This window comes from Sturnira hondurensis, unplaced genomic scaffold (genome assembly GCF_014824575.4).
Source record: "Sturnira hondurensis isolate 20B ecotype Veracruz unplaced genomic scaffold, ASM1482457v3 Scaffold0001344, whole genome shotgun sequence".
NCBI classification, from domain to species: Eukaryota; Metazoa; Chordata; class Mammalia; order Chiroptera; family Phyllostomidae; genus Sturnira; species Sturnira hondurensis.
In genome coordinates, this window is record NW_028073975.1 from 249,749 (window position 1) to 321,837 (window position 72,089).

General features: G+C 38.8%; 3 protein-coding genes across 3 annotated transcripts; all 3 read right to left on the reverse strand.

Annotated features, from left to right (window-relative positions):
* Positions 1–3,050: 3,050 nt before the first annotated feature.
* Positions 3,051–4,042, reverse strand: LOC118974419 (olfactory receptor 5AK2-like). Its single transcript, XM_037027818.1, has one exon. It carries the CDS (start codon positions 3,978–3,980, stop codon positions 3,051–3,053), a length of 930 nt encoding a protein of 309 aa, XP_036883713.1. The 5' UTR covers positions 3,981–4,042.
* Positions 4,043–14,016: 9,974 nt separating this feature from the next.
* LOC118974426 (putative olfactory receptor 5AK3) lies at positions 14,017–14,943 on the reverse strand. Its single transcript, XM_037027828.1, has one exon. It carries the CDS (start codon positions 14,941–14,943, stop codon positions 14,017–14,019), a length of 927 nt encoding a protein of 308 aa, XP_036883723.1.
* An 11,108-nt stretch (positions 14,944–26,051) lies between these two features.
* Positions 26,052–58,622, reverse strand: LOC118974402 (fatty acid desaturase 2-like protein FADS2B). The gene is made up of 12 exons (XM_037027804.1): positions 58,007–58,622; positions 49,217–49,327; positions 45,914–46,111; positions 43,935–44,036; positions 38,886–39,011; positions 36,320–36,380; positions 32,913–32,989; positions 32,622–32,719; positions 31,519–31,615; positions 29,815–29,894; positions 28,081–28,206; positions 26,052–26,633 (listed from the first exon to the last, which is right to left on the reverse strand). The coding sequence occupies exons 1-12, from the start codon at positions 58,325–58,327 to the stop codon at positions 26,582–26,584; spliced, it is 1,449 nt and encodes a 482-aa protein (XP_036883699.1). The 5' UTR covers positions 58,328–58,622; the 3' UTR covers positions 26,052–26,581.
* Positions 58,623–72,089: the final 13,467 nt, after the last annotated feature.

Here is a 72,089-nt window from a genome sequence, read left to right on the forward strand (position 1 = left end):
ATAGCCAACAAGCACCAGGAGCACCTACGTAATCAAAGGAAGTTAGGCTGGTCGATGTGCTGCAGTATGGGAGAGCATACGCTGCAGGGATGAGTGTTGGACAAGAGGGACTTGGAAGGCCTCTTCTAGGACTTAGGTTTGTGCTGGGTGATTCTGAGAATGATTTAGGAGGTGAAGGCGAGTTCTCTTTTGAGTGTTATTGGGAATTCAGTGATTGGATATTTTGGTCATTTGTACCTAAGAGGGGAGAAAAATGAAGTGGGTAAAGAAGGAGTATTTACTAATTTTAGTAAATTTTTTTCAGTTGCCAAGAGTCTTTGTCCCTGTTTTGTTCCAGGCATCCTCACAGAGTGGCCTTTGCTCTGTCCTCTTCCATCTCAGTCATGGAGTGGCCTTGTCTAATTACTGCTTATATTCTGTGAAGGTTGTTTATGTTCAGTTGAGGACATTATGATTGATATGTCTGCCCTCATCTCCTGGGCCATTTTATAGCTTCTCCATACCATTGTAATTCCCTTTCTCCATTTATAGTTTTATTTTGCTGAAGATAAGATGACTGTACCAAGCCTTGGAGTTAATTATGCTGGAATATTGGTCCTAAGTCTATGGACTTTGCAGTTGTCTTCAAACACTGGAATAATGCTAAGCTGAATAGGAAAAATGCAATTTGCCTTGTAGACAGGAGTTTTGTCTTTAGATTTTCTTCCCAGGCTAGTGAAGACTGATTGCCCTCCCAATGATTTATCCACAGAAAACAGTATATAGCTGAGGTCTATGGGATTAGTAACTGTTCCCTTGAGTACCTGTGGTGCTATGTGCTGAGACAGAATCAAAGAAAACAAGATTTATTAGTTAATTTTCTTCTAAAGAAGAGATGAGCTTCCCAGAGGGGAAAGTTTCCATGTTGCAAACTTTGGAAGACTTCTTACTGACCTTGTGTGTGCGCGCATGCGCAATGTGTGATGAGGGCATTCTTTTTTTTAAAGATTTTATTTATTTATTTATAAAGAGAGGGGAGAAATATCAATGTGTGGTTGCCTCTCACATGCCCCCTACTGGGGACTTGACCTGCAACCCAGGCATGTGCCCTGACTGGGAATCAAACTGACAACACTTTGGTTCACAGCCAACACTCAGTCCACTGAGCTATACCATCCAGGAGGGCATTCTAATAATATTAATCACACCCATGTTGAAATAATTCTTGTGAGTGACCATTACTATTAGCCTTTAGTGAGAGTTTATTAGTGCCAGGTACTATGATTTCTATTCATTATCTTATCTGTCCATCTATTTATGACTGAAAAACAAGTTGAAAAATCTCGTGAGATATGTATTGTTATGAGAAACAAGTTTTGAAAGCTTAATTACTTACAAAGGAACACTGCTCGTGAGTGGAAGGGTTGTTTGGGACATAAACCAAATTCTAAAAGATTCTAAACCTTGTGCTCTTCTATGCTACTTTCCAGTGGCACATGCAATTAAAGCATCATTCTGCAAATACAGATATTTGTAGATACTAGGCTCCATCTAATGCCCCTGAACCAACATCTCCAGGACTGGGCTATAGTTATTTTCACTTTAAAAAATAACCTTTTCCTGGTCATTCAGATGCTACTGTCCACAGATTGGTATTTAGAGACCACTAGTACAGGCTACATAATCACACAACTTGCATTCGGGAAACTGTCTATATTATTGGTTTTTTTGCCATTATTTATTTATTCATTAAATACTTACAGAATACTTACTGTGTCTAAGGCTCTACACCAGATGTTAAAAGGTCATAGAAAACAATGTAACTCAAGAGCTTTATGGGTAGTAGTGAAGGTCTTTTATGTAAATAAATAATTTAGATAGAAAATGATGAATAATATTTATTGATGCAAATGAAGTGCTATGGGTCTTTAGTGAAAGAAGAAATTATTTCCAGGGGTAGAGTGTTGGTGGGAAACAAGTGTTGAACTGAAAACCGTTCAGGAAAACAGTGATGGTTGAAGTTCTAGTGCGATTTGGGCGTATGGAAGGTGTTGTTCATGTGGCATATGTATGATCAGCCATTTATAGCTTTCTGGTTTTGAAGAAGTAAGCTACCATGTTATGAAGGGCATATGGAGACAGCCGTGTGGCAAAGAACTATGGGTTTCCTCTAAAAGCTGGGAGCAGCCCGTGGCTGACAGTTGGAAAGAAGGCAGGAATCCCAGTCCTAAAACTACAAGGAGATGAACTCTCCCAATAACATGGAGGAGTTTGGAAACAAGGCCATCCCAAGTCATCCCCAGTCAGATGAGCTCCTATCCTGGTTGACACCTTGACTGTAATGTCTCAGAGGGTGCAGTTTAGCAGTGTATAGATTCCTGACCCATAAAACTGTAAGATGATAATTGTATATATGTTTTTAAATTTTTTATTTTTTTAATTGTTGTTCAAGTACAGTTGTCTCTATTTCCCCACCACCACTTTCCCCTACCCCACCCACCTCCACCTCTACCTCCCACCTTCAATCTAATTGTATTTGTTTAAGCCCTTGAATTTTTGGAAATTTGTTCTGCCACAATAAATACAGATTTTGGACTGAAAACAATATAGATTTATCTTTCTGTTGAGGAATATTCACTTTCTTTTGTCTTGTTTTCCTTAAGAATGCTATAGGAAGCATCATTTGATATATGTTTTTATGGATTGGAACTTTTATTTGTTGATTAATTTACAAGGCCTAAATCCTGGATTGAAGACTGTTTTTGTTTTAAAGAGATAGTTTTTGTTTTTGTCAGATTCACTAAAGTGAAGTAACACTTCAATTTTCCATTAATGATATATGAAAGCATCGTTTTCCTCACATCACAGCAATTAATAGGCATTATCATCCTTTTGCAGTTTTTGCCGGTATATGGGTAGAAAGTGGTGATCTCATTGTGACTTTAATTTGCAGCTTAATATTGGTAAAACTTAGCAACTTTTCCATGTTGTTTGACTTTTTTTTTTCTTGAAAATTAGCACTGTCGGTCTGGTTGTTGACAAGCAAAGGAAATGAGAAATTCGGGATCAAACTAGAAACACTTCTTTCCGATCCCTTTCAAGGCTCCTTTCACATCTTGGTTTCTCAGGCTGTAGATGAGGGGGTTTAACATGGGGATCACGATGCCATAAAACACAGAAGCCATTTTTTCTTGTTCTTGAGACTCGTTGGTTCCATGGTGCAGATACATGTAAGAGAGGGTCCCATAGAAAATGGTGACGGCTGTCAGGTGGGAGGCACACGTGGAGAAGGCTTTTCTTCTCCCTGCAGCGGAAGACATCTTCAGGATGGCAGCCAGAATACACAGGTAGGAAAAGATGACAACCAATACCGTGGACGTCAAGTTAAACCCCACGAAGACCGTTAGGAGCATGATGTTCAAATCAATGTTGGAACACGACAGGGCAAGAATTGGGGGTTCATCACAGAAAAAGTGGTTAATTTTATTGGATTTGCAAAAGTTCAGTGAGAAAGTAAGACTTGTATTTACAGAGGCATTTAGGAAACCCATGAAGTATGAGCCAGCTAAGAGGTAAATGCAGACATTCTGGGTCATGACTATTGGGTAGTGGAGTGGGTTACAGATGGCCACATAACGGTCCACCGCCATTGCAGCAAGGATATAGCAGTCGCTTGTTGCAAAAGTACCGTAGACTAGTAATTGCACCATACATCCTATGAATGAGATGGACTTTTCTGTTCTTACAAAGTTTTGCAACATCTTGGGAGTGATAGCAGATGAGTAGCAGAGATCAACAAATGCCAAGTGTTGGAGGAAAACATACATAGGGGTATGAAGGCAGGAATCAATCTTGATGAGTAGGATCATCCCAATATTACCCACTAGGGTGGTCACATAGATCACCAGAAATGCTGTGAAGAGGACAGGCCAAGACTTGTGCTGACCAGCAAATCCCAGGAGAATGAATTCTGTTGTCTGAGTGCCATTGTTTTGTTCCATGACCAACAGAGTATCAGCTGAAAAGTTACACAGAAAAGAGAAGCAGAGAAAGCTAAGATCATTGTGATCTTTTAACCAATTCTGGAATTGGAAGTAACATAATGTTTGGCTTCATAGTGGGGATCAGAGAATATTTTCTATGACATTATTGACTTGACTGAGTCTTGCCATCTGACCTAGATAATTTCATCTACAGTTGGGAGAAATTGCCATGGACCGGTAACTGTATCCTCAGGATGCAAATTGATTGGCATTTCATAAATATATCAATTAGGGGATTATAAAACATACTAGTACACTTTCATTTGATTATACTTTCTTTTATACTCTCAATATTTTAATTGGAAACCTCAATGTGCCTAAATATTAATCATTATATCTGAAACTTTGACGCACCTGTTGAGTTCTATATGCTCTCCTTCCAACTTATCTCTGTATTCTCATTTCATCTTTTTCCCCTTCTTAGTAACTCTTTTCTGCAATCAAGTATTCATGGACATGTGGAGTCTTTTGTGGAAGTGTTTATCAAAGTATTTATGGTAAAGGATCACTTTCTTTTTAACATTGCCTATCTGTTGTGGACCAATATTTTGTAAAAACCTACAAAAAAGTCTCAGCATTGTCAACATTCTACAATAGTTTTAAATGTTCAACCTCATTTTCTATAGTTATTCATCATAGAGTGGAAACCAAGTCCAAGGACTGGTGCCAGTCCCTGGACTACATATTGAGTATCATGTTCTATGACATCTGACCATCATCATCTACCAATGTGCTTTTCTAGTGCTGGATAGCAGATTGCCTACGGCTTGTCTCCACTGCAAATGACTCAGTGTCAAATTTTCTCCTACAGTGTATTTCAAGGGACAAAATTTTTGAGTCTGAATGTATGCACACATTTAATTTAACCAAGATTTTCCAGACTTCTTCCCATAATGTATGCACATATAAATTCCTTCCAATTGTACATTGTAGGGGGTTCCAATCTCCTAAATTCCCCTGAGCATTTATCTAATTATTTTAGGCTAGGAAAATAGCTGTACAGTGATATCACATTTTTATATGTTTCCTCCCTTAATTTTAAATGAACTTGATCATCATCTAATTAATATTCTTCTAAAGAATCTTGAGATTCTATTTTTCTGTTAATTGCCTGCCCACATTTTTGTCAATGTTTGTTTTAAGTTGATTTTTAGATGTTCTTTGTCTTAGATTTGACTCTTTATTCCAGATTTGAATTTCCTGTTAGCTGTTGACTTGAGAAAGACTTTCTCATATTCTATCTTCTATTAATTTTGTTTATAATATGCTTTATAGAGCTGAAATCCTTAAATTTGAAATAACAATTCATCATTTTTGCCTTATTGTTCATTTTTTTGAAAAAAGAATTGAACAGAGTTTATTTTTTTCCTTAGTTCTTTACCCTAGGAGTACAAAAAGCAATATTAAAATTCTTTTCTTTATTATACTGGAGTGATGGGACTGGTATTTGTTGCACCATAAATATGTTATATCATTCACATAATTTAAAAAATGTTACTGTGTTTTCCAATATTTATTCTTTGATAAAGAAAACAGACTAAAGCACAGAGAGTGTAGTCAGTTTGTCTCTCTGTGTACAAAATATTTAAATATTTTTAAACCATTAAGTGATTTGACCTATTATTTTAAAATTCACTCACACAAATACTTGGCCCAACTATGTTACAGGAAAGTTTCACCAAACATTTTATGGATACAACTAATTCTAATATGCAATCTTTTTCCATAACTGGCAAAAGAGACATTCCCAACTCATTTCATGAAGTCAATGTGAACTTGACAACAAAGTAAGTACAATTTGAGGAAAGAAAATCGAAACCAGTGTCACTTGTGGATGGAGATGCAAACAGCTGAAAGTGCACATTTACAATCAAACCCGTCCATGTATGAAAGATATGATTGCTGGAGCCTCAAAGGAATTTCTGGGAAAGAGCTATGCTCTTCTTTTCCCAGGATTTGACCAAGTTGAGGAATAAAGACAGTTTTTACATGGAGACCATAACGTTACATTTAGACACTTGGGGGAAGACCTCGTTAGTGAAGTTATTTGCTGCCTGTGAACATTATAACTAGACAGGCTTTTTCATGCAGTTTCGGTGGCTGTGAATGGGGAGACCTCTTGCACATTATGGGATAAATGCCTCTGGAATGCAGGGGAACACAGGCTTCACCAGGCTGGCTAATCCTGAGAGGATAAGGACAGAGCAGAGCATGACAGATTGTTCTCAGATTGGCCAGTCAGCTACTTTACTACAGCCTTCTGGGAACCGAGGGGACAGAATGAGAAGAGGGAGCCCAGATTACATAAATGGAGGTCCCTTTGCAGGAAAGAAACATCAGAAGCAGGGGAAGATATATTCTCCATCTGCAATTATGACCACGTTGTAGCAGTCTTATATATTTTTCCCAATACTAATTTATACATTCAGTGTCATTTCAATCAAATGCTTGAGAGAATTTTATGTGCACCTTCACAAACTTACAAAATTTATATGGGGGAGAAAAGAGCTAGAAACAAATAAGATAATTTTAAAGAAAAACAAGGTGAGAACTTATTGTACCAGTTATCAGAACTTACCATAAAGTGTTACTGATGACAGTGTGGTACCACTGTGAGGGCAGATACATAGATCAATGGGACTGAGAAAAATTACTTTTAAACAGCCCACAAGTGTCTGGAAGCTTAATGTATGAAAACAATAAATACACACCAATAAATTATGGCCCATTAAACAGTGGTGCTACCCATGTCTATACATAAGGATTTACAGGAACTAGTAAAAAGACACATGGACAACAACTAAGGGGGGTGGAAATGAGAGGGAGGTGGGGAGCACTGGGGGCGGGGAGCTGAGATGGGAATAAAAGACAGAAAACCATACTTGAACAATAATTAAATTGAAAAATAAAAATAAAAATAAAAAATAAAAAAATTATATACAAAAATGGAAATAATAATATTGTGTTCCTACGTTACATTTTATAAAAATCAATTCCAAGTGAATTAAAGATTTAAACTGTAAAACTCTGAAAGTAAAACAGCAGAATATCTATGGCTTAGGTATGCAAAAAATATTTAAACAAGATATGAATGCACACAAAAAACACTGAAAATTCAGCTACATCTAAATTTAAAGTAACAACATTATAAAAAAGAAGATTGGATATTGGCTGAAAATTTACTCAGGTAAATTTGTTTATAACACATATAGATATTAAAAGAATTAGTATCCAGTATATATAAATAATTTCTATAAATTACCCCAAGAGGAAAATTTATTAAAAATATGATCAGAATAATTTAGAAGAGATAACCCAAGTAGTCAATAAAATATACATAACTGACTATCAATCAGGTAATTGCATGTTTATGCTGTATAGAAATATAATTTTTTTTTTAAATATAATTTTTATTTAATTCTTGTTCAAGTACAGGTTTCTGTCTTATAATCCCAACCCTGCCCGCCCCCCACCCCATGCTCCCCGCCTCCCTCCCCTTTCCACCCCCCACCCTTAAGAAATATAATTTTATACTCAGTCTAAAATGTAAAGTTTCGGTGAGACTGTGGGGTCACATATTTCTGGTGGGAAGGTAGATTAACACAGCCATATTGGAGTCAAGTTTGGGATAATTAGTAAAATTAAATATATGCCTTCCTATGGTCTAGAATTTTCATACAAGGTACATATACTGGAAATTTTTTTACCATGAAAACAAGGGTACACACACAGACATGTAAGTATATGTATGGGTATGTGTACATAAAAATATGCATACATAGGGTATTCATAGCAGCATTGTTCATTGTAGGAAAATATNAGACACATGGACAACAACTAAGGGGGGTGGAAATGAGAGGGAGGTGGGGAGCACTGGGGGTGGGTGGGCTGAAATGGGAATAAAAGACAGAAAACTGTACTTGAACAATAATTAAATTGAAAAATAAAAATAAAAATAAAAATAAAAATAAATAAAAAAATAAAAATAAATAAAAAATAAAAAAATTATATACAAAAAAAGAAATAATAATACTGTATTCCTATGTTACATTTTACAAAAATCAATTCCAAATAAATTAAAGATTTAAACTGTAAAACTCTGAAAGTAAAATAGAATATCTATGGCTTAGGTATGCAAAAAATATTTAAACAAGATATGAATGCACACAAAAAACACTGAAAATTCAGCTACATCTAAATTTAAAGTAACAACATTATAAAAAAGAAGATTGGATATTGGCTGGAAATTTACTCAGGTAAATTTGTTTATAACACATATAGATATTAAAATAATTAGTATCCAGTATATATAAATAATTTCTATAAATTACTCCAAGAGGAAAATTTATTAAAAATATGATCAGAATAATTTAGAAGAGATAACCCAAGTAGTCAATAAAAATATACACAACTCACTATCAATCAGGTAATTGCATGTTCATGCTGTATAGAAATATAATTTTATACTCAGTCTAAAATGTAAAGTTTTGGTGAGACTGTGGGGTCACATATTTCTGGTGGGAAGGTAAATTAACACAGCCATATTGGAGTCAAGTTTGGGATAATTAGTAAAATTAAATATATGCCTTCCTATGGTCCAGAATTTTCATACAAGGTACATATACTGGAAATTTTTTTACCATAAAAACAAGGGTACACACACAGACATGTAAGTATATGTATGGGTATGTGTACATAAAAATATGCATACATAGGGTATTCATAGCAGCATTGTTCATTGTAGGAAAATATAAACAAATCACTGGAAACTCAGTAAATTGGTGTTACATGATATATGTGGATAACTATCTCAAATGAAATGCTAACTAATAAAAAGCAAGTTCCAGAAGTTGGATAGTGGCTACATGAATGGTTGTTACATTATTTTAAATGTATTTTTATAAACCTGAAATGGGCAATAACAGAAATTCCTCACAAAGGAAAAACCACATTCTCAGCACACCAGTAGGGGGCTCCTTTACTCAGATGTCAGTAATGCCAGGCAGAGCTGTGACTCCATGGATGACAAGGTCAGTTATAGATAAGAATGTACCTCAGTGGTGGGAAATATAGCAAATTAATCTTCAGTTAATGTGGACAATTTGATTCTTTCAAATATCTTGAAAAAATAAACAAAATATCATGTGACAACTCTGTAGGGATAAAACAAGAAGAGGTTTTTTTTTCAGTTTTTTTGACATTGTAGTGAAGGCTAAGAGCCAATGAGTTTGTGTAAGTTTCCTCCTTGAGTGTATTTGCAAATTAAAATAGAGTAAAGTCAGCCTTTTCAGGGAGGCTTTTGTTCTGTGGGTAAAAGTACTTGTCAGAGGAAGCTAGAATTGGTCATGGGTCACTTAAACAAGAATCTTCACAGGATGATAACATTTACTACATTAACTTAATCATTATGAGTTAAAATGAAATGTATGATATATTGGGAGACTTTTTTCTTTTCAATAAATCAATTATTTCCTTTTAGTTCAATTTATTGGGGTGACACTAGTTAACAAAATTATGTAAGTTCCAGGTGCACAATTCCACAGTGCATCATCTGTACACTGCATTGTGTGTCCACTACCCCAAGTCAAGTCTCCGTCCATCACTATCCTCCTGGGGGACCTTTTTCAAAAGCTATGGAAAACCTGTACAAGAGACATCTCTTTCTCACACACAGGGAAGCATGTGTGTCAAGTGCCTGAGTATTTTGAGCATTCTGGACCTTGACTGAACTCTGGTGCTTCTGAAGTTTTATTTATACTGAGCACAGTGCAGAGGAAAGGAAACAGGCTGACCTGGGTTTGAATTCCAGTCCCATTCCTTCATGGAGATAAAGGACGCACTTCCCTTTTGCCTCAGTTCCAACTGCTGTAAAATGGGATTGCAGAATTACTTAGGAGGTTGTGATTGTCATTGTAACACTGTTTGCAATACCAAAACTTTGTAAAGAGAGTTAAATAAATCAGAATAGATTCTTATTATTGATCAATACATACTCCAAAAAGAGTGAGGTAAATATATACTCTTCTGAAAAGGTGCTCATGTCGTATTGTCAAATGAGCCAAGCAAATTGGAGAATGATACATAAAATGTGGACCCCTTTAAAAATAAAACTTTCTTTCACTCCCATACTCTCTTTTTTCTCATTTTCTTTATTTACCCATGTAAAAGCTCAGGAAGGATTCACACTAATTTTTTTTCTTGACTCTTTTTTTTAAGATTTTATTTATTTATCTTTTGAGGAGAAGGGAAAGAGAGAGGGAGAGAAGTATCAATGTATGGTTGCCTCTCATGTGTCCCCTGCTGGGAACTGGCCTGCAAACCAGGCATGTTCCCAGAGTGGGAGGTGAACCTCGACCCTCTGGTTCTCAGGCTTGTGCTCAATTCACTGAGCTACACCAGTCAGGGCCACAGTAAACTTTTAATGGTTATCCTTGGGCAAGGGAGTGGGGGAGAGAATGCCTTAACTTATAAACTTCTTCATCTTTTCTTTTAAAATAGCTTAATTGTTTTAAAAAGGATGAAGATGAAGTAAAGTCTGCTTTGTAATGATATGACAAAGTGAGGTGATTTATGTAAACTTCTCAGCACAGGGCCAGGCATTGAATCTGCACTCAAAATTGGTTACAATAACACATGCAACTGATACACCTAAAGGCACATAATATCCATCCATCCATCCATCCATCCATCCATCCATCCATCCATCCATCCAGTTTTTCAATCAGGTATTTATTCATACCTTTTCCAGACTGCCCTTAGCCAAGTTAGTCCCCTCACTCAATTTCCTTTACGTCATCAGGGATGAAGTGATGCTTCCTGGTCTTGGGGTGCAACTTGCTAGATCTTTGGCTCTGACTCTGTTGCTCCCTGATTTCCTGTATGCCCTGGGATGATATATGGCCATTTGAGAAATGGGATTGACTGTTCTACTTACACCAGAGTTGCCTCCAGATTCTCTTTCTGCAACTGATGCAGGCTGACTGCCCACCAAGGTCTCTCTGTGTGGTTCCTTCCTAATTGGGGAGTTTATAGCTGGGGCCTGAGGGATCAATACTTGCTCCCTTGAGAACCTGAGATTTCTGGGGCTGAGATGGAATTAGAATAAACAATGTTCACTAGTTATTTTCTGCTGAAGAACATTTAAGCTTTCTATAGAGGATACATTTAATTTATGTTACTGTCATGAGGGACTCTGTGTGATGCCTTCTTAAAGAAAAACTCCTTTAAAATTTTTTCTTGTGTTGAATTAGGTTGAGCATCTAAGAATCTGTGTTAGGTCTATAAAATTGACCTAAGCACCGTAATCAGCAAACAGCATGGCTCTCTAAAAATAAGTAAATAAATAAATTCAAAGCTAATCTAAATTAAGGGCATATGGTCCCTACTGTGACAAAGTTACTGCTGTTTGAGCATATTTTATATTATCACTTTAACATTGTTTATTTATTTAAAGAAAAAAAATCACTTTTGATTCTCTTTTTTTCTAAAAAAATATATATATTTAAAATCAGCCCTGGATTAAGATAACTTTCTTCCAGTTGCACCTTACACTGTCAGAATACCAAGGTCTGTCTGTCTCTCCAGCCATTTTTAATATAAAGAAAAAGGTTTGAGCAACATTGATGAAAACTGGCAGCCAAGCGGTGTGGACTGGAATGTTCCTGCATGAACAACGATAACTTTATTATTCAGTGGAGGCAGTAGATGCCTTTGAGTGAGCATTGTACAGTGTGGTTGCTGCATTCAAAATGACTGAGTGAGTAGGGCAACAAATCTGCATCAAATTTTTTGTTAATCTTGAACACTCCTCCATGGAAACTATTAAGATGATTCAGATAGCTTTTTGGGACAATGCAATGAGTGATTGGCAGCTTCATCAGGACAATGCACCCGCTCATGTATCACATCTCATGCAGAGTTTTTTGGCAAAGCATCAAATCACCCAGGTGACTCAGCTTCCCTGTAGCCCAGGTTTGGTACCCTGCAGCTTCTGGCTTTTCCCCAAACTAAAATCACCTTTGAAAGGAAAGAGATTTCAAACCATTGATTCAGGAAAATGCAATGGGACAGCTGATGGCAATTGGGAGAACCGTGTGAGGTCCCAAGGTGCCTACTTTGAGGGAACTCAGGTGTCATTGTCCTATGTACAATGTTTCTTGTATCTTCTTCAATAAAATTCTCTATTTTTCATAGTATGTAGCTGGGCAGTTCCTGGGCAGACCTCGTATTTTAGATAACAATTTGTGGAATAAGAGACTTTGAGTTATTTGGCTATAAAGCTGCTGAGGTTAAAGCTTTAATTTCATCAGTGAAAGGAGAAAGCTAGGTCAAGTTTGTAGCTTTTTGGTTAACCAACATATTCATGAAGGAGACATTGTCAGAATGCTGGTGAATTGAAAGTCAGCATTACTTGCTGTCTGACCAATGTCTCAGGTAGGAATGGGTTTTGCTGCTAGTGGAAGAAAACCCAACTTTGGCTTATTTTTTCCATCACAATAATCTTTGGAAATTGAGACTCACGCTTTTGTGATTCACTTAGTCTTTCCCATATGCTAGTTGCCTCACAGTCTGACATGTCTACTATGCTGCTCAGTGTCACTTTGTCTATCAAGGCAGGAGAAGGGGTCTAGGAGGGTAGGGTGACAACCACACATATACTCTTTTCTCCCTCATTTTTTAGAATTTAATTGTCGTTCAAGTACAGTTTTCTGTCTTTTACTCCTATCCCAGCTCACCCCCGCCAGTACTCCCCACCTCCCTCCCATTTCCACCCCCCCTTAGTTGTTGTCCATGTATCCTTTATACTAGTTCCTGTAAATCCTTCCCCTTTTCCCCCTGAAATTCCTTCCCTTCTCCCCTCTGGTCACTGTCCGCCTGTTCTCTATTTCAGTGTCTTTGGTCATCTTACACTGACTTCAGGTTCATTTTTTCTCTTCTGTTAGAATTTAAGTAGGATAGTGTGTTTGAAAAATATACCTTCTTCTTTTGTCCAATTCCCCTGGGCTGTTACCTAACTGTACATTTTTCTGGCCAGTTCATTAGACTGGTTGGTGTTATTGGATGTGAAACTTGCTCTTTCATCTAGTTAGGATGGTATCTCCAGATTCATAGGAGGGTTTCTATCTTCAGTCTACCTACTAAAGGTCTTCTGTCAACAGTCTGTCTTCCTGATTCAATGGGCTCTTTGCCTCCCTTCAACTTCTCATTGAATTCTTATAATTTAAAGTCACTTGCCTAGACTAAAATGATTCATATTCCTTTCATAAATGAATGACCATTGTTTTGGTATTTAAATACATCTACATTCTAGATTCTCTATCTGTAGTGGAAAAAGAGCTATAAAATGTTTCCAGAAGTTTTCTTATTTTATGTAATAAAGAGATGAATTCAGATTAAAGAGGGTAACTAATGTCAAAATACATGATGACATCACATAAGAGTTGTGTTTTTAAGTGATAGAGAATGTAATGAGCAGAGGAATTTTAAGTAGAAAGTATAATAGCCTGAGTCATAAGGTGCTTTTCAAATAAGTTTATTTTATATTTGGGTTTATGCAATAATTGAAACAGAACATATGAGGAGCTGCTTTGTAAATGATTTAGGGAAGTTGTTAAAAGTAATGGGAAATAATGAACTTTAGTTTTAACATTAATTATTTACACAACTGGAGTTTTCCTGTCTTTAAGAACATAGCTAAAATATTTAAAACATTTAAGTGCTTTGTAAAGTGCATGCATACGTCTTAATATTTTAAATAATTTCAATAAAGCCCTTCTTCATGGGTAGTATGAGTTATGTTTCTCAAACTAAACTCAAGGGAAAATTAGTCCCATGAGATGTTTCTATATTTCTCACATTCTAAGCACTTATCTATTAAAAGAGATAGCCTTGCTTTAAGATGTAAATGTGTTTTCAATTTCAGAAACATTATACAGTGATCAAACGTCTTGTTCGGATATCTTGATGTGCTGAATCTGAACAGTTTGGGTCCAATCTAGAATTTTTTCCCCATCACTTTTAGAGCTTCCTTTACTTCCTTATTCCTCAAACTATAGATCAGGGGGTTCAACATGGGAATCACAACACCATAACAGACAGAAGCTGCTTTCATATTCTCCTGGAAATTGTCAGGGTGAGGTTGTAGGTACATATATGACAGGGTTCCATAGAAAATGGTGACTGCTGTCAGGTGGGAGGCACATGTAGAGAAGGCTTTTTTTCTCCCTGTGGTAGAAGACATCTTTAGGATGGTGGCTATGATATAGGTATAGGAAAAGATGACAACGAGCACAGTGAACATCAAGTTAAATCCCACAAAGACAGCGAGCACCATAATGTTGATGTCAGTGTTGGAGCATGAAAGAGCAAGAATTGGGGGAACATCACAGAAGAAGTGATTGATGGTGTTGGAACTGCAGAAGGACAGTGAAAACGTAAAACCTGTGTGCACAGAAGCATTTATGGAGCCGATGATGTATGAACCAGTTACCAGGTGGATGCAGACTCTTTGGGACATGACAATGGGATAATGAAGTGGGTTACAGATGGCTACATAACGGTCCACGGCCATAGCTGCCAGAAGGTAACAATCACTGGTTGCGAATGTTGCATAAACCAGTAATTGTGTAACACAGCCCCTGAATGATATTGATATATTTTCTACTATAAAGTCTTGTAGCATCTTAGGAGTGATGGCAGAGGTGTAGCAGATATCAACAAAAGCTAAATGTTGTAGGAAGAAGTACATAGGTGTTCGAAGTCTGGAATCTGTCTTGATGAGCAGAATCATTCCAATATTGCCCACCATGGAGGTAACATAGATGACCAGAAATACAACAAAGAGGGCATACCGAAATCTGAGTTGGGCACCAAATCCAAGCAGAAAGAATTCAGTCACTTCAGTGCTATTTCCTTGTGTCATGGCTACCAAAAATCTAGAAAGGACGAAGAGGAGGACAAAGAAAAGAAGGAAAATCTTTGTGATTTCTTTAAAAGGCTAAAAAAAGCCTTTCTAAAAAAAGGCTTTGGCATTTTATGTCCCTTTCTTTTTTAAAATTAGATTTTCAGGCAAACATTCATATCAAGGTTTACTGCTTTGCAAATAGTTCTATTTTCTTGATAAGAAACCAATACATCAAAAGTAATATGAGAGCCATGGATTCATTTTGTAAATGAAGATTTCACAGAAGACTGGCCTCTAGTACGTGTGAGTCTGAGAAACATAGATTAAAACCTGTTCTCACCATATTAAACAGGTGTTCACATTTGTAAAGTAATATTCAAATATGGCTTTGGACCCTTTCAACAACCTATAGTTTTTCTCAGTCATTTATCAGTTTAATCCTGGTTCAGACTCCTGAAACTTGTCTGCCTGGAGAGAAAGCAAAATGACAAGAAAAATAATGGGTGTTCCTTGTACTATAATTTTAATTATTATGAAAATTTTATATTTAAAAATAAGAATCTAATAAAAATATAGACTATAAAAACATTTTCATACAAAAAAATGAAGAGAGTGGACCATAAAGAGTTGAGCACTAAAAATTCTTCTAAAGACTGTTACTCAGAAAAGAGGAGTATGATCTCCAAAGAAAGTCAAAAGAGATGATGAACTTAGGGATTGGTAAACCAGTGGGAAAACTGGAATAAGTAGAGGTAGTATGAAATAATAATATTGTCCACAGGGAAGCAACAGACTGAAAATATCAACTGATGCTAGTATGTAAGATTGGGGTGTTCATTAGGTTTATGATGCTCTAAAATTCTTGTGCTTTACACTGTTACTTATGTGTATATATTTTCAATAATTACAAGAGATAAAAATGAACTTTTTTAAGTTTGGGGGAATAAATAAAATTTTAAGTTCATTCAATATCAAAAACACACATAAAGGTGATGAAAAGAATAATAGAAAAAGACAAATAGAAATCACCTGAGAAGGCATAAATAAATCTAATAAATTAGCAAGGAAAAAAATGGTTTAAGCCTATCATTAAAATTCAAAGACTGTCAAATTGGGTTTTAAAAATGTGAACCAAGCCATGAAGTTATGCAATAGACAAAAACTGAAAAGAAATTAAGCAACAAATGATAAAATAAAGAATGGTTTAGAAAGAAACAGAATCTTATGCATCAGTGAAAGTAAATCATGAGAGCTACATTTCTTAACCCAAAGCTTAGAAACATAATGCTGAGGAAAAGATCATATTGACTGATTGATTACATTATATATAATACCAGGACTTTAATGGTATTGGTGATATTTTATTTGTTGGTTGCACATACTCACTGTATATTTTTTCAGCAAGTCAAAATCAGCAAGTATATTTGACTTGCTCTCAGCAAGTCAAAATGCTGCCAGTTTGTGAAAACAAAGATACACCTCCTTCATAAGATATTAAGGAGACAAGGGGTATTACTATTTTAGGGTTAAAAGAGGTCAATTAAGTTCTAAGGAAAAAAAATTGAGCATCTCAGTTGTGAAAAACAATGTTTAGGGGGAAAATGGTGAATTATTGTAGTTATACCCATAGTCCTCAAGTTCCTTTGTCATGGTGATTCTCTGAGACGAAAGTCAGAGTTAATAGTGTCCAAAAGGCTCTGTAAAAACCAAATGCTGCTTCACTTTAGTTTAGAGAATGATTTCATGTTGTTAAAAGAACCTTGTTATAGAAACCTGCCTTGAGGATCCCTAGCGCACTGTTGGTGGGATTGCAGACTGGTACAACCACTATGGAAAACAGTATGGAATTTCCTCAGAAAACTAAAAATGGAACTGCCTTTTGACCCAGCAATTCCACTGCTGGAACTATACCCTAAGAGCCCTGAAACACCAATCCAAAAGAACCTATGCAGCCCAATGTTCATGAACAGCACAATTTATAATACAGCCAAGTGCTGCAACCTAGGTGTCCATCAGCGAATGAATGGATCAAAAAACTATGATACATTTACACAATGGAATACTGTGCAGCAGAAAGAAAGAAGAAGTCCCTACCCTTTGTGACAGCATGGATGGAACTGGAAAGCATTATGCTAAGTGAAATAAGCCAGGCGGTGAAAGACAAATACCACATGATCTTACCTTTAATGGGAATCTAATCAACAACAAAAAAAAACAAGCAAGCAAAATATAACCAAAGACACTGAAGTTGAGAACAGGCTGACAGTGACCAGAGGGAAGAGAGAAGGGAATTTCAGGGGAAATGGGAAAGGGTTTGAAGAAACAAGTATAAAGGACACATGGACAATAACAAGGGGGGATGGAAATGGGAGGGAGATGGGGAGACCTGGTGGGGGATGGGCTGGGATGTTGATAAAAGGCAGAAAGCTGTACTTGAACAACAATTAAAATAAAAAACATAAAAATAAAATAAAATTATGAATAGAAAAAAAGAAACCTTCCTTGAAACAAGTAACTTTAAAATTGGGATTGTAAGGTAGTGATCTGTATGGTTGAGGAAGGCAACTTCAAGAGGAGAAAGTGCTTTGAATAAACTAAGGGCAAGAGGCAATAGGGACTCACATATACAATGAAGGGGTGTTGCTCCAATTCACAGCATTTTCTATATTAAACTGCAACAAACTTTTCCTGTTTTTTTTGAGATATTGTTTCCACCCAGCTTTATTGATGTGCTATTGACAGTTAACATTGTGAAAGCATAAGGTGTGCATTGTGATAATCTGGTACATGGATATATTGCAAAATATTTACCATATTAAGGTTAGTTATCACATCCTTCACCCAACACAGTAACCATGTTGTTGTCAGGGGAGAACATTTAAACTCTACTCTAACTTTCAAGTGTACAATACAGTACTGTTAACTACAGTCACCATGCTGTACATTAGATCTCTAGAACTTAACCCATCTTATAACCGGAAGTTTGTACCCTCTGACAAAGATCTCATTTCCCTACCCTGGCCCCTGGCCACCTCCATTCTACTTAGAGATATCCTCAAGTAAAGTAAAGCTTGAGTCTAGGCCTGACTTCTACTTTTCCCAAAGTGTTAGCTGGTAACAGATGAATAATTCCAGCTGCAATACTTCTACAAAGCCTTGACAGTATCTGAGGCATTGTTTTAGGTACAGCATGTCCCAAGTTCTCCCTACTCACACTTCAGCAGCTTCTGCTACTGGTTTTGAGTTTCTGGAGGAGGATTTTCTGGAGTCTGCAAAGATAAAATTCCTGGTGTATTTCTCTGGCTTCCAGGCTTGGATTGGCCTTCCAGACACTGCAGCAAACATCTGCTTAGAAAAATATACCAAGGGTTACTTTTTTAAAAAGTTGCATTTATGCTAGAAATCCCTTTCTATACTTGCTGCAAGGTGATATTTTTGCTTTGACTACAAATGGGGCATTTATTTCTGATGGCTGTGGAATTAAGACCTATTCCCATGAGAATCTCAGACACTGTGGGGTTGGGTTGAGTATATGGTATTGAGTCCCAGTTGAGACCATTAAAAACATTTTTTTTCCAACTTTCTGTCCTTTAGAGAGTTTGTCTTGTTTACTTCCATGAGCTTAGGGACCATCTGTGCCAACCTGGGGTTGATCGTGATTTTACAAACCTGGTTTTGCATACTGGCTTTCTGCTTACTCCAAATTTCAGTTTCTCCATCTGTAAAATAGGGCTAATGAACCAGACGTGGCTGCCTCAGTGGTGTTGGAAGAGTATATGCACATGCATGTACTTGTCCTTTGACTCTTGGTTTAGGGAAATGGGTATCATTCCCCCCCCCAGCCCCCGCCCCAGACCTTGTGACTTATATCTTTTTCTCTTTCTTCCCATAGTCTATGTGTACCTATGTGCTAATTACTAATTTGAATCATTTGTTTGCTCTGGATGGTGAGCTCCTTGTAGGCAAGGATACTTTTTTGTATTTGTGTAGATCATACCTAGTACCATGTCTGGAACTAGTTTGTATCCAAATCTTCATGGAATAAATAAATGAATGTATGTGAATGAAAGGCAAGGTCTTAGTGGAGGAATTACTCCTTCTATTTTATAGTGGTGACTACTAGAAGCACAAAACCAATGCCAGTAATAGTAAAAATGTTTACTGAGGGTTTGCCATTTCAAGGCACAGGGCTGACAGGTTTCACATGTATTGTCTTGTTTAATCTGCACATGATCCTATGACATAAGTACTGCTATTATCTGCATGTTATAGATAAAGAAGCTGAGGCTCAGAGATGCAAAGTGAGTCAGCCATGACTACACGAATAGTACAAGAAGAACATGGAATTTAAATAAGTCCGTTTGAATCCAGAATTTAAGATCTCAGTCATCAGGCTGAGCCAGACCCAAAGTTTGAACAGAATCCAAATCTTCTGTGTTCATGAGGAAACAGATACATTCAGTGATTCTATGTTAAATGTTCTATGTTAAGGCACTAGATATTATTAGGACCTACTATGCGTAAGGCACTGTTCTAGGCACTTGGGACTCATAGGAAACAGGGACATATGGATATGAGCCATGGAATTTGCATCCTGGTGTGTGTGGAGAACAGAATGTAAACAAAAAACCCCTCCCTAGCAAGCAAATATTATATTTCTTCCCTAATATTTCTGCTATGAGGAAAATAAAATGCTGTGGAGTAAAGTTGCCTGAGAGGAGACTGCCTCAGTCAGGAGACACTTCTTTACAGAGATGGCACTGTGGGGAGAGCAAACCCAACCAAGGGAAAAGACAGTATCTGGAAGGAGTGTGGCTTGTGTCTTCTGAGCACAAGAAAGCAGCCTGGAGGGAGTGGAGGGGAACATGTCACACTTTGTGTCAGAGACCCAGTAAGGATATTATCATACAAGGCCTCAGGGTATGATAGGGAGCCATTGTGGTTAGTGGGGGAAGTGAAAGGAGACCGTTGTACTGGACAGATGGTTCCTGCTGCTGATCGAGGTATAGGTTATAAGAGCAAGAATGGAAACTGAGAGACCATATATGAGATTCTGTGGTTTTCTGATTGAGAGATAATAGTGGCTTGACAAGGTTAGTATAAGGGAAATGGAGATAATGGTACTTAATTGTACTATTTTGAGAAGGTAGCCTTTAAAGAGATTGCTTTTGGTTTGAATTTAGGAAGTAAAAGGAAGAGAGAAATGAAGTTTGACTCCTACATTTTTGCTCCGATCAATTGTGTGAATGGTGGTTCCATTTAACTGTGATCGAGAAGACTGAGTAGGTTATAATAAAGTGTAGATGAATCAGATAAGACATTATAAAAAAATCCCCCCCAGAAACAATCCTAGGTATAACTGAAACATAAAAGGGATTTCAAAAGCTTTTGTGAAGGACCTTGTCAAAACTGAAAATGGTGAAAAGCTGCTAACAGGGGTACAGAGAGGTCTAAGGAGACAAAGACTGGATTCCTTATGCCTCTTTGGAGAACTCGATAGCTGAATCACACAGAAAACAATCCCATGGAGCCCCCTTAGTAGCGTGGGTCAGGCGGTGATGTGGGGGAGCTTGCTGCAAAGGCAAACAGAACCCCCAAAAGCCAAGCTCCAATTCCAGCTGGCCCCTTAGCTGCTTAAACTACCTGAGGGGAAGGCTAGCTGGAGTCCAGCAGGTGGAGGTCAGGTGAGTCCTGGACAGCCTCCTGCAGGTACCCCACAGGCAGTCAACAGCTTTGAGAGAGTGGGAGTAGGTGGTCTCCAAATCCCTTCCTTTCTGGCAGTCTATAGTCTGTTATGGAGACAGCATAAGTAAGGTACATTGATCCTTTTCACCTGAAGTGTCTACCTGTTTATGACCACTCCACCCTGCTACACAAGAAGGTGATGCTTACCTGGACACATGGCTCTGATTCTTTTTTTGTCACGGCCTTCGTGTCAGCTAATACTATGCTGTGACCCCCAATTCCTAAAATATCTTTGATAGAGTCTGTTTCTAAGCTCATGATATCACCCCGATCCTTTAAATAGTTCTATGAACAGTATGGTGATACAATTTTACTGGATTTTTCTGTTGTCCGAAATGATTGATGCCTCATGATTTCTATACACTGAGAGATTTTGTTACAAAAGGTGTTGTAGACTCAATCTTTCAATCTGTGGCCCAGTGCATGCCAGGTAAGGAGTGGAGGTGAGGACACACTGAATGGGGTTTCCATCCTGCAAAGCCTCAGCTCGGAAGGGCTCACTCCACTGTCCAGAACACCTGCAGCACTCTAATGGCAGAAAGGCTCTCAGTGCCATGGATGTGACTGCTATTTTAATTTAATTTTGTTAAATTTATTGGGGTGAGATTGGTTACTAAGATTATACAGGTTTGAAATGCACAATACATCATCTGTATTTTGCATTGTGTGTGTTCACCACCTAAAGTCAAATCTCCTTCCATCACCAACTGTTTGGCCCCCTTTACCCTCTGACCCCTCCCTGACCCCTCCTCTCCCTCTGGTAACCACAGCACTATTGTGACTGATGTCTCTGTCTCCAGCCCCCGGGGACTGTGCGGACAGCAGGCCCACTAGTGGGCGTGCAGGCAGAAGTAAATTGACTCAGTGAGGTGCACAGGCCACAAGAGCTTATAAAGGGAGAATTAACCTGGTCAGTTAAGACTGGGAAGGCTTACTTCAACCTGCTTCTTGCAGGTTGCTAGTCATACATACCTCCCGCTCTGTTCTTTGAACACAGCCTAGTTGCAGCCTCAGGGCCTAGCTTCTGTTGCCTGCTCATCTGGATCTCAGGGCAGGCTCCTCCACATTCTTCTCACATTTCCCTGTCCCTGACCCCCTTATCCAAACTACTCCCCCGCTTATTATTCTCTCTCATGACACCCTTTTATTTTCTTTACCTGTAATCATCTGTTTTCTTCTTCCATTTACTTGTTTACTGACCGTCTTCTCCAGTAGATTGTGAGCTCCAAGAGGCTGCCTCCTGCCTCTCTTGCTCACATCATAAATGACAGGTGGTAAGTGACAAATGAAGGAGAATAATGAAGATAAATATATATATGCATAAACAAAAGACAATGAAAGATTAATGTATGTATGAGAAGGTTTATTCTGTTTTGAGTAATGATTGATTTTGCAGGGATTTAACTATATTACAGTCCCTCGAAAGAGCAAAATTCCCTTAAAATTCTCCAAAGATGAAATAGCTACACAATTTTCACCAATTCTTTACTGAAGAGAAGAAATATATTTTGTTGTTTGCATAATGGGAGGTTTATTTTTAAAAGTTAGCCCCTAGAAATTTATTTTAAAATGCATAAAAAATAAGAGGGAATTAATGGATAGAGATATAGGTAGATGGATGGATATTAAATGAAAAAGTTTCATAAGATGTTCAAGTTGAAATTTAGGTGATGGCTATGCTGATTTTCACTTTTGCTGTCTGTTAGCAAACTTTCATAAATGATGTTGAGAAAGAAAAAAATGCCTGAGTATATTCCTGCCTTTTGTAGAGTTTAAGTTCATTCTCCTCTACTTTCTCCATCTTTAGGGCATATGATTAGATAATTAGCAAAGAAATAGTCAAGAAAGTTGTTTATAGCATACTGATTTGCCCAATAGTTATTGCTTAATTTGTATACTTACATTTGGCATACTTTTCAACAAAGAGAATTGTGTACTCATAGTTAACCAGAAGTTTGGATAACTAGGACCCTTGGCTTCCTATTATTCCTTCAGCCTGAGCTCTGAGTGATGGTCTCAGGGGATTCAATACAGTCAGACATGGAGGGTGACTCCCAGGTGTTACTTGTTGGAACAGGAGAAGTCATTTTCTCGCTTGTGATAAGCCTCTCATCTGGGGAAAGCCTCTCATACTGTCATTGTTAAAATGATTCACTGCCTTTTCAACCTGTGGGTCTGTGTGACTCTCTGGCCTCTTTCGGTTTTTTTGGTGGGTCCAGGATGGGAGGAACCCTCATTATAATAATAATAACCAGCGTCAGATGGGTGTTCCTGCCTTGTGAAACTATTTCATTTGCCTTACTTCATTTCATTGTCCTGACCATGCTATCATGCATGTAGGCCAGGTAATATTATGCTCCACACCTGTTTTGCACATTCAGGTATGAAGTGTATGAGTGACCTGGCCAATTTTATTGCAGAGTATTCAATTAGGGAGCTGAAATTAGAATCCAAGTACCTGACTTCTAATTCAATCACCCTTACTTAATGTCTAACTGAAAATACACACAATTTCTCATAGGAAAATTTTTCCAGGATGAATACAGCTTTAAAGAAAATAGGGTTCAGTCTATGTGAAGACAGAGGTGGTGAATTTTCTGTGGGTTGAAATCACACTAAGTCACCACATCTCAAATCCATGTTTTCATCCTGTTCTTCAATGTTTAAGGTGGTTAAAAGTTCAGTCTCAGCTTCACTACTCCCAAGTGAAATTTCTCTGAGTTGGTTGCTCTTTTAGGGTGGGTTAGTAGATGTTTGTCAACAGGGACCCTTTCCAGGTTACCACTATGCCTGTCACATACTCCTCCATTTTTCCATTCCCAGAGCACTCTCTCTTGTGCAGGTAGCAATTCTTATTCCATCAGCTTCTGGGAAACTATTAGAGATATTCCAGAAGTGCCAACTGCCATGTCTTCAAATATCACTTATTTCCCCTTTATTTTGAATTTTCTGGCATGGAAATTAATGAGTGTCTGTTATGAAGTCAGATATCCCTAGATCTGAAACTCTACCACTTCCTACCTGGGACATCAGGCAAGTTGCTTGGACTCCCTAAGCCCCAAGTTTTTCATCTATAAAGTGAGGTTAATTATAGGACTTACATCATGGGATTGTTAGAGGATTAAATAAAATAATGCCCATGAAGGGTACAGTTCAGTACTAATTGCTTGGTAGGTACTCTTAAGTACTGGTAAGAATTTTAATAGTTTAGAGTTAGAGTATAAAATTGCCTCTCCCATATTAGATAAAACGTATCTTTCTATCTAGTTAGAGTTACATTTACATATATTTCTTCCTTCCCTTCCTCCTTTCCTTCCTTTTTTCCCCTCCTTCCTTTCTCCCACTCTTTCCTTCCTCCCTCCCTCCCTCCCTTCCTTCTGTACATCTTTATTGAGTGACTTTACCATGTTGGGTAGTCCCTACTTTCATGGATATTGAAGGCTAGCAGGGAGGACAAATTAATTAAGGCATCATGCAAATGAATGTAAAATTATACCTGTAGAAATTGCTATAGAGCATATCCTAGGAGGCCATGACTGAGTGGAGATTTTCCCTAGGATCTGCAAGTGAGTGACATCTAGCTATGTGAGGAGTGAGAGCAGGGAGAGTGACACAGAGGTTCAGACACTGGATCTAGTAGCCAAGACCCTGTGGCAGAAGGGACTGTGACAACTCAAAAGAAGCCATTGGGGCTGCAGCAGAGGGAGCACAGGCCAGAGTGGTACAAGGTGGTACAGGGTACACGGGAAAGGGCCATGCAGGCAAAGTCTGTTGGCAGTCTTCCAGGCTGATCTTTATTCCAAGGGCCATGGGAATCCATTGAATGTTTTAGGTAGGACTGTAAAATAAAGTAGGAGTCATTAGAGCCCTACAATAAGGAGGGCAGAAATGGAATGACCTGCAGACTGGATCATCTAAACTCTAATTTAGTGGTCAGAGAGCTGGGAAATTGTCAAAGTAACAGGTCTTTGAGCTCCTTCTCTGGGAAGCTTATTGAACAAGTAATAGAAATGTAGTCACATGCCTCACAAGTACAAATATGAGTCACTGCAGGGTGAGAAAGAAAAATTAATTGAGAGATGGAATTCAGGAAAAGGACTATCATATTGACTAGCACTAAGAAAGTTAAAATTTACTCCATTATAAACTTTTGTTCTTACCTAGAACATTTTTTGAATAGATTTTACATGGTTCCCTTAAGTAATCTGTGTAAATCTCCCAGATTTGTTCAGTTTCACAGTAACCAACTCAATTTGGAGAACTGCACGCAACATGGGCTAGTTTTGACCTTGAGGGTCTAGTGACTAGGAGAACAAATGATGCTTGAGTATTGTTAGGAGTTGGACCAGAGGAGACAGAGAAAGCCAATCACTCTCCTCCACTTCCATTTGCAACCCTGATTTCGGCAGGAGAAATCATTTATAGGTCCACCCACAGGAGAAATTTTGGCTCTTGTCAGATCTACTCAGGGCTTGCATTATGAAGAATCGTGAAGTCAACCAAACTTTTCTTTCTCTTCATCTCCTACACAACTTTCCTACTGAATATTACTACCATTTCAATGCCCAATCCTTCTAGACAACCTGTTCTTGTTTTCTTAGCTTTGGCATTCATGACTAAACTCCTTGGATGTATGAATAATTTAATGTATTTTCCTTCATTGCCCCACCTTGTACCACTCTGGCCTGTGCTCCCTCAGCTTCAGCCCCAGGGACTTCTTTCAAGTCACCACACTTTCTTTTTCTGCCACAGGGTCTCCAGAACCCAAGGGATTAAAATAAGACACATAAAGAACCCCAAATATCTTGCAGAGTTTGGGAGAAGGGAACAAAATTCTTCCTGGTGGAATTTCAGGCAACAGATAAACCCCTAATGCTGACTTTCACAGAGTAAGGGATGGAGGCTGTGCAGTTTGCTTTCTCTCCCCACAGTCAGGATCATCTGTTAGCTGCCCTCCATGAACAAAAGCACAGACACACTGAATATCAGTATGCTAGCTTCTGAGAATGCTAACTCATCGTTCTAACTTTGAAACTGTCTTTTCCTAAGGCATGCTTAATTTGGTGCCATGCCTTAATTTGGTGAACCAGCCCAGGGTCTACCTTACAGAAAACAAATCCCTTTCTTTCAGTAGAGTCACCTAATGATGAGGTTTGGCAGTTATGTTTGGTGGGTAGGGTTTAGGCAAACCTTAGACTCAGTGACAGTCTATTCTCAGGCAGAGCACAAGTCACCTTTAGCATAGAACCCTAGCTTGGATTATCAGTTGCTGTTGGGATGGAATATAGGAGTACCTTTCAGAAGTTTTATAACTTGAAAGAAATATATACATACCTATTATACATATACAGTGCAATAATGAAAATCTGAAATGAATATTGAATATTTATAGAGATTTTAATGTTAATGACACTCAACATTTAAAGAAAAAGTTCAAACACTTATAAAAGGAATAAGCAAAACATTTGTGCTTCAACAGAAATTTCTTAAATACACTATTTTCTTCTAAGAGTAACTGCTTTGTTTTTCAAAAAGTGCTCCATCCAGGGTCTCTACTTGGCCCACTCCTTTCTATGTTCACATCATCAGTGAAACTTCTCCATGACTCCTGTGCTCATGCCCAGTGACTGAGATGATTCGACTAAGGTCTGTTGGTAGGACTAAGTTCAAGACCCTTTTGAAAAAATAAAAACATGAGGCTTCCATCTCCCATTTGTTAGCCTGGCCAAAGCCATCTTGCGTTCCCTTTGCTTGTTGTTTGCAGAGGAAACCTTCAGGAAAGGGGTTATCATGTGTCTTCAGAGTTCACATTCCAAGGGTATGCCAGTGGCATTGACAGGTAAGTGGGAATAGTTCTTGCACTTTCACCAGCACCTTTGAGAGATACAACTGCATGCATGTTGTATCTGCATCATGTTTCATAGTACGCATCCACCCAGAGGGCTGCGGATTTCTTCAAGGCCCTGTGGAAAGAGTGAACAGGATCATCAGGAGGTGAGACTCTCAGGTGAGGGTTGCTACTCCATGAAACATTTGCTCTTTCACTTGGTGCAAGACTATATTGTCATTTTCAGCCATATGTGAAAAATGTCTTTCTCAATTGCCCAGTGGAAGAAGTCAAGTATATTTATTTATTTATTTATTTATTTATTTGCAAGTGAGGCCACCTTTCCCTTATGGAGAAGATTGAATTTTTCTTTCATTTATTCTCCTCTGAATCCCAAACCATCACCCATACTTTTTTTCTAGTATTAAAAAAAGCTTCACTGAGATTTTACAGAATAAAGCATGGAACTATATACCAGCCCATCCAGTATTTACCTACCCACCCTATTTTATAATGTTAAAGATACTGTTCTGGGCTCTGGGGATACAGCAATGAATCAGAGAGAGGTGAGTCCTCTCCACATGAAGTTCCTGGCTTAGTAAGATACTAAAATTTATTACCCAACATGTTATTTAGTCATGATTATGACAAAGGTCACAAATGAAGAGAATCAGGTGCTGCAAACGCATGGGGCCTAGTCATGGGGATCGGGGAAGATTGAGGAGGACAAGACATTTGAGAAGCGAGTTGGAGAGTAAATGGAGATTGATAAGGTGATAAGGCAGGTGGCAGGTTGGAAGAACATTCAAGGCAGAAGAACAGGGGACAAAGAAAATTAAATGGCAAGGGGCAGGGATTAATGTAACAAATGAAGGGAGGCTGGATATCTGGAGGGCAGAGAGGGAAGACAGTGATAGAGTCCAAAACTAGAATACTAGTCAGGGGTCAGTTTGGAACTGGCCTGGCCTTGTTTTCCTCATTCAAGATCCTGTGTTTTTGTTTGTTTGTTTTCCTCCCAACTCTAAAAGAAAAAGAAGGCAATAAATCCAGATTGCTGGCTGTTAGTTTGATCAGCACAGTGGTCTCTAGGGAACTGTGACAGCTTTGGGATGAGTATGAATTTTCAGTTCTCGCCATTCTTGGTCAGTTACCCTCGGGGTCCGTCCATAGGGGATCAGTCACCCCTGCCTGATTCGTACATTTATGTCCCGCTGGACCTTGCCAGCATCTTTGCTTGTAACCCTGGACCAGATGATCTGAGAATCCCTCCCAGTTAAGTTCTTGAACCCTCAAAGGCCCTCTAGGGGATACAAAGACAAATAATACACAGCCCTGGTTTTACAAAGCTTGAAATTTAGTTGGACAGAAAGGCATTTTCACCAAGAAGTACCTAGAAGGCAGAAGATAGATGTTAAGAATTATTATTATCATTGCTCTTGTTGCTGCTATTCATGTCCATGCTGGGCATCCAGGAGCCTCTTAATAAATGGTTATTGGGTGAATGAGTCACAAGCCAGTGAATAGTATGGGGATAAGTAGTGAAGGAAAATGAGAGCTGTGAGTTGAGGAGACTCTGTTATTACCTGACAATATCTCCAAACGCCTTCAACATGGGCTTATTCACATACTGCAATCCGTGTTTGGCACACAGGGACCTCACCAGAGGTGCCGCCTTGTGATAATTATGGCGAGGCATAGTGGGGAACAGACTAGGGAAACAGAAAGGAGACATATAAAACCTAGACTGACAGAGAAACATGAAAAAGTTTTCTTTCTCCACTACTAAATAAAATGACGTCAGCAATTCAGACCCAACCTTGACCTTGCACAATACTTCTGCTCTTGGAAGTTAAAAACTCTTGCCAAATGTTCTTATCTCTTAACTTTCTGTGAGCCCTGTGGGTGGCAATGTTTGGGAAAAGTTAAGAAAATAAATATTAGCTCCATCAGAAATGTTTAGTATTTGGCCAGCTCATGTGAAAGTATGGAGTTTTCTAGCACTCTGAATTACGTAGAGGGCTGGAGATATCTACTCTCCTCCTTTGTCTCTTTGTGTGTCTGTCTCTCTCTATCCATCTGACTTCTCCAATGTGAATAGATGAGTATTCAGTAAATTCTAGTCATGGCCTGGGAAAAAAATTCTAGGATAGGGGTAAAAGTTCTAGGATAGGGATAAGAAGTGAGAAAAGATAAGAAGTGAGTAAAACCCTTCTATCCAAGGGCTTTACTAACTAGCCAGATGACTTTCTTGGTTTTTACCTCCTCTTTGATGAAATGTAAATAAAAATTCTGTCTTGTTTTGCTGGAATTTCAAAGGACTAACGTGAAAGTAATGATGAGAAAATCTTATGAATAGGCACAACATCTCTTTTCTTCTCTAACTATCATAAAAATGGCTTAGACAAAATGATATTCAGGGGAAAGTCTCTCCCCTGAATATTCTGGAGATATTAACTTTGAAATGGTTATAATTTGCTCTTTCTTTAGGACATATCTGCCTAACTGACCCATTGGTAAAGTATTTCCAGATACCATTTGGAAATTGCAGCTGAGACTGAACTTCATTAGGTTTATTTTTGTCACCTAAAGATGTAGACATATAGGCATTTTGGAATCTAATGAACAGAATAAACTGAGAAACAAAATAGAAATAGAGGAATGGATACATGGAACAGACTGTCAGCTGTCAGAAGGGAGGGGGCTTGGAGAGCTGAATCAAAGGAGGTGAAGGGATTGATCAAAATAAAAACATATATACATAACACAAGACAGAGACAACAATGTGGTGTTAGCTAGAGGAGAAGGGGGTGGGGATAGGTTGAAGTGGGCAAAGGGGGGGTGGGAAATGGGGGCAGAAAGAGACTTTGGGTGATGAGTGCATGATGCAGTGGACAGGTGATGTTTTGTTGAGTTGTATGCTTGAAACCTGTATGGTTTTTGTTAACCAATGTCACTCCAATAAATTAAACAAACAAACAAACAAACAAGTTTCAATACTACTTGGTTACCCAAGTGTTGTGATTTTTCTTGGGTTTTCCCAACAAGCCAAATGCAAAGAAAACAATCAACACTTTCTAAATCCATAAGGATCTAGAAACCAAATTACTGGTATTTTTACAAGATTTCGCTCTATTTACTAACAATTGTAATAACTCCTTCTTTTCTTTCTTTCCTTGGTGTTAGTAGAAAGCTAGAAGCCTTTAGTGAATTCTGGTTCAGTTTTTTTCCCCTCAGAGATCCCAAGTCTGTGGCTTTGCTCTGGACTGCACATATGTCAGAACCCACACCCCCTATTATGGACTGTTTCAATCACTCACTGGTGCTCTATTTGGAAGTTCAGGTGCCCAGTGAACCAGTCATTGAAGAAGGACTGTTCAACATTACAGGTGGCCAAGACCTGAAAAGAAAAATCTTGTGTCAGATACAAATAAGCTCAAGTGTCAAACAGAAAAAATGTTTCATTGTTCTTTTTTTTAAATCATTCAACAAGTGCTCATTGAGTACCTCTTTTGTGTAAGAAATTATGAGGAATAAAAAAGATAGATGCTCTTAGATAAATAACTTACAATTTAAACTGGCAATAAGACATTTTCTAAGAAGTATATACAAGGCAATAGATATGAAAAAGTGTATAGAACTTGAGGGGGCTAAGTCATCATCAGTCTTTGGATACAGAAGACTAAGGTGTCACAAATGAGGACCTTGGCAAATGGAAGTGAGAGTATAGGATTTTGATAGAGACTATAGGGCTTAGAATACCATTTCCATGGAGTGGACTTGAAGGGCCTCCAAATGGGGAATAAGGCACTTAAGGATTTTTCCCAAGGGTTTCTGTGCATAGAAGTGCATTCAATGTAAGTACTTTCCTTTACCATCTGATGCTTTATGGATTGACAAAGTATCATCCTGAGGAGTTTGCAGGCTTCTCCAGACTGCCGAGAATAAGATCCCTTATGAGTGTTATTTTGTTCAATGCCTTTCTAAGGCTTAATTCTAGTTGGGGTTGTTGCCTTTTTAAATATTATTTTGGGTTGTTCTATGTCAGTGTTTCTCAAGTATTCTTCAGAGAAATTTGGGGTTCCCTAGGACACTATTCAGGAGATCTGCAAGGTCAGAAGTAGTCCAGTAATACTTCTAAGACATTTTTTGCCTTTTCGTTCTCATTGCTTCGTGCTTGTATAGTGGATTTTTCCCAGAGGCTACTAACATGGGACAGCACCATCACTCTGAGGCTAACATGAATTGGTTTGATCCTAATTTTAATTCATAATATATTAATAATTGACCCATAATGTTTTAATGTGTCTCAGTTTTAATTTCAAATGCTGTAAATATTCGTGAATATAAATAACTTGTAAACACACAAGCTTTTTGAGGCTCCCAGTAACTTTTAAGTGTGTAAAGTGGTTCTGTGACCGAAACACTGTGAGAACCATCACACTATACCCTATGGAAGGTCCACTGAATTTGGAAATGGGCTTGGAGAAGGAAGTAGGTGATGCCTGGGTTCTCCAGTCAGTCACGGCACAGCTAGTGGAAGGCTGAGGAAGCAGGGTGTGCTGCACCGGTCACAGCTCTGAAACCACTCACACCATCGGTGGAGAGCATGTCATGTCTCCTCGCTGAGCCTCTCTACCTGTACAAAGAAACGAGGTGCATTCCAGTGGCCTTCTGGGTGTCAAATTCATTCTGTAATTCTAGGCATCTCAGATTCACTTGAAAGACTGTGTCATGTGGGAATAGGGGTCAGCATATCTTTGCTGTAAAGTGACAAGCAGCAAATATTGTAATTCTGTCCCAGCTTCTTAATTCTGCTGTTGTAGCATGAAAGCATCCATAGATAATATAAAAACATATGAACATGGTTGTGTTCCAAGAATGCTTTATTTATAGAAATAAGTAGTGGGCTGGACTTGACCCTTGGACTGTAGTTTACTGACAGGTTGTTCAAAGACTCTGAAATCAAACTGCCTGGGCTTAAAATGCTTTGAAGGATCCTCTCCCAAGAACTTCATTATTACCTGAGTACTGAGCCAGTCTCTGTTCTCCTCTCTGCTCATTTTCATTGGTATGTGGCTCATCTGTGTAACATATGCAATCCAGGGACTTTCAAGAAACCTTTTGGAGAATAAAAGGAGGAAGGGATGACTCTTTGGGGTGTTACAGTTGCAATTACTGGGCTTGCATAATTGCTGGCAGAGCTGGCTGAGCATTGGAGGAAGTGCAAGATACTCAAAGATTTTAATAAAACAGTGGTCCTTTGTTTTCCTCTTTGGAGGCCCTTTATTTGGTCACATGACCGGCCTTGCTGGGTAGCGTGCAGAAGCAGTGCCGGAAAGTTTGCTGTAGCACTGATGCAAGGATCAAAAGATACTAGGATGACTTAAGGGCATATGCAAAGTGAATGACAGCCAGGGTTTTGTCATCAGGTAGAGCTGGGTTCAAGTTCTACTGTACTGCCATTGGACCTTATTAGCTCTATAGCCTTGGGCAAGTGATTTACTCTCACTGTGCTTCAGCTTCCTTAGCAAAAAAAATAAAGATGACACTACCTACATTATAGGATTATAGGAGGATTGCATTAACATGCATTATAAGATAATGCACGTTAAGCCTTTAGCAAAGTGCCTAATGCATATTAACTAGCATTATCTTTATTATTATGTAGGATATAGAATAATAAAGTAAAATCATGAGGGGGGAATCAATTGGGAAGTTGAAGAGGACTATTCAGTGGGAAGTCATTTTGGTTGTGGGAAAATCTCTAGTGCTAAAATAACTCTAAAAATGTCTTCCCTTCCATTATCTTTGGCAAAGATTGTGATGTCTAATTGGATTACAGTTTTAAAAGATTTGAGGATCAGGTGAAATACCGCAATAGAGAATTAAGCAAGTGGGAAAAAAAGAGTAGATTGAGCAAAAAATTTTTTCTAGGGAGTTCTTCTTACTTAACTATTTCAACTTATTTATTTATTTATGTTTACATTGTCTTGGAAATATCCCAGTTACAGAGAATGGGGCATGTTGTCATAATCCTATGCTAATCACAAATAGATTAGATAAGGATGATAAGAGAACTGTCTAGGGTTATGGGAAAAAAAAGTGGACATTCTTGCTTTCTTACTTGACCAAATATATGAGCAACATGGTTCCGAAGATTCCGTAGAAAGGGCCAAATGTGATGAAATAGCGGATGTAAAAACTGCTGACCCAGGCAATATCCTGCAGACAGAAATGGTTGAAAGTTAGATGCTTTGAACACAATTTCACTTCCCTTTCATTGGCCTAGGGTCCCTACACGTAGTGGCTAAATCTTATGTCTTGTTATTCGAGGAAGCTCTATGTAGAAGGGAAGAAGCATTTTCACTCCTGTGTTCTACCTGGTTTGGCTTCTGAAATGAGTGAAGTTACTCACCCCCCAATACCTTCGGAGGTACATCACTTGCATGGATTGTAGGTTGAAATATATAGGCATAAGGAGGGGAAGCCCAACTGAAAAAAAAACACAGCAAAAAAAGGTGGTGAGTAAATGACTAGAACCTGACCTCAGTGCACGTCGCAGGAGTCTCTCTTCTTAACATGCCACCTGCAATGTTGCCTCTGAGCAGGGTGGCAAGGTTGAAACCCAAAGCTGGGAGTTTTGAGTCTTTGATACTGAACCAGGAATTTGGTGCAAGCTCCTTCAAGGAGACTAGGGGAATTTTCAGGATTTGAGTCATTCTTGATGAAGGCATCCCTGAAGAGCTTCTGGGTTGAACTTTCAAGTTATCTCAAAGACTATGGAATTCTTCCATTTGTCACAACCTTTTAAGATTGGGCCCTATCATAATACGTCAAGATGGAAGAAATAAAGAAGGTGTACTTTCCCGGCCAGAGAATTGTTGACCTGCTTCTCTCCCCAGGATCAATGAGGCTAAAGCACAAACAAGTCTTATGGAGACCCTCTGCGTGTTGACAGACCTATCTTTGACTGCACTTCAGCCAGGTACTCTGAGTCCTCTTCTAGACTAGGCTTTGTGTTGGCCTGCAAACTCTCAAACTCTGCCAGCTCTCAGCACAAGTGAGTTCATCCATCCCACATACTAAGAGACTTGAACAAACACTAGCATAATTCCCAGCAGCTCAGAGCCACATCCCTGGGATGACTTTTCTTTTCTTAGAATGTTTATGTTAGAAATCTTACTATTGTAAATTCTTTCTCTGTCCCTTTGAAATGTTTCTTCTATCACCCAGAAATATCTTTCTCAGGGACCTGGGAATTATCCCTTTGAAATATGATCATGAAGGCTAGGGCCCTGTCTCCCAGTCTCTGTGGGAAGGTAGGAGCCCAACTTCCACATGTGCCAGCTAGCAGACACAGATGGTTTAATCACATTGACCAATTTCCTCTCCCCTCAACATCTTTCAGCAATTTCCTTTAGCATGCTCTCATGTTTAAAAAGTCTCCCAATAGAGTTAAGGTCACTTTATACTGAAGTCCTTACTGCAATATCCTGAATAAAATCCATCTTGCTGTCTTTAACAAATGTCCAGCTCTGTATCTCTTTGACATTTTGAGTCTGATTTATTTGTGCCTGAGTTGCTAAGCTGGCATTTGAAGAGGAAGTACATAATGAAACAGCTCTGGAGGCCAGTGTGGCTTGTATATGTGTGGAGGGTGTGGATTTTGCAGTGAGTCCACACCATTCATTAATTCTTCAAAAGCTAAGGGCATATTGCTGCATGCAAGTGTAGAGGACACATGGACAAAAACTAAGGGGGGTGGGTGGAATTGGAAGGGAGGTGGGATGGGATGGGAGTGAAAGACAGAAAACTGTACTTGAACAACAATTAAAATAAATTTAAAAAAAGAAATATGAAAGTAAAGAAAACAGAAGAGTAATATTAATTTTAAAGGAAGAAGGAACTATAACCACAAGCACTTTGGGCAGAGCATTATTTTACAATAGAAGGTACAACCCCTTTAACAGGTAATAACATTAACGAACATCTCTGAGACGAAAAGCAAAGCATTGACAGAGAAAAAGTGTGATAGCAACTTCCAAAGACAGGTCTTGCTTAAACTGTTTCCACTGTAACTGCCCTGTATTTCTGTGACATGACTTAGGTATGGAGAAAAGTATTATAAGAACTTTTCCTGACTCCCAGAGAATATACAGTTGACATGCTGGCTGAGTTCACTATAACTGAATCAGGATGAAAAGTTAACCTCCCATAATAAATGTAGCTCAAAATTTTAGGAAATCAGCAAAATCCTCTACAAGAAACACTCTAGCAAATGCCATTTTCTGTATGGAACATTTGTTTTAAGATTTTAACAGTCATTGGAACTAGTAAAACCAACCTCTGAATTAAAAAAAAAAAGATAGGAAGAGAATTCAGAAAAGAAACTCCAAAAGCTTTTTCTTTTCTAAAAATAATTTTTAAAATTTAATTCTTGTTCAAGTACAGCTTTCTGTCTTATATTCCCAGCTCTGCCCACCCCCAAAAGCTTTTTCTTATGTAAACACACATCTAGCTAGGTTGGGAATGAGCTACCTTTCAAAGTGGGACACAAATTTTATTTCTCTTTTTAGTTGTGCAAGAGAAAGAGCAGGTGATCACCCTAGGATGGGCTACAGAATTCCAGCAATGGAAGGGACAGCAGTGGAATTAATCCCTATGTCTCTAACAATTGGCCCACAGGCCCTCTGATCAGGTCTGTTACAGATGGCCACTGGCAACCAATACCTGGGCGAATCAGATAATCTGCAACAGAGTCTCTCAGACTTGGAACTGTTCGCATTTGGGGCCAGATAATTCTTTATTGTTGGGGGTTGTCCTGTGTAGTGTAGGATGTTTAACAGCATTCCAAGCTTATACTTCCTGGATCCAGTATGACCTCTCTCCCTCCATGGTGGTAACCAACTGCGTCTCTAGAGATTACCAAATATTCCATTGGGAGCAACACTATTTCTGGTCGAGAACCACTAATCTACAAGAAACGTTTGGAACCTTCCCAGCTTTTGGTTTATTTCTCAAATATTTTAGATGAATACATTTTGGGGTTCCAGGAAACTTTTTTTGTAATGAGTCATGGGTGTGATTTTGGTTAAGAGCAAAGCATTTTTCTTCTGGTGTTTTTTTATTAGTATTAGTTTTATTTAGTTACCTTATTTTTCTTTGAGTCTGGACCCACACCCCACATTTAGACTTATTATCTATCTATCTATCTATCTATCTATCTATCTATCTATCTATTATCTATCTATCTATCTATCATCTACCTATCTATCATCTATATATCTACCTATCATCATCTGTCTGTCTCTGTTTACTAAAGTATCTTCTACAACTATATGTAAGCCAAGGAAACAGCCAGCTTTCTTTCATGCAGAAGCTCTATAGGTGCCATTTATTCCTGGGCCTCCACTTTTTCTGGCATCATACTGTCAATGCCTTGGCATTCTTTTCCTATCTCTGTCCTCCCTACCCAAAGGCCAATATTCTTTTCTTATTGGTAGGTTTTTAGTTTTTCTATATTTAGAATCCCAGATGCAATACCTCTTGATTGACATCCTGTCTTCCATCCTTCTTGGAGCATCTCCTTCCTGGCCCAATACCCAGAGTGATTAGATGCCTATTAGAAATTCCTTTTTGTGTCTCTATTTCCTTTTCAGGTTTCTACCCCAGTAAGTCTGAAATAAGACATGCTGCTTTTCTGAGTTACAAGATGACATGGGAATCCTCTCTGTGAGAGGATTGCAGTCATGCCTTCTGGCTTAATTACTGCTTACTTCAAGGACGTGGAATGATAAAGAATGTGGCTCCGTGGATACTCACTCATGTAGAAGTACAGGTGCTGCTTCTCATAGTCAATGTACTTGATTTTCTTCTTGCCGTACTGAATGGAGAGAGAATATAACATAAGAAAGAGACAATACTTCTGGCCATTATAGTCGAGGATATCTGTGTGTTTGTGTGTGTCTAAAATCTCTGTGGAAAGAGCCATCTGATCAGAGTTCATTGGCTGTTGAACTTGAGGCACTAGAAGAAGCAGAACTGGCATGGGAAGAAATATAGTGGCATCTTTTTGCTTTAACTAAGTGTGGGCAATTCTTGCATGGATAGTTTATTCCATTTGACTATGGCGATTATAATCATGTTTTTTTTTATTTGAAGCTATTTTAAGATTTTTTTGTCCTTATGTAGAGTGGAGTGGTGATTGAAAAGGCACATTTCTAATGGGTTTTTCTAGCTTTTCTTTAACTACAATGTTTATAATTCTATATGAAGCCTAGTCTTCATCTATATGCATTCATTCAACAGATATTTATTGAGTGGTCATGTGATTACAGATATAGGCATGGCACCTCCTCTCTCTCTCATCCTTCTTCATTTGTATTCTGATCATGGATCGCATGCTGCAATTTACTATTTGTAAAGCACAGTGATATTTATATGGCCTCAGTACTGGGCATTTGGTTACTTTTCTAGGGGTCTCCTTCATTAATTTAATTTGTTCTTAGTGTAGGAAGACAGTAAATACCTTGAGAACAGGCATAGCAGTAATGGTTATACCTCCAGTAACTAGCAGGCAGTCAATAAATGTTTAACTGGAGAAATGAATACATTAATGGTAATTCACATCCCAGTCTATATTTTTGCTGTATATTCATTCAGTTATACTATAGGCCACAATGGCAAACACAAGGCCTGTTGGTTGAATCCGGCCTTCCACCTTATTTTATCCACCCCAGCACCTTGTTTCTACCCGGTGGCAGTGCTGAGCTCCTTGCCCTTAGTTAAGGAGTAGTTACATTTATACAGCCCTGAAATTACATTCAGCCCTTTGAAGGCAACTGTGGGGCTGATGTGGCCCCTGGTACAAATGAGTTTGACACCCTATAGGCAGTGCTTGACTCTTGCTTTCCCCATTCCTTTAATACTTTCCCACCTATCTAAGTATAGGAGGGTAGGGTTGATAATACTCTCTTATTAGGAGGGTAGGATTGATCCTTCCATCTTGTATTATCACAAATAAAAAGAAATATCGTGATGATGAGGTAATAATATCAATTTACAGTTATAGAAGATTTATTGAAAGAAAGCAAATGTTCAGGACTCATTGAAACTACTTTAAATGTGAAACAACTAAATTTTAGGGTTTAAATAATTTTAAGTAATTTTTTTGTGCATTAGCTTTGAAACCATGTATATAGATCCCAAAGGATATGTCCCAAGAGCAGCTGTGAAACTTGGAGAGATGTCCTCCATCATTTGTAAAGCTTTAGAGAAGGTAATTCTGGAGAAGGTCAAACTGCTTCATAAACTTCATTGAGACAAATTTTGCTTTGTCAGGGGGATGATTAGAGAAATCAAGTGTCACAATTTTAGGGATGGGCGTGAAGTTCACAAACATCAGGGAAGTCCAGTTTGTTGGTGGAGCCATGGTCAAAAGCAAATGCTTCACTGTCACAGCCAAGGATTTTGTTTTTCAAAATCTAGGCGAGAGAATTTGTTTCCTAATCTAGTCAGGGAAGAGTAGTTTCCCAAAGCTGGGAAAACCTATTTTCAAAGAGTTGCACAATTTTTGGTTTATGTACCACAAGGCCCAGAAAGCAACAGACAAAACTACATTCTTATTTTTATAAACCTCCTAAATACTTTTAGAAGAAGATAGCAGCTTCTTCCTAAGTACCTGACTTTAGACCTCCTTTGTTGAAAGAAGACTTCCTCCTAAGAAACGTGGTGCTCATCCTTTACAACAAGTGAGACATTCTGGAGCTGACTTTTCCCTTTCTTTTCCTGCCATTTAAGAGGTACAAATTAGGAGTAGGATCTCAAAGTGTCTAGGAAGCATTTGGGCTGTGATTCATGTAGAAATGAACCCAGCCCAATGTGAACTATAAATAGCAGCACAGTTTCTTCTAACTGAGCTAGAATTAGCTGAACTAACTAAACTTAGATATTTGTCCTTTAGTGCATATTGAATGTACTGACCTGTCTTCCCTGAGTGGATGTCTCTGTGTCTTTGCAGTCATTGCCAATCTCAGACACCTAGTTTTACTATCTAACATTGGCAGAGCCTCAGAGCTAGTGGCAGGAACTATGCAGGGATCTGCTGGTCACCAGGGTTGCTCAAACAGAGTGATATGGGTTATATTTCTTATGCTAGGAGGTTATACTGAATAACTTTTTAGGACAAAGACTCATGCACTCCACTTCTTCTCATTTTAGAACCCTAGGTTCAGTTATTTCAAATCTATATTCTGGACCTAAAAAAGAGAGATGTTCTCAGGACATGCATAACGCTGAGAGCTCCAGTTTGATTTTTCCGAGATGAGGCAATAGTCCTTCCTAAGAACCACTTCTAAGAACTTCTGGTGGTCAGGATTTCTAAACGTACCTTGACAGGTTGCAAATCTCCAAGGAGGAAAAGTGGGCCCATATCAATATCTGGATCTTTTGGGTAAATATTTGGTTTTACGTGATGTTGGAAGTGCCGGTAATTCCACCAGTTTGCCGACAGGCCCTGAGGAGAAGAGGGGGTTCATTAGCTGAGGTGAGGTTTCTCTTTTGAAATATCCTCCCTGGTCAGAGTTTGCTGCATGCATCTCCCAAGTCAAAATAAGACATCTGAGTTTCTCAAACTTGCACCCATTACTTAGTCACAGAACTACTCACTGGAGAGCAGCTCTCAAAGCCTAGGAACCAATAATTACGAGATTCAGGAACGTAAGTTCAGGCTCCAACAACTCCTGATAATAAGAACCTGTTGAAATTAAATATTTTTCCTTCTTGATTCTTATCTTTAAAAAATTCTGGAGGTCGGTGGGGCAGAGAGTATTTTTACTATTTTTTTTAAAAGAAACCTCAGCTTTAAGATTTTAATTAGTTCTTAGGTGGGGGATAGCCCCAGAAATCCTACTTCAATGAATAGTTCAAACAATCATGGATCTGAAGTGATCTTCTAGGGGAGCTTGGCTCAGATCATTATATGTCCAGGCTTCAGTGCTCTCATATGAAAATAAATGAGAATGAAAATATTTTAGTCTTGGCCACATAGCCCAGTTGGTTAGAGATAAGCCAAGGTTGTGAGTTCCATCCCTGGTCAGGGCACATACAAGAATCAACCAATAAATGCATAAATAAGTGAAACAAAAAAATAAATGTTTCTCTCTCTTTGATGCCCTTTCTTTCTCTCTTTAAAATAATATAAAAATATTTTAGCCAGTCCCATGCTCGAATCATCCCTGATTAGTAGGTTGTTTGTGATTTTATCTCTCTTAATTAAAGTCTGAAGGGCTTAACAGAGCAAAGAATTTAGAGGCACACCAACCTAGTTTCATATATCAGATGAATAAATATTGCTGTGTTGTTTGGGCAGATTACCCAACCTCTTTAAAGCTCAATTTCATCTCTAGTATGTATAATACAATAATATTTACCTCTCTTCCATTTGGGAGGATATGAGATGTTGTATGCAAAATGTTGGCACATTGAGATAGTTAATATCCTCTCTTTCCCCTATGGTGTTAATTATTTACAGAAGAATAAGCAGCAGTCAGTTTTTATTGTGTATTTGACATCTCTCAATCACTGTCTATATGTGTTTTAGATCTTTATTGTGTAGTATGGTAGTCATAGCCACATATGTCTATTGAACATTGGAAATGTGACCAAATTAAGATGAGCTGAATTTTGAAGATTCAAGATTAAAAAACAAGTAAAAATATCTTAATATTTTAGACTGATTTATTGTTAAAATGATAATATTTGAATATATAAAGTAATGAAGTTGCCTTCCAAAATGTAGCTACTAGAAGATTTATAATGACCTATGACATTTTAATGTGACTTTCATTATATTTCTATGTACTATGTTGGTATACATCCTGTACATGTATGGTACAGGAGATGGGTTTGTTTGAAAAATCTGTGTTAACACTGTCTTCCCATAGTCTTCATTGCAGTTTTCTCTTAGCAATCTTCCCTAAACCCTCAGTCTATCAGGATCAGTCTTCTTACTTCTAATACTTGCCTCCCCCCAGTGTCCTCCCAATGAACTCTCCCTCTTTCTCTAGTCCAGCTCTCTCTCCTGAATGTCATACTTAAATGGCCAATATCACTTTTCAATATTTCCTTTTGGATATCTCGTGACATTGAAACATAACATGGACTCATCAATTTCTAGTCTTCCTTCTGGGGCTCTAATGGACTGCATCTCTCCTGTCAAATACCACCCAATCACTCTTATAATTGTATATCCACTCATTTATTCACCCATTCATGATTTACTTTGAAGTATGTGCTGTTTGTCAGATATTGACCTAGGCAATATTTGGCATGTAGAGATAGACATGATAAAATGGCATTCTCACACTCATGGAACTTAATCTATTGGGAGCAACAGACAACTAAACAAGGACACTGTGATAAACAATGGTTTTCTTTTTCAATTAATCCTCTTGGAGCCAATATCTTGGCCTCTTCTACTACCTGACTATACCCTTAAATCAATGACTGTCTCTGGAAATTGGTAATATAAGAGACAGGTTTTGATTCATTCCGGTCAGAGAGCATCTGCTCAAGGTCAAGTACCTTAGAACAGTGTGGTCAGAGTGGTCAGGGTGTGATCTAATGCAGCTGGCTGCTCCCTGGATCCTCTGTTTGGAAGCCACCAGTACCAGAGCCAAGGGAGAGAGTGACCCATGGGGAAGTGAGGATTATCAAGTACCTGCAAAAACAGGCTACCCTGTACCAAGTTCCATTTAGGAAACCACCCTAAATCATTCCTCATTTCCACACTAGGTTCTTTCTTAGGGCAGCATCCAGGCTTGGACTGAAACCATCGTGGATGTAAAGATTTGCCACTTGGGTGTGGCCTTGGGCAATTTTCTTATCTGTAAAATGCTTGCAGTTACTGGAGGAATTACAGAAAATAACTGGCTTTACCTTCTTCCTGTACCCAAACTGTTTTAAGATGTAGTCATGGAAACAATATGGGCCACATTTTCAAAGCGGGTCTTAATTTCAACTATTCTCCTTCTTTATCCGTATAATAACATTTGATGCGTATAGTTTACAAAATGATGCACACAGGAGGAAGTGGGTAGAAAATATCCTACAGGGAATCCATTTTGATTTTCACATTGCAGAGAAGTCCAAAATGTATGTAGACATTTCATGGTTTGTTTTCAAAAGGGCCCTTTTCTTATGTGAACATTGCAAAAACAAGAATACATATGTTATTGCATAGTTAGTAGATTAAAATTCCAAAGGATCTCAATATTTGTCCATATCTGTGCCTTTTCCTGGTGGAGAGGAGGGTAAATTAATGTGAAATCAAGTTTTGAAGTTTAAAGTGGTCATGCATGTACAAGGTGGAGATGTTTGCTGTTTATAGGATAATTTTCTTTACTACCTCCCTCCCACCCACTTTTCCTCCCCACAGGAAACTGTCTGTCCTGCACATAGTTGAAGCTTTCAGTATATTAATTTTGCTCATGAATCACTAGTTTTGCTTGCAAAGGGACAGAGTGCACTTGATTTGCTTTTACAGACATTTCCCATTTATTTACTCTGGTCAGAAGTCATCAAGATTGTATTCCAATTTTTTTCTGGCCTTGGCCAGTGTGGCTCAGTTGCTCAGAGCATCAGCCCATACACCAAAAGGTTGTGGGTTTGATTCTCAAGGCACATGCCTAGGTTCATTCCTGATTGGGGCACATATTGGAGGCAACCGATCAACATTTCTTTCTCACATCAATGTTCCTCTCTCTCTTTCCTCCTTTCCCTCTCTCTTCCCCTTCCTCTTTCTCTAAAACCTATCTATCTATCTATCTATCTATCTATCTATCATCATCATCATCTATCATCTATCTAATTTAAAAAATATTTCTGGAGACAAAATTTATAGCAAGAAAGCTCTTTATAAATTTGGACCAATGGGAAAGCAGTAGTTTTTTAAAAAGTATGAGCAAAGGTGAGGCTGATTTGAAATATTCCACACACTGGCACCAAATAAATTGCCAATCATCTCTAGAGCAGATGACTTTTCCTCTGACTTCCTCAGAGTAGGGGAGAGAGAGCGAGAGGGTCCATCACCTGACTCTCACATTGTCATAAGAAACCACTGCTTCCTTATTTCTGTGTTGAAGATTTCTGAGTGAATTTAAAAACACTTCAGGTAACCCTGGTGAATAAAGGGGAGAAGAGTGTGCTTACAGAAATTTTCTTGTTAAACTTGTCATGTAAAATGTCATTATTTATTCTAACCATTTGGAGGACATGTTTCTAATATGAATCCTGATCCAACTCTCTGTTATTTTAATATATTTAAGCTTCAGTTTGCTCAGCTGAAAGCAGGTAGGGTTCGATTTAGATGGTGATTCTAACCCAGTATCTTCCAAGTCAATATATAATCACTTCAATAAGAAAAAGCAGTTAGGCTCTGAGCTGGTGTTCAAGAGTTTTTCCTAAGAGGACCTGGCTTGAGTGTAAAGATTTGGCTTAGTGGGAGGCTCAGAGGAATTTCATATTCTATTGGGCCAGGGTGTATAGTCATCAATTCCTAGAATGTCATAGAAAAGCAGAGGTCCAGTTTAACTTCTATTACAGATGGCAACACTTGAGGGCCAGAGGTAGAATGTGACTCCCTCAAGGTCACAGAGTGAACATTATCAGAGTCAGGAATAGAAGTCATTCTTAGCACTCCTTGGTTGGCTCATTCACTTATTCAACACATGCTTGTTGAAGGCCTACTATGTGCTGGGCACTCTGTTAGGTGCTACACTGCAGTGGTGCATAGAAAACTGTTGTCTGCCCTTCTGGAGCTTATGTTAATGGGGATAAAACCAACTGCAATTCTGCCCACCTGCTTTTCTCCAGCAGTCTGGGTTTTGCAACCTTTAGCTCTTGAACAGATTTATTTGAGCTTCCCTTTACACTCTTGCCCTTTCTCTTCACTTTTACCTGTTCTCCTGCACTTTTCCCTTTATTTCTTCACAGCCCCACCCTTGCAGGGCTACTCAGTCTTGCTGGGTCCCCCTAAATAACCCACAATAAATGGTCAGAGCCCTCCTAAGAATAGTCTCATTCATGATTTTAAAGGTCATATCTTCATTTTTAAAGGTACAATTCTTCTGAGAGGTAGTTCCTTAACAAGGTGATGGGGATTAGGCCAAATAGTTTACAGGGGTAAAAAAAAATGTTAGAACTTCTTAAATAAAAATAAACCCTTTCCTCATAAAACTTTAAAATTCTAATCTTAATATATATTACAATATAATATTATATATGAGCATATCTATATAGCAGTTACATTTTTAGTATATTTACATTTCTCTGTGGGATATGCACAAACATTTCTTACTGATATGAGTGCACAAGTGAGAACCACTGCCTTAGAAAATGACCTGTGACAATCCCATCATCCTCCCTGAACATCCTGTACCTTAAGATGACACATCACAAATCTGTGCATCAGGCGGTTCCATTTGGACTTCTTAAATATGGAAAGATGGCCCGTATCATGCTGCAAAAATGAACTCTGGGCCTAGAAGAGATGCAGTTGTTAGAGGAGATGGGAAGGCAAGAAGAAATGAAAAATGAGGCCACTAGTTGATTCAAAGCCCGCTTGAGAGGAACAGTGGGAGATCTTGTCTGATCACAAGCCAACTGCACTTTCTATGTCCCACATGTGTGGTATTCTCTCCCAGCCTTTGTGCAGGTGGTTCTCTCACCATGCCATGCTCTCTTTGCCACTGTGAAAATGTTCCAGAGTAGAAACAGCATGGCCTTTGGAGTCAGGGAGATTTGCGTTCTAAACTGTCCTTCACCACTTTTGAGCTGCACGACTCTTGGTGAGTTACCCTTAGCTCCGAACCTCAGTTCTTCATCTGATAAGCAGGGATAACGACACTTTATTTTTCAGGCTGTTGTGCGATGTAAATGCATGTAAAGTGCCCAGCTTATGCTAAGTACCAAACAAATGTTTGCTTCCTCTTTTGCTTCCAAAATCACTTTTCAAGCGATAGTGAAAGTTGTCTTTTAAGAAAATAGTTAACATATTGTAAATTGTGCTGCTATGAACATTGGAGTGCATAGATTCTTTTGGATTGGTGTTTTAGGGTTCTTGGGATATAATTCTAGCAGTAGAATTGCCAGGGCAAAAGGCAACCCAAGTGCCTATCAGTAAATGAATGGATAAAAAAACTATGTTACATTTACACAATGGAATTCTATGCAGCAGAAAGAAAGAAGGAGCTCCTATCCTTTGTGACAGCGTGGATGCAACTGGAGAGCATTATGCTAAGTGAAATAAGCCAGGCAGTGAAAGACAAATACCATATGATCTCACCATTAACAAGAACCTAATCAACAAACTAAACAAGCAAGCAAAGTATAGAAAAAGACAGTGAAATTGAGAACAGGCTGACAGTGATCAGAGGGAAGAGGGAAGGGGATAATGGGGGAAAGGGGTGAAGAGTTTACAGGAAAAATTATAAAGGACATATGGATAACAACAAGGGGGTGTGGAACTGAGGGAGGGAGGCAGGAAGGGCTGGGGGGTGGGAAGGAGTGGGGGGAAGGTAGAAAACTATACTTGAACAACAATAAGAAGAAAAGAAGACAGTTAACATAAAAAAATTCTGGAATTAACACTGATGTTAATTCTCCATAAACTCTTCCCCAATTGTTCCAATCAAAATTAAGTGCCTCTTTCTTCCCTAACAGCACATGCTTATTTCTCTCCTTGGCTTCAGTGTAATTCTGTCATGTTGTATGTTTGGATATTTGAATGACCATCTCCCTCACTGGATCGCTCATTTCCCAAGGGCAGCAGTCAGGTGCATTTCCCTTTGTTTCCACAACAGTGATATGCTCATAGAAGGCTACGTTCAGAGACTCACACTTTACTGAACAAAGATTTGTCAGATCTATGTGCCAAGTACTGATTGTCATTTATGGAGGAATCCAGATTTTTTCTCATATCAGATATATTTTTTGCTCTCAAAGAATTCATGGCCTAATGTATTCATACAAGCTGGTTGGTTAATAAATGAAAGGTAAAAATGAGTGTTACATGGCTGAAAACAGAACTTTCAGTTACGGAACTCTTGTGGACAAAATTGGGCAAAGAGTAGCAATGGTCATAAATTGAATATGTACATCATGCCAGTCACTGTGCTAGGTGTTTTACACATTAGCTTGTTTAGTCCTCCTCAATATATTTCCACAAAACTTGTTATCTCCATTTTACAGACAAGAAGTTGGGTCCAGCAAGGTTTGATAACCTGCTGGTGTCAGACACTGATGAGTAGGTTGCCAAGAAGTATCAAGCAGCAGCTGACACTAATCTAAGGAGAGAAGAAGAAATTCTGAGCCTTCCCCCAAAGCCATTCATTGCCTGAGGTTAGGATATCTGCTTACCTGAGAAACTGTAAGAAGAAAGGAAATACATATTGTAATTGGCCAGCCATTGCCAAAATACCAAAGCATTAGCCAAGCCAGGGCTTCCAAAAGCAGGATCTGGATGAGGTGGAGGAAAAAGAACCCCAGGTTGGCATTGAACATGTTCATTGTCTCTAATGTCCTCCGCAGTTCTTGGAAGTCTTCCACCAACTGGGACTGTGAAATATTCAAGGAAGAAATCAGTTCTTTCAGGGGAAAGCGTATGCAAGTGATCATAATTAATAATTTGTTTTATTAACTTATTAACACCTTAATTTTATGAATAAAAATTTACTAGCATTAAGAAATTTAATAGGGGGATTAACAACAACAAAAACAAATAAATAAAACATTTAAAATATTAGTTTTTGTCACTAGAAAAAAGAAAGGTGAGTAGTGGTTTGTCAGCTGTCCTCAAACTGTTACAAAACTTTATGTCATTTCTTTGAGGAGTGGTCATGGTCAGTAAAGATATACAGAAGTCTAACAGTTGTGTTTCAAACCATTGCTATTTTTTCAGGTATTGATTTCTGGCTATACTTTGGAGAACTTTGTTATCTGTACAGATCTGTATTACCATAAACGCTGGTACAGTTTCCAAAGTGATTGCTGCCATTGTCGGTTTACTTGTGCAAAGGGCTGGCTCATAGAAGATGATATACATAAACAAATACAGGCCACTTAGATTAGCTCAATGTATAAATTTCTGTAAGCTGTACTCAATGGATCCCCAGGAACAAGACAGGGTCTCTGGTGGCATTAGAGCATCTGCTGGTTGGAGGGTCCCGGTTTGGTGTGTATGTACTGAGCATATGTGTATGTGTGTATGCATAAGTCTAGCATCAGTTCATAAGCTTGTCATGTCATTCTGGAGAGTCAGTGCAAAGGTTCGGAACAACTCTCTCTTAGCTTAATGACTATAATGGGGTTGAAAACAGGACCAGGAGAAAGCAATCAGAGTATAAGAAGAGAACAGGATTGTTTACATGTAAGAAATGAGAGAAATTTGAAATAAGAGAAGAGCTATGAATATAATTCTAGAAGTCAAAAATTTTATTTAAATATTCACTGATGCAACTTTTAATCAATCTACTGCCTGGGAAAAGTCCAGATGAGCTCATCTTTCAAGCTTTCATCAACCTTAAAATTCTGGAGGCCATAGGTACTTTTAATAGGTCATCTCTAGAATGGCTCATGGACTGGTCATGTTTTCCCACCCATTTATTGTACAGAGACAAAGTCACCAAAGTCCAGAGGATTGACTGGTCTGAAATCGTCAGCAAGTCAGTGACAGATGCCAGACTTGAAATCATGTTTCCTGACATCCAGTTTTGTGCCCAAATACTAATTGTCTACATATGTATCTGGGTAAATATAATATAGTCATTTATTGTCTAAAAGAGTATTGAACTCTGGGGGTAGCCATAAATTTTCATTAGTTTTGTATACATATGTATATATGTAAATACATGTGCATATATTCACATTGGTGTACTAAAGAAAATTTATGGTAGATCATTACCTCCAGAAACCAACACTCTTTTAGACAATGAATGATTATTTTAAAGCTTTTAGCCATCAGTGGGGTTTTCTTTTCCTTAAAGAGTATTTTTAAGAAAAACAATTAAAGTTTGCATGATCTTCCTTTTTTTAACCTTGGGCCCCCTGCCCTAAATGACATGGGCTTCTCTGGGGTTGGGCAATTACTTGTGCCCCCATGGAGTTCATGATAGCAATAGCATCCAAAGTTTAATGGAGGCAACTGAACTTGAACAATAATAAAAATATAAAATTTATTGAGCATTTACTGTGTTCTGGATACTGGTGTAGGCATTTAAGTGCCTTTAGCTCTTTCAATAATCTCCCAATAAATCTTATGACATTGGTTCTATTGTTGTTATTTTACTGAGAGAGAAGGTTAGCAGCAGAGCAGTTTGGTAACTGGCCTGGGTTGTGAGTCCAAGCTCTCCAGCCTCAGACTCCATCCTTCCAAACACAGAGCCATGCTTCTGGCACACAGCCATGCAAGATGAGCATCACCACAGAAGGGGTGAGCTTTGTTTGTCTCTGGTCCGCACGTAACTGGTTCTGTATCCTCAGATTCCCTCGTCCTCTGTGAGTTTGTTTCTTCATTTCTTAAAGTAGAAATATAACCCTCACTCTATCTGCCTCATGCTGATAGATGAATCAGCACTTTGTACAAATTATTTTTGAAGAATTATACAAATGTAAGTTGTTTAAAAAATAAATTGAAAAAAAATCAAAATGCCTAATATTAGCGAAGATCTCTTTAAGCCCTACATAAAATCATCCTAGTGAATGTTGAATTTTATAGAGGTCTCATCCTCTGGAGGGAAGTGTTCAGGTAGCCAAAGTCTTATAGAGAGAAAGAATGATGTCCTTCCTCAAAATACCTGAAGGATTGGGGCCAGAGAAATAACTTGGAGTCCCAGTTCTTCAACACACCAGCAGTGGGGCTTTCAGGGAGTAATTTATTGTCCCTGGACTCTAATTTCCCCAAATGTCAAGAGGGCTGTAGTTAGAATACAGTCATATCTTTCATTCATCAACTATTTGTGAGACGCTTCTACTGTGCAGATGAGTCCTGAGGACACATGGAGAAGCCCAATAGAGACCATCTCTGCTGTCATGGAAATATGTTTTCCAGAAAGCACAAACACAGACATTGAATAAATAATTACAAGAAGTCACTGAAAAAATTATATGTATAAGTTGCCAGGCATGAAGAAGGTGTTTAGAGACGCGGCATAACTGTTTGGTGCAGGGCCAAAATTCAGCTCATTTGATTCACAGAGGCTTCAGCGTTCCAAGTGGGAAGATGCCACTGTTTGTAGATATGTGGAATCCACTCATTCATGCTACTGCAGGCCGCCCAGGCATGATGCTGGTTTCTCACAAAACCTAAGTTGGACCTGAAATATACCTTGGCCCCACTGCTCCACATATTCTTTTCTTTTGCTATTTTTATTTACTTATTTTTTAACCAAATTTATTGGGGGTGAAATTGGTTCATAAAACCATACAGGTTTCAAGTGTACATCTCAACAAAACACCATCGGCACACTTCATCATGCACTCACCACCCAAAGCAAAGTGTCTTTCCATCCTCATTTATCTCACCTTTGCTGGCCCACATCTATTTACCCCTACCCCCTTTCCTTTAACACTAGACTGTTGTCTGTGTCTATGTGTCATATATTTATGGCTTTTTACTTAATTCCTTCACATCCACATATTCCTGAGTCTTGCGACCTCACTCACATTTTTGTTTCTCTCGTGGCTGGGCTCTTCTGAAGCAAGCTCTCCAATGAGCAGTGGCTTAAGGTACAGTCGTGCAAAGTTAAGCTCGGGGTGCATGGCTCTGAAGACATCCTGTAAACCAGAGAATTTTCAGAAGCTTAGAAGAGACCTGCTTATCCACAGATTAGTCCCCTTTCTGACCTTACTCTGTGCTCATCTGGGGAGCCAGCACAGACTCTGTTAAGAGAATTTGCTTCCAAATTCTAATTGATATTTCAAGTTGACCAAGCAAAATTACCCTTGAAAATTCTCAATGAAAGCTGGAGATCCACCTACTGAATTCACTGATTCACTAGGGAAGTCCGATCCAGCCAGGTTATCCCCCTAAACTAGAGAGACCTCTATTTATTTTATTGAGAACCAGAAGAAATAGCAACTTAAGTTTATGGGCCATGATAAATGTTTAAAGTCCAACACCATGCCTTGGGGGAAAGTTGTTAACACTGTCTGAGGCATACAGCAACCAAGACTGGCTATGCAGATCATGTCTCCCATCAAAGTCTGCCTGTGGGTTCTTAGCAAAAGACCAGGGGAATGAGGACCTTGAATTAAGTTATTTAAAAAAAAAAGACAGAATAAAGTTGATGATAGTTCCTCAAGATAAATGTAGAAGAGAGTGTGGGAGCACAGCCATTGAGTCCTGGGTTGTCTTGGAGTATCACACTCTTGGCTGTTTATCATTTCTCCTAGAAAACACTAAAGCAGTATTTGCAGGGGCTTGTGACAACCAGGCAGAGAACTGAGTTGATCAACTCTACTTTTCCATCTCAGATCCTTACCCAAGTAGAAATTCTAAGTGGCTACAAGCAGTGTCAGTGGTTCCTATATCTTGTCTTTATTTGGAAATGAAAGATACTCTCTTCTCTTGGGGATTTAAATAGTTTTAGAAGAAGGGAGATTCTCCAAGAGGAAGATGCTATTATGGCTTTGGGGATGGGCATAATTAAAAAATTAAGATATATAACTGAGATTGTAACTTGGATACATGGACAGCGTACACATTACTCTGAGTTCTGGCATTGCATAGTACTGATTAAGTAGATGCTAGAGCAGCCATCCTAAATCTAAATCCTGGCTGTGTAATTGTGCACAAGTCTCTTGACCTGGTTGTGCTTCTCTTTTCTAACGTGAAGGTGATGACAAAAGCTATTCAATTCATAAAGTTGTTATCGGGTGAAGTGAATTAATTAAAGTCTGACTCTCATATTTTAGTTATCTTTCTTATATGTATAACTCCAGCAATAAGGACTTACTGCCTAGCTTCTGTGTAAGAAAATCCAGAGATTTCATTCCTGTACCCTAATGCCTAATGTTGTGCCAGCTCTGAGTTATTTTAGTGAATATGATAACTTCCCCATCTTGAAATAGTAAAGCAACTATGGATATGGCCAAGAACTACACATGGGCCTACTTATAAGAAGGTGCTCATATAGGGAGATTAATTGGAAAGGTGCAATGCCAATTCTTTGGACTTACTTAACCTAGATTCAGTGATGTGAAGAGATTTGCATCTGCTAGAACCAGCTCAGGCTCTACTGTCCATTCTGCATCTCCAAACTTCCTCTGACCCCTTGGAAAATGCTGGCCTGTATGATTTCAAAGGTGTTTTTCAATTGTCACATTTGACAATTCTGAAACTTAGTTTCCAAAACCAGGAAGAGAGTCATTCAACGATTAAGGAGGTGATTAAAGTATTTCAGGATGATCCATATTGAAAAATCATGTTCTGCTTGTTGTTGGGGAGCAACTTAGGATGGAAAGCATCCTGATTGATAAAGATCAGAAGTAAAGGAGCCCTGGCTGGTGTAGCCCAGTGGATTGAGCTCGGGCCTGAGAACCACGCGATCGCGGTTCAATTCCCAGTCAGGGCACATGCCTGGGTTGCAGGCCAGTTCCCAGCAGGGGACACACAAGAGGCAACCATACATTGATACTTCTCTCCTTCCCTTCCCCTCTAAAGATAAATAAATAAAAATCTTTAAAAAAAAGAAGTAAAGGAAAGGTAAGCTATTGCAATTTTGTCTTAGTCCAAGGAGCCATTCAGAGTCTTGGAACAGTGTGCTGATAATGACATTCTTCAGGGTTCATTGTTTCTTCTGATTCCCAGCAAGTTTCATAGGTCACTATTATCTGTGATAACAAATACTGCAGGCCTCCTAAAAAGTGTTCTAGGATAGTAGGCATTGCCCTGTTTGTGGAACTCTTCATTGGATCTATGGGCAGTACAATAAAACATTTAGATAGTCTTAGAATATTTGATTTAGAAGAATTTCCTATGAGACTGAAAACTGAGTCAGTTTTGAAATCCCCTCTTGCAGAAACAAGTTCTGTTATCAACATTCTTGGGCAAGTATGTCCCTGCTGAAGGAAGGAAAGGGGAGAAGATGAAGGGGAGAAGGGATACTGTCAGCATTTATTGAGCGTATCCTACGTACAAGGTGATTTATGGGCCAATTTGTAATCATCACTTTCGTTCTGTGAGGTTCCATTGTTTCTGTTTCTCAGAGGGGAGAAACTTCTTGTTCAAAATGCCACAGTATATAATAGAATCAGGATTTGAATTCAGGGCTGTGTGACTTTAAAGCCATGAAGCTGTAAAGGTCTATTCCAGCCTTAACATGTATCATTTTTTTAAGGGCCTCTCAAGAAAGGAGCAACACCAGATTGTTTGGGGATGGTGCTAAGATCAGTATATATTTACTGAGCAGATAGTAATGGTGTATCCCCACCTTAGGGTGTAATTATGTGAATGACTTTGCCTCTGATTTCAGCCTATCTTCTGAGGCTTGGCTTTGCATCGTTTTATTCACTGGATCTCTCCAGATTCAATAAACTTTCAGCACCATGCTTCTTCATGTACATGAAGCTTTGTACACACTGTTCTCTTTGCCTTCCTCCACTTTTTTCTACACAAAAGCTTTTCTTCACCCTTCAAAATACAGATGAAATATTGCCTGCCCTAACCCACTCAGGAAAGTTATGCATGATCTCCTCTGGGCTTCTGTGATACTTGGCTTCTAGAATTTTCAAACTATGTTGTAAGGAATCTGTATCTTCACCCCTTCTCTGGTGGTCTTCAAGTTTTTTGAAGACTGGGACTATGCCCTATTGATTACATTACACGTGCCATCTGTGAGTATGCCCGAAGCATGGCATATGTTCATGGATATCTAGTGAACAAGGGAGATGGTGTATGAATGAATAAATATAGGGTTTTTCACCAGCGTCAAACTCAGAGAACATAGATCTTTAGCATCATTGTCTCCTACCTATGCTCAGCATCTCATTTTCTGACCGTTCTGCTGCTTTAGCCTCTGTCATTTTCATGTTACACTCATGATTTTCTTCTCAGCCATCATCTCTACTCCTTAACCCATTTATAAATTTCTATCATAGCTCAACTCAAAATTGATTGTTTCCCAAACAGTATCACACCAGAAAAATATGATTTTCACAACTGGCTTGGGAATCCTGCTAATTTTTTGCTGCTTTTCAATGGGAGATGTGGAGATGTGCTTTACTGTAAAAGCAGCACGACTCTTAGTGGAAGAGAAAAGTACATAAGGTCTGAGACAAAATCCTGCCTTTGCAGCTTCACTACTAGACCCAGGTTGTGCCCTGAGCCAAGGCACCCAGCCAGGAGGGCGTGTACGGGCTGAAATCCAGCAGGCATTCCTGCTTGCCAACTTTTCAGCTGCAACACCCAAGGAGTGTGCCTTCCTCATTCAGATGAAGACACAGTGCAGGGTGGCAGGGGAGCAGGCTGTTTTATATTGGTCAAATTAGTCAATTTATCAAGCTTTGTTTTTTTTCCCTAAATGTGTGTAATAATACTACCTCGTCTGGCCCATGGGCTCATTAATTCCTCTATTCATTTATTCAGTCATTCCAAAACCTATTGAGGATTTAGCCTAGTGGGTAAGAGCTTAGGCTTTGGAATTAGACATCAATAAATGACTCATTTTTATCTTATTTAGTTCATCTGAGGTAGGTTGAAAATTTCCAAAATTCAGAAAAGTAAAAACAAATGGCAAGTATAAGTATGAGTCACAAAACAGAGTAATTAGAACGTGCATTTACTCACCTCAGAAAGGCTCACTGGAATAGTCAATACCCATCCACTGACACCCATTCCCACCTCCTTTGGGTGACTTCTTTTCTGCTCTCCCTTCTCACTCAGATCTCATCTGCTGCAAAGCAATGGCTAGAACATGTCACCTCCTATTTTCAGAGTCCAGAGTGTTAACCATTACACTATGGAACTTGTCACCTCATATTTTGAACAGGCCGATTTGGGGGGAGAATGCAGTTTTCCCCCCTTTCCTGGGAGAGAGCCACTTTGGAGTAGAAAGCATCACATAAAGTTATATAGATTCCTCTTCACACTCAGGGGTAAGCAGAGGGTTATTTTTTCCACTGCAACTCATTCTATTGTTTGAGAACTTTCATCATTTGAAAGCTCTTCCTTATATTGAGATTCATTCTATGATATTTTCAGCTGAACTCCAACCCAAACTATCTTTTTCTCTCCACTCTCCCCATCAAACCTGTTCATCCTCCTGGCTCCCCTGTCCCATAATGGATTTCATACCTGATTATCTAAGCCAGATGTCCATAAGTCAGTTTAGACTCCTTCATCCTATTTACTTATCCAGTTACTCACCAGTCCTAGGTACCCATGACACTCATCTCCTCTTTTTTTATTCCTATTGCCAATGCATTGTTCAAGTCTCCAGGATGTTACCTGGACTCCTTTCTTCATTTTGATCAACTTTTCTCAATTTCCTCCTTCACACAACTGCTGGGCTGGTAGTTTTCACCCATTTCACTTATCACTTAGCCATTTCTCTCTCCACTCCTCTACCCATTATTTAAATGAGAGCTGGGTTATTCAAGACATTTTGACAACCCAGAGAAAATGCAATTATTACTGATTATTACTCTCCTTTCACCAACAGCTTTAAGGCCCTGCTTGATTTTGTTGTCATGGTTGTGGGTTGAGGGGTATGCTGTGCTAGAGAAGTGTGATTACATGTAGTGGAAGGAGAGGAAGACACACAGGGAGAGCCAAATGCAGAGTCCTTAGCTCAGCATCAAGACCGGTTCTCCATTTCCTGCTTCTCTTATCCATTCCCTTTATTGATCTCCTCTTCCTCTTTCTCCTCTTCTCATTCTCGTTCCATGACAGTCACTGACCTTATTGTGCTAAGACAAAGGAAGTGTGTGATGCCCATGCTGGCTGAGCTCTTAATCATGCTCTGAGTCCTATTTGTATTCCACCTTGGTGCACATGCTCTTCCCTAAGCCCTGGTCTCACCTCTGTGGACTCCGCTCATCCCAAGCCACTGGGAGTGCTCTCCTCTTCCACACTGCAGGCCTCCACATAGTTGAAATAGACTCACCTGTATTTCCTCTAAGCTTTTGCCATCCTTTCCCTGTCACGAATCCCTTTGACACTCATGAGAAAGAACTTGAGTTTCTCAATGTCTCTCTCAGAATGAGGTGTCCAGAGATAAGGAATGGGATGACCAACACACAGGATGATACACCTGCTCTCTTTGTTCTGGACATGTCATACATGTGCATGCACCACAAGACTGCACTTATTTTTTTGGTGGAGCCTGAAACACAAGGTTGTCTTAACACTTGTGGCTATTTGTTCATATGCATTTCCTGTTATCATATGCCTTGTAATACTCATCTTAATGATTACAAAATAACCCAACAGACAGATAAATTGTGATCTATATGATTAGTTCTTCTTGGACTTACAGGTTATTTCTGGCTTTTCCTAGATGAGCTTTTCCAGGTGAGCAGACCAGAATCTGGGTTCTAGTTATCTGCACTGTGCTATTAGTTTTAAATTATATAGTTTGAAACATCCAGGTAACTCACATATACAATAACAGTAGTTGATGTGCCAATTTTGTTTTATGGACTTATTTTTCGTGGTAGAGGTTTTTTTTTTTTTTTTGAGACACTTGTAGCCTATCTTAGAAGAACTAAATAAAAAAGCCAAAGAGTTGCCATTTTTTGAGCAGTGAATCTGTGCCACACACCATAGGGAACATTTTACTTTATCTCCACTGACTTTCACAACAATGCTAATATGAAAGTATTGTTATCTACACTTTGCAGGTAAGAGGGCCAGGCTACAAGAACTTCAGCAGCCTCCTCAGGACACTGCTAGTCAGTGGTGGAATCCAAAGGCAAATCAGACTTGGTTTGTCCCGAAACCTATACTCTGAATCACTAGGCTGCACCACTAAGAAGGATCTTGGAAAGACTGACTACAAAACTGAATGGATGAATGAGTAGATAGATGAGGCTGTGGGAAAGACTACTTAGGTATCCGTATTCACCTTTTATGAGAAAGATGGAGGCTTGGAAAAGAGTCACTGTAAATAATAAAAGAGTGACTCCTCTGGACTGGTATAGCTGTTGGAAAGGGCCCCCACAAAGAGACCATATTTCCCTTTCAGGACATAACCTACAAAGACCTCTTAAGTTGTAGAGTATTGGACATCAAGTCCTCTGACTTTATGGTCTTCCCTCTTTCCCTAGAGACACCATGGTGCCCTCCACCTTGAACCCCCTGCTCTAAATCAGATGATATCAAATGTAATCAGGATTTCTAAGCTGGTGGTAAACAGGAAGTAATAATCACATCTTTGAGGCTGTGTCGAAGATATGGATAGTAATAGCTACAATTGAATGAAAATTTATTAAAGTGTCTGGCATTACCCTAAGCATGTTATGAGCATCAGTCCCATTTACCATAAACCAGTTAGATGGGTAACGTCATTCTCATTCTGCAGAGGGTGAGACAGAGGCTCAGAGTGTTCCAACAGCTTTTCTAGGTTCATACAATGATCACAAAGCCCAGACTTTCTGTACTCTGATAAGGCATGAAGTATTACAGTTGTCAGAAATTTCCTGGCACCCTCCTAATCTTCTTGGGCCATCTCTCTTTGGAGAGTCTTTCCTCTGAAAAAATTTGGATTTCATTTTCTAACATCTAAGGTACATGACTGACTGACCATGCTCTGGATTTTCATTCTCAGGATGTGAATCCTAAGGTGATGTGGATATTTTCCCCTAGGGTTCTGAAGGTTTCTATTTGATTAATCAATTCCTCCTCATTGACTAGAACTGGATGCAGAATCATGGTCTTTCCTGACTTCTGGGAGGTAAAAACTATCAGCAAATTACAAATTTACCACCCAAGTTGTCTTAAGCTTAGAGTCTATCTGTGTGGTTTTCAGGGTGGCTGAGACCCACATCTTTGCCAACACATCCTCTGAGCTAAACCCTATGACTTGTGTTAGGAAAGCATCATCCATATTCTGGGTTGTGAGACTGAGGGGATGGGTTAGATAGGGATCTGTAGTATTTATTTTATTTTTCATTCCCTTTCTTTTGTTCTTGCACACGTGCTTTCTACCTCGCTTCTTCTACCCTCATCCATGTGAATTCCTACCCAGCATCTATCTCCCCAACACCAGGATAATCCCACCCCTTACTACAAGCACATGTTCATTTTCTCAAGGAAAAGTTGACCTTTGTTTAAAAAATATTAAGTCTGATGGAAGTGTAGAGGAAGTAGCAAGGTATGTTCAGAAATGTATTCACCTGACTGCGGAATCAAAATAGGAAGATGGTAGAAGAAGAACCTGGTTGGAGGAGGGAGATGAGAAATTGAGGAAAAAATGAGAATTGGGGAAAATATTTTGATAGTGTCAAAAGATAAAATATTGCTTAACTCTGCAAGTTTGCCATACACTTGCATATTTTGTTATTACTAGCACTATTTATAGAGTGATTCTTAGTTAAACAATGTTTTCAATTTTATACTTGAAACAAGTTGGAGAATTTATGTACTAAATTGTGAAACAACGAAAGAACAAAGTAAAAAAAAAAAGCCTGGGGTTCAATTTCTGCTCCACATAATAACTGTTTGATTCGGGGTTAGTCAAATTTTTTAATCTTATTTCTTCATCTATGTAATGTGAATAATGAAATTCATAATTGGCATAAAACAAACTTCCTTGTAAGGTATTTTGAATGGACTTCCTAAATGATTTAACAGTTTGAGAAACCCTATCAGATGTTAAATGGAAATTTTATTTGTAAGAACTCAACTAAAAAGGTTAGAAACCTATCTGATTTCAAAGTTTGACAATGTTACTTGCTGGCTGTGTGTATTATTTGCCTCTTTGAACATTAACTTTCTCATCGCCAACACGGGGATGATATCCACCGTCCTCACAGTAAGGTTTAAGTGAAGTGGTGCATTTGAACGTGTCTAAGGTATTCTAGACGTCCGATAAATGTCGCAGTATATTTTTTCCTTTGCTGTTTTGGTGAGGGAGAGTGATAAGGAGAAGTAGTGAAAAAAAAAAGAAAAAAAGGAAAGACTGGAAGTTCAGTAATATAAAGGTTTTGAATCTGAGCTCTGCTGCAGGGTGACTTTGGCCAGTTAGTTATGCTCTCTGATTCTAATTTCTCCTCCCATAAAAGTGGCTTGTATTACCTGTGTGACACTGAATGAGCTACAAGGAAGGAAAAGAGCTCTGCGAAGCCTAAAAGCCTATGCAATCGAAGGTTTTCATCACTGTGATTAACATTTTGATGCCTAACAGATGAATCACTGGCTTGAGCACGTACTAACTTGCTTTTGGGAAGAGAGCCAAGGCTCCAGCCATCCAGCAGCTGGAACAGAGAGAGAGGGCAGAGCTTTCCGCTCCTTACCGTGGCGTCTTCCCCAGCGTAGTGGGTGAGGACCCGGCGCCCACCCGGATGGCGGTCTGCCCAGCCAGTAACATCGTAGACCTTGCGGTTGATCACCAGCCACTGGTCGGCCTCCTGATTGTGTCTCTGGATCTCCTGCCAGCTGTACAAGTTGAGGCTCTTTTTGGGCACGCCACCATTCCCATCTGCCACCTGCTTTCCAGAGCCTTCTGCTTTCCCATTTGCTGCTGGTTTGTGGTTTGCCTGATGCTGCTCCAGTATGTAGAGCTGACTCTTTCCTACAAGGCTTCCATTGCCTGCATGCTTTTCTTCAATCTTCATCGTCACCGAGAACCCTTGAGATTTCTGGGCTGACTCCTGAAACTTCTAACCCTCCCCTCCGATTAGACAATAAACTAACCCCTCTTCCCCCTTTATTCCATTGCAATAAGATGCCTGCACAGAATACTTCTTTTTTAGCCCAATTATCTATCTCTTCACGAACCTGACGGTGAGCACATTCCCAGCCTCTCACCTCTGCCTGTCCTGAATCTCTTCTGCGCTGATGGAGGCTGGACCACCTTTATCTCTTCACTTCTCCTCTCCCTGTAGATGGACTCTTAGCAGCATCCTTCATCATTGAGTCCCTAAGTAAAGAGTTGTGGCCAATCGCAGTCTGGCACAATGTTGTGGCCAGCCCCCAGGGAGGAGGACCTAGGCTGTGTCACGTACCTTTCCTGCTCTGCTCAAGCTGGGTGGGGTTCCCACCTCTCTGACGCACCTGTGAATGGGAACATTCAGATTTGTTAATTGAGTATGTGAGCAGAAGTTTTCAAAATCTCCAGGATGACAGCTACAAAGAAGGAATGCTGGGTGGACTTAGGAAATGCTGTTTTTTGACAGCTGCTATTTCTCCCTAGGGTCTTTACAATTTTTAAAAAGACTTTCTTTTTAAAAGAAAGGTTTGTAACTACCAAAAAAAGCATGTCAATGGTAAGCCAGTTTTTCTCTCAAGCTGGCTAAATCTGTCAACACACCTGAGTGTAACAGCGACTGACATTTACTAGGACACAAGTGATGATTTTCCAAGCCCAGGTCACACTTTATCTGGTTTAATCCTCACATTAATCTTTTGAGGGAGGTTGTGTTAGTGTCCCATTTGCCAGGTGAGAAAACACTGGCTGAAGACCTCAGGTGAGGTGAGTCACAAAGTCAGAAGTAAATCCAGATTTCTTGATTCCAAGTCCCCAACTCTTCCCACTTGGTTCTCTGAGCCTAAGGTCTAGAATTAATAATAACTTGATACAGTGGTTTAGAAATGAGTCACCGGCAGAGATTACAGCGTGGTGGTGGGGGATATTAACGTAAAAATGGGGGCATGAAACAATAGAAATAAAACCATTCTCATATTTTCTCACATTTAACGGGAACCTAAATAGCAAAACAAACAAGCAAGCAAAATATAACCAAGGACAATGAAATAGAGAACAGGCAGGCAGGGACCAGAGGAGAGGGGAGGGAATTACAGGGGAAAAGGGGAAAGATTCACAGGAACAAGTATAAAGGACACATGGACAATAACTAGCAGGGGTGGAAATGGGAGGGAAGTGGGGAGCGCTGTGGGGAGGTGGGCTGGGATAGGAGTAAAAGACAGAAAACTGTACTTGAACAATAATTAAATAAAAAATATTTAAAAAAATTAGAAATGAGTCCTAAGTAAATCATCAGAATGCCCAAGATTTATGTACTCAGGGTGTTACTCTAGTATGATTTATACATGTTAAAAATTAGAAAGGGCCTAAATGTGCAACAATAAAAAAGAGTGATTTTTAAATGTATTATTGAATATTATGTCAGTGTTAAAAATAAGTTTTTCATACACATTTTAAGGGCACGGGCTGATGTTTGCAGTATAACAAGTAAAAAATTAGCCAATCATATTCTGCTTGAAGGAAGGAAAAATTCTAAACTATTGGCATTAATTCTCATTGTTATTAAAGATTTTTTCTAGTCTGTATTGTCTTTCTCAAATTTTCTACAAGTAAATACATGTTACTTTTGTGATTTAGAAAAAACAAGTTTTTGTGTTTTAAAGTAGGGAATCGAAGAAAAAAAGAAAATGCATGTTGGAGCTAGATGGGCCCAGGGCCATGTTTGTGTTCTACCATTTGTTAGCTATGCAACATCATGCAAAGTACCTTACTTCTTTGGGCTTTCAATTTTCCATCTGTAGAGTGAAAAAAATAAACACAATTCCCAGAATTACATTAAATTAGCCTAAGTGTTATGGTATTTACAGAAACCCTCAGTAGTTTCGATTATTTCTGTATGGGAGTTTTACAAATCCAACATATGTACGTTTGGTATTTGGAAGTGGTATATGTAAATTCAGGATAGCTCTGGAATTTTAGAATAAGTGAGGTTAGAAGACAACAATCTAGTTGCAAGCTTGTGGGGGGGGGCAGGTGAGGGGGGTTGCCCAGGGGAGCTGTGCCTGCTTGGGTACCAAATAGACTTATAAAGACAGGTACTCATTTCTCTAAAAACACTCTCACTTGTTTTGTTTTGCCAGCCAGGGGGCTATTTGTAACCCTGGAAATAACATAAACTTTGGAGCCAGAAATATCTAAGCTGAGTATTCTTGCACAAGATTCTTGTTATCTCTGTGCCGCAATTTTCTTATTCTATCAAATGGGGTGAACAGAAAGTATTCCCACAAATTTGTGAAAGGGATTGAATTCCATTACACGTAGGAAGAGTTTCACACAGCATCTACTACCTGGAGGTGTGCAATAGGTGAGACAGCTGTTATTATTGTTATTGCACATATTTTTAGTTTTGTTTTGGTATGCAGTCACCTATGTCTGTTAGTTATTTTCTCAGGTCCCTGAGCTCACTTTGTTTTCTTTGTTTGAAAAGAAATGGTGTTATTAAAACAACGTCTGATGTTAAAGCCCAAGTGGAGAGACCAGAGGTATTTGACTATGGGTGGTGAGGCTCTTTTGAATCCAGCTTTTGAACCCCCAGACAAAGGGGGCACATCTGGGACTTTCTAGGCTAGGAGTTCTGCTCTATCTTCTCCCAGGAGAAACTGACTTCCAGTAATTTCATTCTTGTTTTACTCAATGGTGTGAAAGAAAGAAAGAGGCAGGGCAGGGGGAGAGAGAAAATGGTAGAAGTGGATAAATGTGAATAAAACTGTGGCTTACCCACTTGGTGCAGAGGGTTAAGAACTAGGAGAAAGCCCATGTAATTACCTAAATACTTGCTAAGCTTGTTTGTTTGATTGATTCCTAAGGATGCTTGTCTGAGACGTTTTCCTTTAGGGCTAGAAGGTAAAGATTAGAAAAAAAAAGCTGCTAGAAAACCTCTGGAAACCAGCTGAAATTGACCAGAGGACACTTTGATGGGTTTAGTGCAAACTTTCCTCATTACCCTCATTATAATACAAAAATCTCCACCCAAGGCAGGGCATGCCCATTGTTTTCTGTACATGTGATGTATGTCTAGTCATGTTCACTTACAGTACATGCTCAACCTAAACATACCTAATGTGCTAAGATGTAAGCCACAGCCCTGTAATACCATGTGGTCTTTTGTTCTTGGGGAAACACTGCTCAGGGAGTGACTCTCAGTATCCTCTTTGCTTGCTGGCTGGCAATAAAGTTCCTTGGAATGTCCTTTTGGCTGACACCTACCAAGTGGCTGAGTCCCATTTCAGTTGGTGATAAAATCAGACAAAAAAGAGGGAGTAGATAAAGAAGGAAGTGGTATGGAGTAGAGAAAGGAAGTACCTCTTATAGGGGTAAAAAGTGACTAGGTGCCTAGGGTGCTGCTCCCAGCTTGGTGCCCAACTAACTGCTTGCTTTGCCCCTTCACTGGGACTCAGTTTCCTCATATGTAACATGGGAAGTTGAAATTGACAGAACTCCAACAATATTTTGAGTTTATTAGTCTATGAAAAGTTGAGAGAAACCTTCCGAAATCATTTTATAGGCGAGTGTGACAGTTGGCTTCTGTGTAGGTTGTGTGTAAATAGCTCTAGAGTGTTGGTGGCCAGCAGGCATGAACATGCCCTCCCTGGAGGGACCTCCTGTGGTTGGGGGACGGCCTAGAACTAGTTCCTGTACTTGCCTTCACACAGATGGAAGGCACACAAGCTTTTGCTTGTTGAGGGTCAGAACCTCTTGAAATCAGGTGACTGGCCGTGACTTTGTCCCCCACTTCTTGTGCAAAGCTCAGAAAGTATTAGGACTGGAGGGTCCTCAGCACACTTGTCTCTCAATAAACATTCCTTTTCAACAAGGGGTGCAAGTCTGACAGATTCTGAGTATGTGTTGACTGTGTGGAGATCATTCCCAGACTCTGAAGCGTGTGCTCCAGCTTCTTGGCAGCTGATCCCTCCCCAGCAACTCGTCTTCCTGATCATGTGCTAGCTCTTCCTGGGGAAATGAGGTAAATGAGATGAGGTGCCTCATCTCAGAAGTAATGCTGAAGAGTGTTCTGATCACAAAAATGGCTTCCTGTGAGGACAAGGTTCAGGAGTATCAATTCCACATGGGGCTTTTTGAAAAGCTAGCATCTTTTACCAGTGGAAGTGAGTCACTCATTTATTTACACATCAGTCTGAACCTGTACTGAGTAGCTTCCAAAGGGCTGGCATTGTTCTCCAGGAATTTATTGGCTTTTGAAAAACAAAGTGCATGTTTTTACCTCATTTTGCCACAGGATGTCAGAGTAGGGGTTACCATGACTTGAATATACGTATTCAGTTCCTCAGGAGGTTCAAGGCAGTATCCCTGGAGCAGACAGGTTCGACCAAAGGTAAAGCTTTTGGAATACCAGCTCCTCTACCTCTCAGCTGAGCTCGTCAGATGTCATAGTAGTTTCTCCTGACATCAAGGACCTTCTTCCCTGTACGTAATTTATTGAAGGTTTACAACAAATTTGTTATTTTCTGGTTGTCATGCTAAATAACCTGGAGATGAGAGATGAATAACACTTGAAGAGATGCTGAAAACAAAACAAGTAAACAAAATGTAACCCCCCCTCCCACCCTGCCCCAAGCGTTTAGTTTCTTTTAAAGAGTCAGACTTCTGGAGTTCAAAATCAAGGACTCTGCCTTCTAGCTCTGTGAGGTTAAGTGCATTGACCTCAGTTTTTTCTAAACTAGGGATGATGCTCATAATACTCAATACTTCATAGATTTTCTTTTGTGAACTAAATGTATTCATGTAAAGAGCTTAAGACAGTGCCTAGCATGTATTAAGGCCTGTGTAAATAATATTATTCTTTTATTTCTGAGTCAGCATATTATTCAGCTATAGCAGATAGCTGGTCAGTACTTTCTATGGCCAAGTACTACATCTTTACTACAATTCTGTTTTCTTTTTATTATTTTTAACTCAGTTTACATTCAGTATGAATTTGTAGTAGTTTCAGATAGACAGCAAGGTGGTTAGGCAGCCATATCCTTTACAGAGGGGTCTCCCCACTGCTTCAAGTACCCACCTGGCCCCATACGTAGTCATCTCCATATTATTGGCTATGGTCCCTATGCTGCAATCTACATCTCTGTGGCTGTTCTGTAACTACCAATTTGTGCCACTCAGTTCCTTTACTTTTTCACCCAGCCTCCCAACCTCTCTCCCCTCTAACAGCTGTCAGTCTGTTCTCTGTGTCTATGTGTCTGTTTCTATTTTGTTTGTTCTTTGTTCATTAAATTCTACATAAATATGAAATCGCATGGTATTTTTCGCTCTCTCTGACTGGCTTATTTCACTTAGCATATACCTTCTGTTTCTTAAAGAAAGTAGGAAGGCAGTCAAATAGGGAAGAAAAAGAGATAAGCATGTATCACTTCAGTAACTGAAGTAGTGGAAAAAGGATCAAAAGTACGATCCACAGACTGAAGAAGCAGGTTGAGTTTCCTCCTCACACTTTTCATGCTCTTGGTTTTCTGAAGCATCTTCTACCCCTTGGAGGCTCCTTGTCTGCTTTTAAATCAAGACATGAATGTCCTTCAGCTCCGCAATGTCTTAAACCAACAGAAAGGTCCATGTTACGCACAATCCTATCATCGTGTCCTCAAAACTAGAGCATTGCTCTCTTAGGTAACAATGAAAAGCATTTAAAAAGAAATTCTGTGACAGTCTATGCTACTTTCTGTTTCTGGGGACTAAAACTTTATTAATAAAGAAAGAAGCACTTTGAAAATAGCACCAAGAGGGAGAAAGTTCTAGTCCTGGGGTTGACAGAACTGATCATGCCTCTTTTATGTGTTTCTTCTTAAAAGCCGAGCGTCTTTATTAAAGTCACTTATCCTCTCCAAACCCCAGTTTCCTTCTCCGTTAAGTTGGGTGTAATGATGCCTATTCTGCCTGTATTTTAAAGTGTTGCGAGGCGCAGAAGAGATAATAAAGATGGAAGTATGGTTTTAAAGCAGACATCTGCTATGATAATTGTGATTTTACAGAGAGTGCAAAATTTGTCAAGTTCTCCCCGGGAACTATTCCAACTGGATCCATTGTGCCACAGAGAGAAAAATATAACCATTCTCATTAATGACAGGATCCCACAGAATGTCTGACTGAGTGTAAGGGGATTTGCTTCTTCTGTTAACTTGGTATAATCAGTCCCTACCTACCTACCTATATAAGTGCTTTGGGCTCCTTGAAGACTGACATTATTTACTTAAATCCCTGTGATTGTAGCTATTCTTATCACTGGATGAAGGGACTTCCAGGAGGTTCATTTGGTTTGGGATAGGCCCTGGCTGGCTCTGTATGAGTGGAGCGACTCTATGAATTACACACCCATCTTCCCCAGGGCAACTGTTCTGAAGTGATGCTTTATCATTTTGACAAAGTTTGTTTGAAAAATGCCCTAATTATCTCCTGGCACTTTGGCTTTGAAAGTCTCATTATCTCAATGCAGGCATTCAGGCAGGACTGCTTTAGTCACAGATGCTCCCAGCACTCAGCTAGTCCCCACGGCAGCTGGCAATTGGCTGGCTCTGGTCCTGCCATGGGCAGGATTCAGGTTGGGCAGCAGGGCCTTATGTTCTCCCAGACTCAACAAAATTACTTATTCTTGTGGTCTTGGGTACTGCCTTGTTTCATGGAGAGGCAAGAGAAATGGAGATCCACTCCTGAAAAAGAAACATGGATATTCAAGACTTTGTGTTCAACTAGTCAAAGGAGAGATGAGGAGGGCTAGAAGACAGAGGAGGAAATTAAAGCCTAAGGTCCAGGAGGGCAGGATTTCTGACTGTTCAGTGCATCACTGTATTGTAGAGTCTGACTTAGGTCCTCAGTAAATGTTTATTATAAACAAGTGAATAAATGCATGAACAAATGAGTAAGGGGATGAGACTGAATTTTGGGTTTGCCAATGACCTTCTTCTTATTATTGTTGCTATTATTACTACTGTGATAATAATAATGATAATGATAATGATAATAATTAAATAAACATAATGCTATCATTTCTTTATTGTCATCATTAGCTTGTTATTAGTACCATTTCCCAGGCAGTAGAAATCAGATTCAGAGAGATTAAATATTGTGCCAGGGATTAGATAACTCAAAAATGGTGTGGGTGGAGAGGAGTTCTCAAATTTTTTCTCCTAAAGACTCTCTAATATTCAAGGAAAATAAATGCTTGCCCTGGTGGTCATGCTTCAAGTGACTCATTAAAGCAGGTTTATTTTAAAACTTCATGGAATTTTTGCCTCTTGCTTTGTCATACCCAGTATAGTCTCATCTCAGTTTTGGAAAATACTGTAGATTTACCATGTGGTTTCATGAGACCGTTGGTCCATGGTCCCAGGTTTGCTGAACCTTGTGGAATGTCACTTGGCCTCTAGGACATGGAGGCCACAGTTAGAAGTGTTTAGACACCCTTTCAACATACCCTGTGGTTTTATGGGGTCAGGTGTGGGCACATATTGTAACATGCTGATTTATTAAAACAGAGCCCCCCCCGCACCACTAAAGAAAACACTTTTAAGCTGACTTCTTGTTCATTTGATACATTCCCATTGACTTTTGAGCACATTCTTACTTCCTGGCACAAAAATGATGTCCCATGTTCACTTTTGCTACCCTAGTCCTGGAATCGGACACTTAATTCATGTTAATAAGAAACCGTGTTTGGAAACTAGGATTTTGAAGTGATTGCAACTCCTAGAACTTGAATGTGTGTACATATCTAGAGGATTATTCGTGGTCTCCACTTGTCCAGAGAAGGTCATAGTATGTTGAACAAGTGCTAGAATAGCTTTAGGCCAATAAATGTTGATATAGGGACAGTCCAGAAAAATAAGGCCAGTTTATAGGATGGAATCTTCCCATCTCTTTTACAATCTCTTGTATGATACCTTTATATGTAGTGAAGAAAGAGAATAATCAAATGTTAGTCACAGTTGGAAAAGCCACATAATTTTACATTGCTTTATAGGAGAAAACTGATAATCAGAGAAGGCAAGCGACTAGCCCTAACTTATACAGCAAAGGAATGGGAAGTGGAGGTATTGTGAACCTTTCTGATGGGGTTTCATGTAGGTTGTTCAGTTTGTTGGCATATAAGTGTTCATAGTAGTTATTATGATCTTTTGTATTTTTTGGAATCAGTTGTAACTTCTCCTTTATTTCTACTTTTATTAATTTGGGCCCCCTATCTTTTTTCTTAATGATCTTGCTAAAGGTTTGTCAGTTTTATATTCCTTTTTATTCACTTATTTAATTTTTTAAACAAAAATTTTAAAAATTTATTTATTTATTTTCTTTTAGCGAGAGGGAAGGGAGGGAAAAAAAAGAGGGAGAGAAGCATGAATGTGTAGTTGCCTCTCATGTGCTCCCTACTGGGGACCTGGCCTGCAACACAGGCATGCGTCCTGACTGCGAATTGAACTAGCAACCCTTTGGTTGCACTCAGTGCCTTCAGGCTAGCACTCAGTCCACTGAGACACACCAGCCAACACTGCAACTCTTTTCTTAGAAAATCAGCTCTTATTTTCATTGATCTTTTTTTTAAGCTCTATTTCATTTATTTATGCTCTCATTTTTATTTTTATTTACTTTTTAAAAGATTTTATTTATTTATCTTTAGAGGGGAAGGGAAGGAGAGAGGAAGAGAAATATCAATGTATGGTTGCCTTGGGTGCATCCTCTGCTGGGAACTGGCCTGCAACCCAGGCATGTACCCTGACTGGGAATCAAACCGCGATCGTGTGGTTCGCAGGCCTGAGCTCAATCCACTGAGCTACACCAGCCAGGGCTGTGCTTTGATCTTTAGTACTTCTTGTCTTCTATTAACTTCGGGCTTTGTTTTTCTTTTTTTAGTTTGCTTTATGTGTAAAGTTTGATTGTTTACTTGAGATTTTTCGTGTTCCTTGAGGAAGGCCTGTATCACTATGAACTCCCCTCTTAGAACTGTGTTTGCTGTATCCCCTAGATTTTGGAATGTTGTGTTTTTGATTTCCCCTTTCATTTCTTCATCGATCCATAGGTTGTTTAGTGGCATGTTGTTCAGTCTTCAAGTGTCATTTTTCTGTCTTCTTCTTCTAACTGATTTTTAGTTTTGTACGATTCTGGTTGGTAAAAATTCTTGTAATGATTTTGATCTTAAATTTATTGAGAATTGTTTTCTAGTCTAATCTGATCTACCCTGGAGAATTTTCCGTGTGCACTAGAAAAGAATGTGTATTCTGCTGCTTTTGGAGGGAATGTTCTACATACCTATTAAGCTCATATGATCTGATGTGATTTTTAGGTCAATGTTTCCATATTGAATTTTTTAACTCAATATTTGAGTTAATATCATTTTTAATATTCAAATCAACTTTAATATGCAAAACAACTTTGGGGCAGCTCCATTTTGTAGAATGCACTGGAGCTCAGATATATGTATCAATCATATTTACATACTCATTTTGTTCTTCAAATTCATTATTACTTTATGAGTTTAAGTTTTTACAATTAAATTGTGAGGGTTTCTATATCCAAAACTAGTTTTATTCCATCTGAATTGAATGCACCTGCATTTTCTGTTTGTATATGCTCTATCCAATGAGTCATCTAGAACCAAAACTTTTATTTTTTAGATTTTATTTATTTATTTTAGAGAGAGGGGGAAGGGAGGGAGAAAGAGAGGGAGGGAAACATCAATGTGTGGTTGCCTCTAGTACATCCCATACTGGGGACCTGGCCTGCAACCCAGGCACATGCTCTGACCGGGAATCAAACCAGCAATGCTTTGGTTCGCAGGCCTGTGCTCAATCCACCGAGCTACACCAGCTGGGAGGAATCAAAACTTTTATCATTTTTTATTCCACCCTCTTATATGACATATTCTCCTAATAATATTAAACATTTATTAAGTATTCATTGTATCTCAGGGAGTGTGTTAAATGGCTTACATATGTTATCAAGTTGCATAAATAGTATAATATAGGAAGTGTTTTCTCTACAGTTTGCAATAAATTGAGGAAGTTAAATAATTGACCTGTTGTCATACCCAGATCATTAGTAGCTAGTTCTGGGTTTATTAAAAGTACTAATCTTTTACACAAGTTCAGCAAGACTTACTAAGAAGTCAGGTTCTTTGCACTTGGTTGGAATTTGTTTATTTCAGCAACGCCATGAGTTATCACATGGTGATCAGAGGCTCCAAGTAGAAGTTGCTTATGTCCTTAAGAAATAAAAACTTGGAACAGGAATTTCCCTTTCAAAGGAAATGATATTTACTGATATAATATTTGACTGAGGAGTTTGTACTTGTTGCGACACAGTGATAAATAGTTTTATTTTCTTTAATAACTGCTTCCTCCCGTGCTCTTTGAAACCTCCCTTTCAGCTGGGTAGTGAGTTCCATTAATGTGATTGCAGACAGATGCTGTGTGGTTATTCTAGTTATAAAGAGTTTTATTTGGGTTATGAAAACCTGGCACTTTTCATTTTAAAATACAAGTCTTATAAATGAATTTCACAGGCATTGCTGGTGAGAATGTAAAATGGTACAGAGTCATAGGAAAACAGTTCAGTCATTTCTTATAAAGGTAAATGAATGATGCAGCAATTATATTCCTGGGTATTTGGCTCAGAAAAATTAAAATTTATGTTCACACAAAAAACAGAATACGAAAGGTTATAGGAGCTTTGTTTACAATTGGTACAAACTGAAAACAACCTAGATGTCCTTCAATAAGTACGTGGTTAAACTGTGGTACATTTATACAATGGACTACTTTATATTCCAATGGATTGCAGTGAATTCATTCTATGGATAAGAAGGAATAAATTATTGATACATACATTAATTTGGATAACTCTTGGGAATATTATGCTAAGTGAAAAAAAAAACATCAAAGACCTAGATACTGTATGATTCTACTTAAATTATTGAGGTAACAGAATTATAATGCTGAAGAACAGATCAGTGCTTATCAGAAATTGGTGGGGTGGGAAGGGCGTGACTCAAGGGGCCACATGAGGGAGTTTCGTTTGGTGATGACATAGTTCTATTACTTGGTGATGGTAATGGTTATTTGAGACTACATGTATGATAAAATTTCATGGAGCTATATACCAAATGGAACAAGCAAACAAATAAACTGCATTGCATGTAAATACTGATAAAATCCAAATAATGTCTCTCCCTGAGTTAATTGTATTATAAACATTGTATCATGGTAAAGTTTCTGGTTTTGACTAAGTGCTGTGGTTATGTAATGTATTATTGGGAGAAGCTAGGTGAAGGGTACATGGGAACTTTATAATTTTTGTAACTCTTGTGAGTCTTAAAAAAACTAATTAAAAATAAAAGTTGTGTAAAGATCAGCCTGATATTCAGTTTAAAATTTTTTCCCATCTTACCCAAAAATCTTGTGCAAGTTGGCCTAGTGATTTAAGGTGTTTTCTTCTCCATCCCTTCTGTTGTTGGGGGGCATAGGGAATAATATGCTTTTACTTATAGCTGCTTTTAGTGAATTAGCTGCCTTTTTCTTTGTTGTAATTTCTGTTCCCATATATCAGTTTCTCAGCTTTAACATCATTGACCTTTTTGGCCAGGTGATTTATTATGGTTGGGGATTGGCGGGTAGAGTTGTCTGGAGTGTTGTAGGATGTTCAGTAGCATTGCTGGATTCTACCCTCTTGCTAGATGTCAGTAACAAAGCTGCCTTCATCTCCCCAACCAAGTCATTTCCTTCAAACTGTCTTTCCAGATATTGTCGACTGTTACTCAGGGATAAAAACCACTTCCCCTCCATAGAGAACCTCTGGTTTATGTGATCATTTTCACAATGGCAAGGATGGTGTGGATAAACAAGGCTCCCACATGCCTCAGCTAGGAAAGAAGACTCAATTCCAAACAACTCTTAGGCTCACAGCTGGTGACAAAATGCTGTCCCTGTACTGTGGTGGTCTGCAGTAAGCAAGCGGCCATCAGTTTTATCCTTGCTTCCTTCCTTCCTGGGGCTTATAGGATTCCTATTCTCCACTGAAGGAGCTGTAATGCTTACTTTTTCCAAGCCATGCCATGACATTAGGTTAAGTAAAAGTAAAATCTTTGTACATATAGTGACTGTGGAGAAAAATAATACGTGGTCCAAGGCCCATTCTCTCCAGAAAGCTTTCTCCACCTGCTATAGCCCTTGTAGATTTTTCTTTTTCACGTCCCAATGGTATCTGTAGTCTGCTCCATTCTAATGTCATGTAGCCAAGGTAGCTTGAATTGCTAATTACCTAATTAACTCTGTCTAACCTGTTAACTGGACCAAAGATCATAGAATGTCCGCTGACTAAAAGGGCATGATCCTGAGAGAACCCGTAGTTCAATCTTCTGACTTAACATATAAAATGCAGAGAAATTGGCACTCGCTCAGTGTCATACATGGAATAAGTGAGAGATCCAGGCTGTACCCAAGGTCAGTGACCTTTTAATAAAAGGACCTCCTGAAGATAAGGGTGTTTGATGGGTTATATAGCATGGTAGTTGACTATTAACTATGGAATTGACTAGATGTTAAGATCCCATTTCAATTCCACTATTAGACAGGTGTGGGAAATGTTTGTCACCTCTGTCAACCTCACCTCTAAAATGGATATTATGACAGAATCTAATTCATAGATATACTGTGAAGATGTATCAAATAATGTATTTCAAATATTTAGCACAGCACTTCCTCTGTAGCAAGCATTCCATCATCCTCATTCTCCTCTTCATGGGCATCATCACAGCAAATGTTTTGGTGTTTTGAAAACTCTTTCACATACATTTAATCCTCCCAACCCACATGGGTTTTTGGAGGTAGGTGTTAGTGACATAGATGAGGAGACACATTCAGAAAGACATTTGACTAAATCCACACATCTGGTTCTCAAGAAAACACAAACATAGGTCTTATGACACAGACTCATGCTTCTCCTCCATAGTTGCTGACCTCCCTGTTAGACTTTAGTCCTTGCTGGCTATCCTGGGGCTTTGTATTTGTATATTGTAGGTGCTAAATATTTGCTGGGCCAATTATTATATAATTTCTTGCATGTTCACCCACCTCTCCCCAGCACATTTAATTAAATATTCTTGTTAGGCAGGTCCTTATCTCAGATATCTTAATAGGCCACACACATGGTTTGGAGTTGAACCCATTCTTGTTTCCCGTAAATACACACTGATTCAGATGATGTTGTAGTGGTCAAGAGAGATACAATGAAAGCTCTGATGTCTGGGAGGCTTATCATCTTTGTGCAAAGGTGAGGAGCAGCCCAAATGAGGGCATAGGTCAGACAGGTGGAGTGGGGCAGGAAAATAACACCAGCTCAGAGCTCATTATATGCGCTTTGTCACTTTGATTCTGGGTAAAAACCAAACTAAATCAAAACCAAAATTCAGTAAAAATAAAAAAAGTAAAAATGCCTGAAGGAAAATGTACAGTTACAATAAGATTAATAAAAACAGCATGTTTCTTTGCTTTTTATTGGTATAGCATAAATAATGGTAACAACTCCTGGTTAATAAGGTTTTGACATGAAATTGAAATTTTTATAACTTTTCCTTTCCTTCAAATGGAAAAATGTCCTTTGAGGCCTGAGTCACAGAC

Bases quoted from the DNA above. Each gene is read 5' to 3' on its own strand.
- LOC118974426 (XM_037027828.1), bottom strand. From the start codon at position 14,943: ATGACACAAGGAAATAGCACTGAAGTGACTGAATTCTTTCTGCTTGGA.
- LOC118974419 (XM_037027818.1), bottom strand. From the start codon at position 3,980: ATGGAACAAAACAATGGCACTCAGACAACAGAATTCATTCTCCTGGGA.
- LOC118974402 (XM_037027804.1), bottom strand. From the start codon at position 58,327: ATGAAGATTGAAGAAAAGCATGCAGGCAATGGAAGCCTTGTAGGAAAG. The intron at 39,012-43,934 runs GTACAGGATGTT...TCTTCTCCTCAG, and splicing joins TTGTGATGTGTCATCTTAAG to GGCCTGTCGGCAAACTGGTG. The intron at 26,634-28,080 runs GTAATAACAGAG...CTCTTTCCACAG, and splicing joins GCGTTTGGAGATATTGTCAG to GGCCTTGAAGAAATCCGCAG.